At 28.8% G+C, this 58,735-nt stretch overlaps 1 protein-coding gene across 1 annotated transcript; it reads left to right on the top strand.

Moving 5' to 3' along the window:
- The first annotated feature begins 17,147 nt into the window (after window positions 1-17,147).
- On the top strand, window positions 17,148-23,549 carry LOC136081527 (uncharacterized). Its single transcript, XM_065798852.1, has 3 exons — window positions 17,148-19,967; window positions 21,621-21,938; window positions 23,217-23,549. The coding sequence occupies exons 1-3, from the start codon at window positions 17,148-17,150 to the stop codon at window positions 23,547-23,549; spliced, it is 3,471 nt and encodes a 1,156-aa protein (XP_065654924.1).
- Window positions 23,550-58,735: the final 35,186 nt, after the last annotated feature.

The following is a 58,735-nucleotide window of genomic DNA, read 5'->3' as shown; positions in this document are numbered from 1 at the left end:
ATTACTGCATCTGTAAGACAACCACGCCTACCGAAACCTTTTTCTCTTTTCTTTAAATTTCGTAATCGTGTACCAACACGTTTTTGATAGTGTCCCACACATTCTAACTTTTTAACTTGAATGCCAAGGTAAGCATCTATGACATTAATGAAAATTTTACTGTCCCCGTCTCCTAAAAAATTCATACATCGCAGTTTGTACTTATCAATAGATCTTAAAAAACGCTTGCAGATCCTTTGTAATTGTTTCTACAAATGTGTAAAAAATAAATAAAATAAATAGTTAACCGCAGGTTTGTTATCTGTCAAATATGTCTGAGACATATTTTCTGCTGACATAAAATATGTCCCACATATTTTCTATCGACATATTTTGACATAATTTTATGTCTGAATTATTTTCTGTTGACATAAAACATGTCAGACATATTTTCTGTCGACATATTTTGACATAATTTTATGTCTAAATTATTTTCTGCTAACATAAAATATGTCAGACATATTTTCTATGGACATATTTTGACATATTTTTATGTCTGAATTATTTTCTGCTGACATAAAATATGTCCGACATATTTTCTGTCGACATATTTTGACATAATTTTATGTCGGAACTATTTTCTGCTGACATAAAATATGTCAGACATATTTTCTACGGACATATTTTGACATAATTTTATGTCTGACATATTATTTTATTTCAATCTAACAAATTTATTGCGCATTTCAGCTAAATTAAAAGAGTAAAGTGAAAATAGTCTAACAAATTTGTTGCTTTTTTGCTTTATTAAACTTTTTTTAATTATGATTGCATAAAAAACTTACATCGAAATGTAATTTACTTTTTAAATGTAAAAGATTTTATTTATGAAATAAACTTACGTAAATATAATATTTAAAAGACATAACACTTACTTTACAAAGTAAAGTAAAACTACATCGTAACAACAAATTACTTTTACGTGTAAAAGTAAGTAATTAGCAAAAACAGCTTACACAAAAGTAATTTGAAAAAAAAATTATTTACTTTTACAAATAAAAGTAATTTTTTTCTTTGAAATTTTATACTTTACTTGGTAAGTAAGTAAAAAGTAAGTTATATTATTTACTTTCTCAAAGAACAGTCATTTCATGTTGATTTAACATAAATTTTGAGATAGGTAGCGTATTTAAATCTATTGCCTGTTTTTTTTCACGTATATCGTAAAGGGTAGTTCTATTATAATTAGGGGCAAATATTGCCTATACTAGTAGTATAGAGACGGGCTCCCTGTTGCATGAGTACTAATAGGGGCTGCTAAATAATCATTGATTTTTTATTTCTTTTTGTTTGTTTAGCAGATTAGGTTAATGGCCATAATGAAAGTTTGTCGGGGGAAGATGGGGAAAAGGGGTATAATTTATAACCTATGGGTAATTCATGTATGTGTAAACCTTCCAGCATTTGTGTAAACTTAATAAAAGTACAAGTTGAAATTGTTTTCAGAGCACGGGAGAGAACTCCACTTTTTTGAATCTTTTTTTTTTTTTAATTTTACTTTATCATTCCGGCTTTACTTTGATTTTACTTTATCTTGAAAGCATTTGTGTAGTCCCGATGAACGTGCATGTTAAATTTGTTTCCTGGGCAAGGAGGTCGTACCCTTACTTTTTTTCTCTATTATTTTATTTTTCTTTAAAGTTGGGGTTTATGACTTTTTAGAAAGAAGGATTTTTTGCATAAAAGCTTTGAAAACATTTTTTGGATTTATTTGTTTCAGTATTAATTTTTTTTCGGAAGGAAATAAGTTAGTGGCTCTGATAAAAATTTACCGTAAATGAGCCGGGCATATTTGTAGTTATGCTGCTGCTTTTCGCTTCTTAAATAACAATATACAATACTTCAAAACTTGCCAACTAAATGTACAAATGTGCTAACTGAAATGCGTATATATTAGCTTTGGGGTGGGGGATACCCCTCACCCCCCATTCGGGACAGCACTGGTCAGCTCTGGTCGAAACAGCCACTCAGAAATGAAAATTAATTTTTTTTTGTTTATTTATTAATAGCTATTCATAAAACTGTTGTCTGGAATGAACTAAATTCAACTAGTTCATTCCAGAAAACAATTATTCCTTTATTATTCTATTATCTAACAATTATTTGAGTTGGTCATTTCCAGAAATAACTTTTTTTGGTTAGATTGGATTTTAACAACCACGCTGAATAAAGGAAGCCAAATTACAAAGCTTAGAATAAAATTGCAAAATGTAAAACCATTTCCAAAGCAAGAACATTAAACCAGACAGTCTTTCAAAAAAAAACTTTCAAACAACTGATGTAAATAACATCAAGATTAATTTGAAAAAAAAAATTAAAAAGTTAAAAAAGTATAAATGTAAAAGTATTTAACTTGAAAAAAAATTTATAATTTTTTCTAACCGCAAAAACCGCTTATTTTAATTTATTTAATATAGCGTATTTAGTAGGAAAGTTCAAAAAAGCACACTTTCAAGTTTAAAATTTTATGGTCGATTGTGAAGATAATTGTCTTGATTTTGTTTTATCATACAGATGAAATAACATCAAATTCTTTTTTTTTCAGTAAATTTTTGTTACTTTTTTTATTTTAAATTTTTAAAAAATTTAAAGTAAAAAAAATAACAAAAGTGCAAATCACAATATTTAAACAACCAGATTCCAATCACAAATTTAAAATCAGGCCCATAGCAAGCTTTTTGTTTTTGTTTGAGAACTTAACTTTATGTAACGTAATGGACGAAACTCCAAACATTTATATATTCATGTTTATGTAAAGCTTTTCAAAAGTATTGCGATAATCAGAGTCTGCTAAAATTAAACCCTTAAAAATGTTGACTTCCCTTTTATACTACTGGTGTGAGAGTGATGAGTTTATAACATTTATAAATACATTTTTTTAACATTTTAAACTAAATTTAAGATCATTAACAAGTCTCTAATATCATGCAATAATCTCAAAAACTATGAACGTAAATTTTGAGCAACCTCTCCAATTATTTAGGGGATTTAAATGGGATTTGATAATTATCAAATTAATTTTTTTTTCAAATATGATTTCGTCATTGTTTTTTTATTTTTATTATGATATAAAGACATACTTTAATACAGTGATGGATGTTTAATTTTTATAATTGTTTATTTTTTTTAATTTGCCGTTACAAATTATTAATTTTCTTTTGTAAAATATACGATAGGCGGGGAAAAGAAGAAGACAAAAGTAGTCCTAATGCCAACCCTCTAAATATCCGTACATAATAAAGACATTAAAAACTTGTCATTAAAAATTGATGATCATTTGTTTTTCTGAAGTTTGAGTTTAACAACCTTATTTAAGTTGACAATTATAGTTTTGTATTTTTTGAAAATATATCTAAAAATTAAATATATGTATCTGAAGTACCAAATTCTCCTGTTTTAGTATGTTATTTTAGAAAAAGGTGAATCTTTTTCTAAAATAACATACTAAAACAGAAGAAATATTGCATAAATAACAAAAATTTTGAATTTTTTTTTTTTTCAACATATAAATAAAATGGATTACAAGAAGTTTATCGATGAAAATTAAACAAAATACATGATTTAACTTTAAATGGATTTAAATACAAGTATTGCGTGGTATTATACCACATTAAAAGCGATGTAAAAAAGTTTCATAAATTGAAAATTCGGCGTATTCTTTTATTACCAAACCTATTAAAGTTACTTAATCAACAGCATCTTTAACTATTAGTATTATTAATAGCTACGTACAAATGAAGTCTTTAAATGTGTTGTTAAAAACCATATTAAACTCATTTAAAGACTTTATGGTTACCAATAATATAATGATGTCTACTTGCGTAAACTCTGAGATGTAATATTATGATTCTGAAAAACCAATGATTTTGATTAATAAATATACTTTTGGTAAATAAAACAAACTTAAGTGCCAAACTCAAGTATGTTCTTGTTTATATCACATTAGAATGTTTAGGAAAATGTAAAAATGTTTTATAATTTGTACATGCGACAGTTCCTTTTATCAACAAACCAATTACAATTAATTAATCAACAGCCTCTTCTTTAACTAATAATATTATTATATAGTTACCTACAAATGAGGTTTTCTAAAAACCTTTTAATGTGTTGTTAAAAACCACATTAAACTCATTTAAAGCCTTTATGGATAACCAAATAACCAATAACACAATGATGTCTTTAATAATTACATCAATATTACATCTCAAAATTTACGCTCGTAAATTATGAGATGTATTATTAATATAATTATGTAAACGCAATAAATTTTGGTCAAAATGGTTTTTTTAAGATTTCATATTAAATTTTCTTTAAAATTATGCAATGTTGTGGTATAAACAAAAACATACTAAAGTACCAAACTTAAGTGTGTTCTTGCTTATCACATAAGAATGTTTAGAAAAAGATTGAAGCAACCACTTCATTTGGCGAGGATGTAAACTTAGTGTAAGAAAACAAAAACAATAGAAATTACTAATTTGTTGCCCTCACATTTATAGTAGGGATGGTAAATGTTTAAGGGCATTTTTGTATCCAGGCTCTAATCACCACAATTTTTATTTCTTTATCTATTTATCAATCGTTTTTACGCTACAGCTCGGGATATAGGTATATTACACAACGGCCAAGCAAAGTGTATTTTGTTATTAGACATATGTGGCCAAGGTGCCCAATTACTGTTTCTCTAAAGCGATATTTTTTTAAAAAAATACAAACAAAGAAACTCTTTAAGTATATCTTAGTGCTTCTGAACATTGCGGTTCTTGGTTTAGTTGCTTGTGGGGCCGTAAGTTTTGCTTATCCTGGTCTTGCAGTAGTTAGGCCACTGATACTACACGCAGATAAAGATATAAGACTTTTAGAGTCAAAGGATATTCTTGAGCAGGTGGACTTTTTTTGTATCAAAGTGGCGAAAAATCTTTACAAAAATAATGAGTCCTCTTAATAAAGTTTGGGGCTCCTTAATCTTCAGGCCATGGTTTTAAAGCTCCCATAGTTCAAGTTTAAACTTTCCTTAGTTTTTAAATATTAAATGCATTTACGCAAAAAAATTGTAAAAAAAGACTAACAACTACGCCAATTATTTTCTTTTCTAATAAATTACCCTTTCTGAGTCTCCCATGGGTATATGCGCCTTCTGCTAAATGCCTTATTTTAGCTTTGTCTAAATTCCAGACCTTTCGAATGGTTGGCCAGAAAGTGAACATTTTTGAGACAGTTTGATTCAGAGAAGGGTTATAATAGTTAAAATTATCATGGACCGAAACTAGAGAGGGTTTTAATCATGGGTGGAAACCTATTATTGATATTTTCAAACTTTACAGGGAAGAAATACCTAAAACCGTGCAAATCGAATGTTGCGGCAAACTAAATGTTAGTGCCTTAAAGTTTTTCTTTTTTTCATTTCTTTTATACAAGATCATGTCAAAGTTATCTTAAAATATAAGTAAATTTATTTGCTTACTTTATATAAGTTACTTTTAACTTACTTTACAATTTATATAAAATGTAAGTTTATCTAATTTAAATTTGTTTTTATGTACAGAGCCAGAACCAGCTTTTTTCGGTCTTTGAGATAGTTAACTTCTAGACATGGAGCAAACGCCAAACATTTATATATTTATACTTATGTCAAATAAGGATACTTTGCAAAAATTTGCGATGATTGGAGGCTGGGAACATTAAGCCCTAAATTTTGTGCCTCCTGCCCCAAACGTGAGAGCAACAAATTGATGAAATATTTTTTGTACTGTTCTCAATTAGACTTATATTCATCGATAAATTTTAAGTTTCATAGTATTATCTTTCAGCGTTCAAAAATAATGACCATATAAAATTTATAACCCCCTCAAATTGAGGGGGGTTTAAAGTTTATATGGTCATAATTTTTGAAAGCTAAAATATTTTACTATGAAATTTAAAATTTATCGATAAATATTAGTCTAGTTAAAAACAGTACAAAAAATATTTCATCAACTTGTTGCTCTCACATTTGGGGCAGGGGGACACAAAATTTGGGGCTTTTTTGTTCCCAGCCTCCAATCATCGCAATTTTATGCATAGCATCCTTATTTGACATAAGTATAAACAAACAAATGTTTGGAGTTTGCTCCATGTCTGGAAGTTAGCTATCTCAAAGACCAAAATAAAGCTGGTTTCGGCTCTAATGTAATTTATTTTTAATAAAGTTTGTTATTACTTTTAAAATAAAAAATTCCTACTTAAAAAATATTATTTTATTTGTAAATTTAATTTACATTTGGTAGCATATTACTTTTATGTAATTTACTTTCATATGCAAGTTACTTTATAACATAATTTTTTTTTATTAGATACTTTTATAGTTAAATGTAAATTACAGTTTGAAAAACTTTTATTCTATTTAATGTAATTTTCAAATGTAATTAACTTTTAAATGTAAAAGTAAAATAGCTTTTTCACGTGACTTACTTTTACATGTAAAAGTAAATTACTTTTTGATGTAATCTTCTTTTACATAACTTTTTTTTGAAAGTAAAAAATCTTACTTTAAAAAGTAAAAGTCGTTTCAAAAAAATAAGTTACTTATACGGAAATGTAAGTTTACATAAAACGTTTCAAATTACTTATGTAATTTAGTTTTTGATAAAAATTAACTTACTCAAGTAAGTAAAAAAAAAAGTAAGTAAAAGTGCCATCCCTATTGATTAATTATGATTATATAATTAGTATTGATTAATATTGGCAATTTCCATTATGAGAATGTAAAAACCATCTCAAGCTGAGTTGTTATTACTGAAAGTGGTTTTTATTAGTATGAATAAACTTAAAATTAATTTTTTGATTAAAATAATAATAAAAAAACTGTTTCAGTTATTTTTAATTAATAGTTGATCCTGAAAAAGATTTTATTTTGAAAAATTGAATTCAAAAGATTCTACGAAAAAAACGGATCACATAATTTCAAAAATTTTGCGCCAAATTAAATTTCTTTAAGCTGAAGAATTTGAAATATTTCGCAAAAATTATATTCAGCTCATTAAATTCATATTAAGAAGACTAACCGGTAGTAATTTATAACTAATTTCGAATAACGTTCTTATAATTATAATAGTTATGATTTATTTAACAATAAAATAATTGAACCTGTCATTTTGAAAAGGGCACAAGTCCAATTTTTTAAACTATTAAAAATTAACAAAACATGGTTTTTAATAAAATAATTTCTACACTACTAAAGAAATTCAACATAAAAGTAGATAAATTAAAAACATATATAACTTATGTAACTTTTATTTTTTATAAAAAAATATAAATCATACAGAAATTTTTAATTTAAATTTATTAACTAATTGTTAAAAGTTTTGGACTTTTCAAAATGACAGTTTCAATTGACAATTCCTCAAAAGTTTTCATAATGAAAAATGAAATCTCAAAAGATTCTATTGCAAATTAAGAGACCTTGTAGAAAAACAGTTGTTTGACTAAAAAAATGAGAATTGTTTTTTAAATAAGTAAACAAGTTTTTTAAACGAATTTTATTTTATCAATTAAATCCAGATTGTTTTTTACCACCATAATAGAGTTTAAGAAATCATTTGAAATGCGAGTACGTAGATGGCTATAAACCAAAGCGAATCCAGAGAAATCACGTTCAACTTTTACGCTGGAGAGCGCTGCACCTAAATTACTTGCGAAATTTCATAGAGCCGATCCCATTTTGTTTTTTGATTTTTCTTCCAGTAAGCAAGAATGTTGAATTCAACGTCTAATGTCACTCGCGCTTCATTAAGAGCCCATTTTAAAATTAGTTGACGAATATCTTCATCTGATTCTGAAGGTGCATTAACAATACCATTTAATTGTATGGCAATACCATTTAATTTTATTAACATACATTTAATTGTATGGATTCTTCTGTTAATGAAGAATTTGACTGTTCTTGTCGAGTGCAAAGTTTTTGATGGATTTTGATCAACTGTATGATTCCTCCATTCAACAGTTCTGTATTAAACAGTTGATGACTTGATGTAAAGCAAAATCTAGGATCCAGAATAAAGCAGCAATAAATGCTTCACATTTAAAAAAAACTTGTTCTCGTGTATTAATTGCATTGCTCAGTAGCAATTTTAATCCCAAATCACCTGCTAAAACGTCCTCGATTTCTATTTTCATTTGAATCCATCGAACGTAGAATTCACTCATTGATAATTTTGGTGATTAAAAATCCATTATGGCCGAATGTATTGGTAAAAATGCGTTGAAATATTCATTTATTAAGCTCCATAATGCATCATTTAACTTTAACTTGTCGTGTCTTATCCTTTGATATGATTCTGCGTTGGTATGAAAATCTTTCATCATCAAAAAAGTGGAATCTCAACGAGGTGCAATGTCTATACGAGGCTTTTTTAGATTTTTATATGTTTGAATATATTCTACTTTTTTGGATTCAATAGCAACCTTTCTTATATTATTCAATGCATCTTCAAACATTGACGTTACGTTCTTGGCAGCTAGCTGACACACATGTGCGCCACAAAACATGGCTGAACAGAACAATCCTACCGATTTTTCAACGCAAACAGTGTGGGCTTCACTATAATTCCCTTCTTCATTCTCTATAGCGCCAATATCAATTTCTTTGTCTTCGAAGTCTATAAATTCGTCACCATAAATTTCAAGGATTACTTTCTTTTGATTTTGTGCATTTTGGAGAATATTTGAAGCCTTCATCATATTCTTTCCCTGATCTGTGCAAGTTGTGTAGATATCATTAGCACATTTTCCAATTTTTCCAATCACATTTTCCAATTGAGCAGCAAAAATTTCGCCAAACTGTCGACTTTCTTGAGTAATTATGCCTAAGGTTCTGTCAACTATTTCCCCGTCTTTGATATATCTGCAACTAACTCCAAACACGTTTCTTCCATATCGCGACGCACTATCAAACATCAACGACATAAGAACATTTTCAGTTTCCTCTCTTATTAGCGAAAAAATATTTTCACATGCATGTTCAATGTAGCGTTTCATGCTGCGACGATTTATAAAAACATTGAATTTTTTGAGTGCATTTTTTACTAAAGGCATTTGTCCGATTTCATCAGCTGATGCCAAAGACAAGTTACGGCGCATCAAAATATGTTATCTGAGATTTAATTTAGACGACATATCACGGGATGAAGCCATAAGCGAAGTTCGTTTTTAATAAAAAGATATTTACGAGCTAATCGATATTTTTAATATTCCCATAAAATAAAATGTTACAATGGCGTCAATATTTCAGGTCAAGAAGCCTTTCGTAATTTTCTAAAACGTTTTGCTTACCGCTGCTGGTATGAAGATATGATACCGCGATTTTCAAGACTTATATTGCAATTTTGAAGGATTTAAAATTCATATCATGAAATTATTGTTTACTTAAAAAGGCCATATATATATATATATATATATATATATATATATATATATATATATATATATATATATATATATATATATATATGTATATATATACTAATTACGAAAGTCATTTTTTTAATTTATTGTGTATAAATATATTATCAAGTTAGTTATTTTAAATTTTTTATTTTTTTCATTTTAGGTGTAAAATAAAAAAAAATTAGCAGATACAACGATATGAAGTTAACCACGAAAAATAAAAAATCAAACTTTGTGACATAGTTTTAAAAAAATTTACGTTTTCAAAACTATTTCACGTTTTCAACAAAACGCTAAAACTTTATTTTTACGTCTTTAAAACTTTAAAAAAAGGGTTGTCACGGAGAAAACTGTCCGCGGAGTAAGTTGTCCGGTCGGACATTTTACTCCGGAATAGAACGTCCAAGTTTGTCCTATTCGTCCGTCTTAGACAATTTACTCCGGCGCAAACTGTCCTACGTTGGAGTAAACTGTCCTACTTTTTAGCGGAAATTTACTTCGGACCACTCAAGCAATGTGTTTTAGCGTTTGTTAAAACGATGGTTTGAGAACTCGCGTATTATTCTGCGGCATAAAGACTTTAACACTTTATATACTAAGCATAATATTATTATAATTAACATAGTTATATTATGCGTCATGTAACTCATACAAATAAACCTGAAGCTTTTTAGTTCACAAGGTCATTTTTTACTGGTTTAAAAGTTTAAAAAAATGTTAACACTGACATGTTTAGAACTTTATATTTCGTTTCAGGTTTAAGTTAAAAACACTAAAAAATTAAAATTATGTTTTTTATGTTACCTTATCTGAAACTTATTTTAGATTCAGAATCAGAGCCGTACCCACAATTTTGATATTATGGGGCCCTAGGGTTCTTTTAAAGGAGAAAGGGGATAAAAAATTTGTTTAAATTATTTTACGTATATATTTTCCCCTAATAATTATAATTTAAAAATTTTTTGGAGGGGCCAAGGCTTCCCCGGTGGTTACGGCTCTGAGAATATATATATATATATATATATATATATATATATATATATATATATATATATATATATATATATATATATATATATATATATATATATATATATAAATATATATATATATATATATATATATATAGATTTATTTATATATATATATATATATATATATATATTATATATATATAACTTCACTTTAAAAAAAATCATATATATATATGTGATTTTTTTTAAAGTGAAGTCTTTTCAGCTCCTATAGCAATTTCCTGACTTTTAGTAAACTAAATTTTTTATTTAGTACCTAACTGTTTTTGCAACCTATATTTCAATATATGTAGTACCTAATTAACTCTGGCCACATATATTTCTAATATATATTTTTTAAATGTGTTTTAAACAGAATTCTTTTTTTTTGACCTTGTACAAGACATAAAATTGAAAATGAAAACTTGAAATTTTCAGGGTGTACTCTTCTACAATTACTTGAGGTACTGTTGCAGAATCACAGTAAACTCATGATAATATTTTAAGTTTTGAACAATTATCTTAAGTAAAAAATGGATTTTTTATTTTTGCTTTAACTGCTTAGATCTGTTATTATGATAGAAAAATTTTTATCAAAAATTTCCAGGCCAGTAAAAACGTTCTGAAACCTTGTAGTGCTTGTTATTCTAAGGTGATAAGTAAGATGTTTACTATGACAAAAACAAATAATTTACTTTCTCTGCTCTTTGCTGAAAATATTCTCAACCCATAAACCCTTCTTTGTCATATTTTTTAAATGATTACCTTCGATTCCAAACCTGGAAAACAAATATTCTCTTTTCATTGGAAGTACAACTAATGGGATAGACCCCTTTAGTTAAGTAAATATTAACATTGAGAAAGTCTTGTTCTTCTTTTTCATTATTCACTTAATCCATTTTATTTAAGAAACTAAAGTAAGTTTTTTTAAAAATTGCATCTACCAAACTGGTTGACTTTGTCAACTAAATTGTATATTTTGACAAAAAAAACCTAATAATGTAGGTCATTTACAAAAAGTTTAAGTAAATACCAGCTAATAGTTTTAATGATACAAATAACAATGATAAAAATAAAATAACCAACTGAAACAATTACAAGACTGATAAGATAATTTTATAATTTAAAAAAAATCAGTATTTATTTTTAAACAACAATAATAATAAGCTAAAGCAGTTGGAAACTGCTTTAGTTTGTCACTATTCTATTAAATAAACCGTTCCATTAATGACACACAACTGCATAAACAACGATGATTTTTGATTAGATTGTTTGATTAGATAAGGTAACTTTGTGGGATTTAAGAAGTAGTACAACAGACATATTATAGTAGAGTAAATAAATGTAAATAAATGTAAAATAAATGTAATAAAATAATGATACAAAACAGCAATAAGATATTATCTAACTACAATTAAATAATACTTTGCAATGTTAGCTGAAAATAAAACTAATCCTACCTTTATTGAGTTGAATTCAATTTTTCCCTAACTGTTGGTGAATGATTAATAAAGTAAACTTCAATTCAAGGAAGTTTACTAAACTTTGTATTCTTTGAAACCTTATAACAAAAGACTTCTTCAAACTCCAAGCATAAATAAAAAAATAAAAATAAAATAAAACCAAATAAACAAATAACGCTCCAGCATAAATAAAATTATAGACAAAATAAGTATAAATATAAATATAACAATAATGCTTTTATATCTATTAATAATCTAATAATAATCAAAATTATTAATAGATATTTTATTATAAATTTATAGAAATGGCGCAGTAACTCATAAGTGTTAAAACTGAGATTACATTGAATTTCAGTTTATAACAGCCAAAAAAGTTAACAAGGATTAAAAACAATACATAAGATCTGAGATTTGAGGTTAAAATTTAAAGTATTTATAAATGTTGTTTTTAAATTGATTTATGTTTGGAGACTATGATTTCTTGTGTAAGTACATTCCAGTCATTTACAATTCTATTAGTGAAAAATTTATAGTATATATATATATATATAATATATATATATATATATATATATATATATATATATATATATATATATATATATATATATATATAAAATATATATATGTAAAAAAAAAAATATGTAAAAAATACTTGGTATATGAAATATAGAATGATTATATATTTCATATACTAACTTTTATTTTATTTTATTCTGATTCACTCCCAACAAGGCTGTAAGAAGCCACTATTAATTTAGGAGTTACTGGATAAAAATAGAACTATAGATCAATGAAATGGTTGACTTTAAAAAGTTAAAGGTTGTATGAGTCAGGAAAACAGGAGGATGGGAGAGAGTTACAAAGGGTTGAAGTGCAGGGAAAAAAATTTGCCTAATTACTAAAAACTAGTATGTTTTATTTTAATGCAGTATATCACTGTTGAAAAGAGCTATCATCTCTAGTTCCATCTAAAACTAATTAAATTAGTTATTACAATATTATTATTATTGTAGTAAATATTATTACTAAAAAATAATAATAATAATAATAATAATAATAATAATAACTAAATTCAGGAACTAATAATAATAACACTCTTAAGAATAAGAACTACGGTGACAGTATTTCTAAAAGTAACTTTACTTATACAAAATAAAACCTTTTTGTCTCTAAAAACTCTGTTATGCATTTTACACTTTTTTTGTTCTAAAAAAATTCTTTTTTGCGTTATAATAAAATTAGCAATACAATAAACTAAGTGAATGATATAAAATTTCCAAAGGAGTAAACTAAAATTAAAATCATCTACAGCCTGCAGTAATTTATGTTTTAAAAACTATTTTATCTAGTTCAAAAACATATAACAGTATACTGAACATCAAACAAATAAGATAATAAAGGCTATTACCAACCAATCTGTAGAAAAAATAATTAAATATTTATGCTAAGTAATGCAAATGAAGAAATAAAAACTTTACTATACTTAGGTCACAAACAATTCATTACATAATTATTTACAATAACAATTCATTTAGTGAAAACATAAAAAGTAAATAAGTTTCTCACCAGTCAATCATCACAATTGAAACTTGTTAAACTAATTAGCCAAGTACACTTTATAAGCCTTTTTCCTTTAAGCAGAATCTTTTTCACAATTAATGACTGAATTTTTAATTTTACATGCAAACGATCCAAAAAATATTACGCAGAATAATTTTTGGATTATTGGCATGTTTTTATACTAAAATAAAACGCATAATGCAGAACTGCCTTCAAAAAATCTTTTAGGCATTAACCAAGAAAAATCCACCCAGTTATTAATTATATCATACCCTTGAAGTGTTCTAAAAAATAAAAACAACCACAATGCAAAATAAGAAAGTAGTCAAAAATAAAAAATTCTTACACTACCTCCTGTAAAATGAATTATAAATAATTTTGACACAAAAATAGTGCTGAAAGCTGCACAGTTTTTTTTTTTTTCCCACGTGTTCAAACACGTGACAAAAAAAAAAACACTGTGCAGCTTTCTGTTTAAGGAACAAATCAAATCAATACATCATAAAAAAAATAGTAGCCAAACAAAATACCTAAAAGATACAGCAACATATTTCAAGTGTAACAACACTAATCAAGATAACGCCATACATAATGGTCATAATATAAATCTCTATATTATAGAGACTTATATTGTAATTTTTGACTTAAAGATTATAAGTCAAAAATCAGGCTTTATAAATACAACATATAAAAGTCATTTTTGACACAGGCTTTGAGCTATTATTCATTTTACTAAAGTGTATGTCTGATAACAACATTATTTTCAACACAAATATTAAAAAATTAACTTTATCTTGCAGATAATTCACTAGTAAATATAGCTGGCCGATATGATGGCACATAAAAGAGAACCACTTCTAACTAAATTTTTTGCGTGGAGACAACTAAAAACTTCACCTCTTATCATTGGTATCTCAACTTTTACATTTTATTTCGGAAAAAAATTCTAAACAATTCAATTTCGCTTTACTCTGTCTTCTATAAAGTATAAACTTCATAAACTTATTTCTGAAATTGACTCACTTCAATTGTAACACCTTTAAGATGACACAATTCAAAGAAGAAAATCCAGTCTTTATTAATAATTATTCCTCTCATAAATGATGCTAAAATTTTAATTAGTCAAAGCCTCATGGAGAGTTCGATGCTTTTAATTGATTTCTCTAATTCTATAAAAAATACCTAGTCTTCTGTCCACTTATTCTTGTCTAGAATCACTGATCTCAAAATATAACATAATATAGTATAATATAATATAGTTATATTTTGAGATCAGTGGTCTAGAATATATGACCTTTGAAAATTAGCAATATTAATATAATAGCCAATTGCGTTTTCTTTTTTACATATTAACTTATTTATATAAAAATGTTACTAATGTAGTCTGGTCGCTACATATAAAAAAAAAGAAAACTAAACATTTTGAGTGAACGTTCTAATTTTTGTTTAGACTTGTTTCATATAACTTAAGAAGTTTAAAAATCTTTACGTGCCACTTGAAAACTGCTTATAACTTTAGTTAGAGGCAAAAATAGATGCAACTTATTGAAAAGATTTCAAGTAAATAATAGATTGAAAAGATTTCAAGTAAATAATATTCGCCATGTTGTTTATAAATCGAATACCGCAAAGCATTAATTTAGTTGTTACAAATTATTGACAGGGGGTTGAAAATTTTTAAAATTAAATGTTTTAAATATAATTACTCAAATCTATGTAATTAAAATTTCATAAACTTTAACTTAAAAAATATTTGTTTATAATTGCTTCTTAATATTGTATTAAATCTATAAATTACTTTTAATTTAATAAATCTAAAAAAAATAATTTGTTCCCGTTCTTAGTTTACAAAAAAAACTGCTTACAAAAAAAATGATTTATATTTATTTTTATTTATTATTATTAAAGTAAATAATGACGAGCAGCAAAAAATCGCAGCATCTTAATCTAGTTCCTAAAAGAGAAATTAAAAATGTTTGCATACTTCATCGAGGAAAAGTTGGTCATAATAATAACAAACTGCGTGGTTTTACTGAAAATGCGCTTGCGAAAGTGAAGAATGCTTGGTAAATCACAAATTAAATGTCCAACTCAATTTGTTTATTTATAAACTGCTTAAAACAATGGTACAGAAAAAATAATAAATAGCATGGATTTGATAATATTTTTTTTTTTTTACTTTAGTCAAATTTGAAATGACTTTAAAATTATAAACATTCTAAAATTATATTTTATAAATATTTTATAAATATAATTATATTTTATAAATATTCTAAATTATAAACATTCTAAAATTATAAACATTCTACATTCTTTAAAATTATAAACATTCTATTATAAACATTCTACAAACATTCTGTTTGTTTATTCATTTTTTGAACATTAGTTTTTCAGATCTTTACATATCTTATTCTATTTTGCGCTTTGACAATTTTAAAACATACTTAATATATTATGTAATAAATCCGTGATTATATATATTTCCGGAAAATTAGTTACATTTTTTTTTTTTTTTAATTATTTTAAATAAATTGTTATAACACGGAAAAAAATAATATTATTACGTAAAAAATAAAAAAATAAAAATAAATAAAAAAGTTTTCAAAAAAAAGTTTATTGAAACTTAAAGGATATAAACTATATCAAAGAGTATTTATCGAGTTAAAAGAAATCATATATACATACGCCTTAAAATTGCTTCCACTGGTAATTGCTAAAAATGGTAACACAAAAACAGCTTAAAGACGCTCTGGAAAACGCTGATAAAATTGCCAAAGAAGAGCTTAAACAAGCTCTTCATGTAATTAAATCACTTACTGCCAGAATTGATGAACTTACTAATAGAATTGATTTGCAGGATATTGAAATAAAGTCCCTGAAAGATAGCAAAGTAGTGAAAAGCCTTTGTTATCTAAATTAGTTGAACAAGTCAACAAACCCGGTACATTAGCAAACGTATCTGTAGTGAGCGCGCTCAATAAGCATAATAGGGACGTGACTAATAGAGAGAAGAGAATTGTTGTGTTTGGTCTACCTGAATCTGTAAAAACTCAACCAAGCGATATAACTAAAGATGTCACCACGGAATTCAAAAAGGTTATGGCATCCTTAAATAAATCAGTCAATATAGTCAGAGTTGAACGTTTCAAAAAAAATAAGAGCTTTAATTCTGGTAAACCTGCTCCTCTTATAATTGAAGTTGATTCGGTATCTATCAGAAACGACGTTATAGCATCGGCAAAACAATTAGCATCGGGCAATTTTAAAGATATATTTATACGTCCTGACCGCACAGCAGCAGAACAAAGTGAATTCAATAAATTAAACTCAGAAAGAAAAGCAGCTAATTCTGACCTTGACAAGCTTGGAAAACTTGACAAGCCCTTTAGATTTGTCATCCGCAGCGATAAATTGCGATGCATTGATGTCTCACAGGAAGTTGAAATCAATGGTCGTAAAAAGCATCCTTTCATCAAATGGAATGGATGCTTTTTACGACTATTGAAAACACAATGAATCAAAGTGTTTACCTGCGAATATTTATTTAAATGCATTAAATACAAAAATAAAATCTGCTAAACCTAACCCTAAAAATACATTTTTAAAATGTTTTTATACTAACGCAACTTCCCTTAATCCGGATAAAATGAACGAATTATCTGCACTTTGTGACTTAAACATGTATGATTTAATCTTTATTTCTGAGACATGGTTTACTGAAATATCTGCTTCTCAATTGAACAACTACTCACTAGTAAAGAAAAATCGAATTAGTCACGGTGGAGCTGTTGCTATCTACATCAAGCGTAATCTAGTCGTGAATGAGGTATCTGATCGTCATCTAAGAGAGATCTTAAACAACAGCAACTCCGAACAAATATGGTGTGAAATTAAAATCGGTAACGAAATTGTTCTTATTGGTTGTGTCTATAGACTACCTTTATCGAATATAAATGATAAAAATAAAACAATTATATTGGCTAAGCAAGCTGTTGATAGAAAAGCGTATAGTTGTATGTTACTAGCAGGTAATTTCAACTTTCCGGAAATCAAATGGCACGATGATGACAGGATCGAATTACTAAGTGGTCAAAATAGTGCGGCAAGTGTTTTTCTTGATACTTTGGCTAATCATAACCTAGAACAATTAGTTGATTTCTCAACATTCAAAGCATCTATTGGTAAAGCAAAAAACATTTTGGATTTAATTATTACAGACTTATCAACAAGAGTAATCAACTTATCTAGCTCTCTGCCGTTAGGTAATTCGTCACAAGGTCATCGCATACTGAGTTGGGATTATGTCGTCCTTTCTAAAAATGAGACTACTTTCTCAAACAAAAAATATGACTTTAATAAAGGTGACTATATAAATTTCGGTAAAAAGATTATGGAAACTAACTGGAAGCAATTATTTGAAAATAAAAACACTAATGAGTGCTATGAACTTTTCTGCAATAAATATAATAAACTCAGCAAGCAATTTATTCCGTTAAAAAAAGTCCATACCACCCGTAATGCGCCGTGGATGAATAAGGAGGTACTGGCTATGATAAAGCAAAAAAAACAACTGGGCAATTACTTATCTGCGACTAACTGGCGATCAGCGACACTGATTCGTGAATATAGGAAACTAAGAAGTCAAGTGCAGAAAGCATGTAAACGTTGTGTTCGAGTATTTGAAGCACAACTAGCATCAGATAAAAGTAATCCTAAAAGGGTGTACGCTTATGCTAAGGCGCAACAGAATGTTCATGTATCTTTTAGTGCTATATCTGATGCAAAAGGTGAAACGTTAACAGAGGGAATACATATCGCAAACAGACTTAACGAGCACTTCAAATCAGTTTTTGTAGATGATAGTAAAAGTAGTCAGTTACCTATTTTTGAGAGAAGGCATTATCAAGAAGACTTAGGCGATATAACTATTAACTTTGAAGCGACGCTAGCTTATTTGAAAGGTTTGAACCCGAATAAATCTATTGGTGCTGATAACATTAGTCCAAAGGTACTTAAAGAATGCGCAGCTCAAATGACTTACCCTCTTACTTTACTTTACAATAAAGCACTGTCCGAAGGCTCAACACCTACAGCTTGGAAACAGTCACACGTCACACCGTTGTTTAAAAAAGGTAGTCGTCTTGATGCCGCTAATTACAGACCAGTGTCTATCACATCAGCTCCATGCAAAGTAATGGAAAAGATTATCAGGGAACAGATCACTAAATATCTTGAAAAAACGAGCAGCATCTTACATAATCAACATGGATTTATGTCCAAAAAAGGATGCACATCTAACTTATTGGAGAGTGTCGACTACATCACGAAAGCGTTAAGTAAAAGAAATTTTGTCGATATTGCATTTTTGGACTTCGCGAAAGCGTTTGATAAAGTTTCTCACCGTAGACTACTTCATAAATTGAAAGCATATGGGATTAATGGCAATGTTCTAAAATGGATTGAGTCATTTTTGATTAGTAGAAAACAGCGAACTGTTTTAGGTGAACACTCTAGCGACTGGACCGATGTTCTAAGCGGAGTTCCTCAAGGGTCTGTACTTGGTCCAACATTATTTATCATTTATGTAAATGACTTAACGGATAAGTTAAAATCAGTTCATAAAATCTATGCTGACGATACTAAACTGTTACAAGAAATAAGACCTGAGTTTCACGATGCTGATTGCCTGATCCTACAAAATGATTTAAACATTGTCACAGAATGGTCAAAGGAATGGCTGATGGAGTTAAATGTTCAAAAATGTAAAGTTATGCACCTTGGTTATGGAAATAGTAATCATGAATATGTAATGAATGATGGAAATGCATCACTTACTCTTGAGGCAACGGATATTGAGAGGGACCTGGGTATCTTCATATCTAATGATCTAAAATGGAATCAACACATACAGGTTGAAACACGTAAAGCGAGTATGATACTTGGCCTATTAAAAAAGACATTTAGATCAAGAGATATGGAAGTATGGAGTAAGTTATACACTACGTATGTTAGGCCGCACCTGGAATTCGCTATTCCGGTATGGTGTCCTTACTTAAAAGGTGACATCAAAGAAATCGAAAAAATTCAGCGCAAAGCAACAAAAGTACCTCATGATTTAATAGGATTACCTTACGCTGAAAGGTGTCGTCGACTCAATTTTATTACTTTGGAAACTCGCAGGAGACGTGGCGACTTAATCCAACAGTTTAAGCTAGAAAACGGTTTTGAGAGTATCAATTGGCATAATCCACCAATTCGCAGATCATCTTCCAATGTCCTAATGCGTGAATTCACATATAATAATGCTCGTCACAATTTTTTTACAAATCGTATTGTCAATGATTGGAATAACTTGCCGTCAGCATGCAAAAAGGTTCCGTCAGTTAACGCATTTAAGAATAGAATTGACAAGTATTTTTTTTCTCCAGCTGCAAACAGTACATCTTTTACTGAAGATGAGCTACACGTTTATTAATTAATTCGTGCTTTAGCAGCTACAAATATTGGCTTTTTAGATACTATTTGTCATAGATGTAAACTTGAATTAAATGAAAGCAATCTTTTTTCCCTTTTCCCAATTTTGATATTAACTTACTTGCTATGAACAACAATTGCTTTTTTTTTTTTTACTTTAAGTTTATATTTCACAAACCATAAATTTTTGTATAATTTTGTTTGTTTGGTTTTTAATTATTTGTCATTTTATCTACGAGGACTTATTTAAATATATTACTATTACTATTACTATTACCGGATACGTTTCCAACAACTCTCTTGTTCCATCAAAGATGTTACGATAAGTATGTGAATATAAAAATATTAAACATTCTACAATTTCGGAAAAATAGAGCAGAAAAAGTCAACGAGAGTGTAGTCGTGGATGATGCATCCTCATGCATCATCTGAGCGCAGAAGCTCAGCTTGAAAGGAGATAGATCAGATATATTAAAAAACCCTTGAGTGAGAAATGCAGGCAAAGAAAATTACCCTTTTTTTCACGTTCTTTATTGTTTTATGTACTACTTTGAAGTTAAAAAAATTTTCCTTATTCAGGAAAGATTATTGCGGATGAATAATGGTGCAATTGCTATCGCAAAAAGACTAATAAAGATAGGAGCGGAGTGAAATGCTTATAAAATGCGTATCGGAGAGTGCCGCAAACATGTTAAATGAAAACGCTGTAAGTAAAGCTGGCATCCCTCGACTCATAGCTAGTATATCGGACACAGAATACTCCAAAATATTTTGTTCGGATTTCAACAAGTTTTAGATTTAAAATTAGCTTCAAATTAAATCTTTATAATTTATTATCTTTTTGAAAACAGGGATGGAAACTTCTCCGTAAGAAGAACGAGCGGTACGTTTAACAAAGTTCCAACTGATCAATCCATTGAACAAGCAATTAATCGTGATCAGAAATGCTAAGGGGGAATAAAAGTTTATAGTACGTCTGAAGGAACCATTCAACGCTGGGTACTTACAAATCATACTGTTTCAAAATAACAAATAGAGGTCCTTTTAAGCAAAGAGATTCTTTGGTAAATATTTGTTCTGGAATAGAAGCACCTGATGAGTTAAGAGAAAATTTATTGAATGCACAACCAATCGGGGAGGCAGAGTTCCAATAGTTCTTTAGAGAGCGCATTAAATCTTCAACAGTTTCTTTTTACGTTCCAATCAAAATGTGTTGTCTGCAAACATTTAACAATTTAAAATTGAAAAATATTTATTGCCTTAAAGAGAAATCATTTACTATATCAGTCGAACGAAGCATGTTTGGGAGATTACTAGTTATTGCAAGAAGTAAAGAAGGTCAACCTTTGAAACAAATACTATGTTATTCTTTAAGTCCTATCCCATGGGCGATGGAATTACCTTATGGTAGCCTCGTCAAAACAAACAAAATGAATCTTCTTCGTAAGTTAATTTACTACTGTTACTATAGGTATTGATAAATCCTCTTATTCAATTTGCAGTTTAACTTGAAATAGTTGCCGGTAGCCAAAATCATTTGTTTGTTAAAAACATATTAGTCATTCTAAAATAATTAATAAATATTTCCTAAATACTAAGTTTTAGTATTAAGGTAACATTTTCAGTATAAGTTTACTAATTTTAGCAACTTTTAAGAACAATAGAATCTTCGGTGGATCGAGAGCACTTTGAGGAATTTGTTTTACAGGTTCCTCAAAGTGCTGCACATGTTTTTGATGAAACAACAATTCTGCAACACCTTGCTAACATTAAACTCAAAGCTTTAGGAGATATTTTAGAATTTATTTTAAATCTAATTCTGAAGGGATCCACATTATATTTTGTGACAGACCAATACCAACCTGGCTCGATAAAATTATCTGAACATGTTCGAAGAATAAGTTTTTCTTTAGATGTTGTTATTTGTTATAAGGATTTTTCAATAGGTTATCTAACGTTTGACGTAAATCTGCATTTTTTAGTTTGATAAAAAAATATACATCAGCGTGACGTCATTAGTACCAAAGGGCCCAAATTTGACCCTTTAAGCACATTCAGAAAGGCACGTAAAGTTTTTCTCATTTAAGACATCAACCTTAAACTACTTAATTAGTTTTTGTAATGTCCACTTCATTTCCAAGAAAAAATTACACGTAGCGTCCAGACTAATGATATTAAACTTTTTTTCTCGCTTAACCCATCCCATTCGATTTTAACTTTTTCGCTTTCCCGACCTTTGCTTTTAAAATTTTCGCTCTTAAAAGTTTCGCTTTAAAGACATCGAACCAATAATTATATTTTGAGATCAATGGAAATAACTCATTCTAGTTACAGGCCGTGACACGCGAAGTTTAGAAAATAATTTAGGGGTCGATTTCAACTTCCTAAGTTATAAAAATGGTGAAAAAATGCTGTGTCTATGGCTGTGCTACGAATTACCTATCGCAGAAAAAAAGTCAAACGATTGTAAAACATCAGTTTACAGATTTCCAAGAGACGAAGAAGAAAGAATATGGATAAAATGTATTTCTGATGCTAATTTAAAAGTGTCAAGCAACAATGTAGTCTGTGAACTACATTGGCCCCAAAACTTCGAAAAAATTAAAGTAAAAGGAAGCGAAAGACCATAGAACCCACCATCAATTTGGCCTAATGTTCCTTTTAATCAAATACCAACACCTATACTATCTTTAAGATCAGCTAAATGTGCATCATCCTCTAGCCGAAATTATTTTGACGAAATTGATTTATTTTTAACAAAAGTTATTTTGACTTCGACGTTTTTTGTGAGACATTGCTAAATAAAAAACACAATTTTTCTGTAGAAACTATAGCTTTTATTTTAGATAGCAAACTTTGTGTACAATCGACACACTTTAGTTATGTACCACCAAAGTTTCTCATTACATTTGATAGTTCTTTGCTTTAATCCTTTTTCAATGGTGTGAAAAAAAAAGTCCATAGTGTATTTAATTTTGTTAATACTTGATCTAAATTTGAAGAAATTTTAAGATATCTGAACTTTTTGACACCAAATAATAAAGAAATAGTTATGAATGAGCAAATTAATTCGATGAACACAAGCAAGTACAGTCTCAGCGTAATCATCAGAGCATTTGAGTATTTTTCTACCTCTCGTACTTTTTATAAAAACTATGTGATGATTTTAAACTACTTTCTATTTGAACATTAACAAGCATAACCTCAAAAGTATCAAAATTTGATGATTTTTTTTTTAAAGCAAGTTTTTGATAGTTTAAGTGATATTGAGAGAACTTGTATTATTCTTCATGACGAAATTTATGTTAAAAAAATGCTATTGTATCACAAAGGTGCTGTTTTTGAAAAAGCTTTAGATGACCCAGATTCTATTGCAAAAACTATTTTAGGTGTCATGATAACTTGTATGTTTGGTGGGCCTAAATTTCTTATAAAAATGTTATCAGTAAGCAAATTAAATTCTCAATTTTTATTTGATCAAATTCAGTTGACTGTAGAAGCAGTAAAAGAGTCAAACGGTGAAGCAAAGGCAGGTATATGTGACAAAAATCGAACTACTCAAGCATTTTTTTAAAAATTTGTTACATTTCCTGATAGACCTTGGTTAACCACCAATGGAACTTTTTTGTTGTTTGACTTTTTCCACTTGATAAAAAACATCCGAAACAACTGGCTTACAGAAAAAACGGGAGAGCTTGTTTTTTATGAAAATGGTGAAAAAAGTTTGTTGGAAGCATTTAAAAAAACTTTATGAAGCTGAATCAAATTGTCTGATAAAACTTTCTGATTTGAATAAAGTTTCTGTTCGACCAAGTCATATTGAAAAAAAATCTGTTTCTACATGTCTAAAGGTGTTTTCTAACAAAACATACACTGCTCAACTTAATCACCCCGAAACCTCAAAGATCTCAAACATCTCAAACATCTCAAACATCTCAAACATCTCAAACATCTCAAACATCTCAAACATCTCAAACATCTCAAACATCTTAAACATAAAGCGAAACTGCAGATTTTATTAAACTGATAGTCACTTGATGGAAAATTTTAAATGTAAAAAGTGTTAATTTGGATTGTAGATTTAATGATGATCGACAAGCTGTCATCAGAGATCCGAGTGATGAGAAATTAAAGTTTATTTTGGATTTTGGAGAAATGGCACTACGCATAACAAGTAATCAGGGAAAACGCATTAAACAGTTAACATGATACAGGACATTCCAAAAATTATACCTGTAAAGAAATTTTGAGCTGAAAAAAGCATTATTAGGAGAAACGCACAAGTATGTTCTGTTAGGAAAATTCACTACAGACCCACTTGAAAAAGAATTCAGAAAGTTAAGACAAGGATCTGGTGGTACATATTTTTAAAGTGTTCAACAAATAATTGAAAAGTTCAATATTTATAAAATTTCTCTTTTGTTGACTGTTGTAAACCATAATAAAATAGTAAAACCATAATAATAATATTGTTGTAAACTATAATAAAAAAGTCTTTCATGTATATTTTGGCTTTTATCAAATATAAGAAAAAGGCTATACAAGAACTACAAACATCTATCGTATATAAATAGCGTAACTAATAACCGTATGTATAATAGATTATATATAAATAGCGTTACTAATAACTGTAATATTCAGAAGACAGGAAGTGACGCCATTAATATTATATTACATTATTACTTAAATTATAACAGTCTTCTCCACGTTAGGAAAGTTTTAGGGCGGAGAGTATAGGCTTAACCTCTGATATTATACTAAGAAGGAAAGTAGTTGTCGAGATACTTTGGCCTCTTCATAACGCGTCCTGTTCTTGAGGATATGTTAGTAAGATTTTGTTGTAGTTGACTGATTACTAGGGATACTATCTATAATTTAGTTCTCAACTAATTGGCTTGAAGTTACTTCGTTGGTTTCGTTTAGTTCTTCTTGCTTTCTGTTTATTGAATTACTGATGTTGTTGCTAACGATCATCTGTTCAATGTTCAAATCGCCGGATTGTTGTTGGACTGATTCTGTTGGGGGATTTAGGTCTTCTAGTGGGGCGAGGTCTTTTGTTGAAACAGTATCAATTTTTCCATTTTGAAATTTTATTCGAACGTAGTGGGGCAATATTGTTTCTAGCAGTTGAACTCTGTCAACGAGTGGATCTCCTTTCATTCGTACCTGACGTCTGTAAAGGATTGTGGAATCCTGTTCTGTTAAGAAGTTAGGTAAAACAGTGCCTATTATTGATGAGCGTTGAAAGTTCATCATCCTCTGATGGGGTGTTTCCTTAGTGACGGTACACAGAAGTCCTCTTATGGAGGACAAAGCCATTTGCAATACTATTTCCCATTTCTCTTTTCCTAGACTTGAGGTTTTCAGAGCTAGACTAACAGCTTTTAGTATTGTTCCGTTTATTCGTTTACACTGACCATTGCCTTGGGGATGGTAAGGAGTGGTTTTAGTTTTAATTACTCCGTTCTTTTCTAGAAAAACTTTAATTTTTAAGCTTTCGAACTGAGTTCCACGATCTGTATGAATAGATGATGGAGCACCGAATAATGAAAAGAGGCTGAGAAGGTGTTGTATAACAGTGTCAGCTAATATGTCTTGACAGGGGAATGCAAATGGGTAGCGTGAGTACTCGTCAAACACCACGAGGATGTTTTTGTTTGCTGTAGTGAATTGTAAATGTCCAACAAAGTCCATCGATAAGCGTTCCCAAAGCCTTGTTGCCTGAATGAGACGACATGTGGGTGGTTCATAAAAACGTGGTTTGAATTCATTGCTAATTGTACATATGTTTGTTAATTGTTTGATTTCTGCGGTGGAGTATGGTAATTTTCTTGTTTTGCAGTAATGTATTATTCTTGTAACTCCGGGATGGCATAGTTTGGAATGGATACTGTAAAACGCTTTAGTGTTATTTACAGTCGAGCAACATCTTAAAAGGGCATTAGTTACAATGTTTTGGTTCCCCGGCTTTTAAGAGATTGTATAATTAATATCAACTAATTCTAAACGCCATCGTGTTAATTTTTCATTTTTGATTTTTGTGGCACTCTGTTTATTGAAAATAAGGGAAATGGATCTTTTGTCGGTTATTATATTAATATATGGTACTGAATTAATCAGATGCCTCCATCTTCTACAGCACTCCACTATGGCATCCGCTTCTTTTTCAACTGTCGCATGCTTCCTTTCGGCATAAGGTAATGTTCTTGAAGAGAAAGCAACGGGCCTGGCAAGTTGTAATAGTGTTCCTCCGAGTGCTGAGTCGGAGGCATCAGTTTCTATTGCTAATGAAACTTTTAAATTAGGGGAGGCTATACAAGCTTTAACAAGTTTATTTTTGAGTATTTTTATTGCTTCTTTGGCATGTGGGGTTAAACCCTTTGTTGGAAAATTGTCTCTTGCTTGGGTAAGTGGGACAGTTAATGCTGTGCAATTGTGTATCCACTTAGCGTAATAAGCAAACAAACCTATTATTCGGTTTTTCGCTCTTTTAACGATCAGGCTCAGGCATATTTATCAGTGCTTCGTATCTTTTTGGGTCTGTCTTTATAGTTCCATTTTCAATAATATGGCCTAAGAATTCGACATGACTATTTTAAGTATTAAGTCATCGATTCGTGGTGTAGGATATGAATCGAGCGGAGTGTGTAAATTAATTGTATTTGAATCACGAGGCGATTTTTATTTCCTGTTGATACTACAAAACATTGAGCTCGCCAAGGGCTGCGGCTTACTTGAATTGTATATTTTTTTAGTAAGCGGTTTATTTAATCTGTTATGACGGAGATATTTTTGGGAATACGTTGTGAGGTTGTAGCTACTGCTTTTATTTTGTTAATATCGATTCCAGGTATTAAAGCGTATGTTGAACATTTCATACTTTTTGTTGCTAAACAGAATTATAGAGGCTCTTTGTTGCCTTTAAAATTGATGGTAATTGAGGAATGACATGTTAACACGTTCATTCCAATAATTACTAAAAGTACATTTTTTCGTTGCGCCACCAAGTTGTTCCCAACGAGAAATTGTAGGGGAAAGGCGCCTATGATGGCATAGCGCCTATGATGGCATACCGGTCATATTTCCATTAAAATTGGTTTTGGTAAAAAAATGATTAGACCTATATGACTATACTGACTTTACATTAGTTTTAGTGAAAAAACGTCCCTTGTGCTGTTGCAGTTTTATTTCCTTCGTATATTTAAGATTGTGATTTTACTATTAACTGTGCAGAAATGAAATTTTCATGCATTTTATATTCAAGTTTTGTGCATTTAGTGGAATAGTTACTTTAGTTTTATCTTTTGAAAAAAGCAGACACAGCTTGTTTTAATGAAAATGATGACTTTTACCCATGATGGCATACTGACGAGTTGGGGGTGTTGAAATATTGACGAGTTGGGAAAACTTTTATTTTTTATAAGAAAAACTTATTTTTAAGTAAAGTTAAAAGAAAGCAATGCTCCAAAATTTTTTTTTGGTCCAAAAAATACGTAAAACGCAATATATCCTATGCGCATGCGCAAAATTTTACAATGCTGGTGTGTAGCATGAAATGGTAAATTAGGATGGTTTCGAGTAATTTCTGGCTTTTCTGAGGGAAGACTCTAAGGTTAATTGAAATCATTAAGTTACCCTCGATCCTAACTAGCCCCATCCTCCCCTATGCCATCATAGGAGCAGTGGTTGCCTATGATGGCATACTTGTGCTTTTTTTTACAATAAGAATAACTTATAAAAAAAATTAAAACTGATGAAAACTCCCAGGGTAATTATTGTTCTAGATGTAACAAGGAATGTATCCATATCAAAACTTTTATTTTTGGTCTTCAGGATACTGAATAATGAAGCTTCAAAGTTAAGTATGCCATCATAGGCGCCTTTCCCCTACTTTTAGTTTTTCGCTAGCCAATAATAATGAACCATGGAAGATAACTTTTAATGTCGAGTTATCTGCCAGTGATATCTTTGAGGTAGATTGAGTATCGTATAAAAATTTCCATTGTCGAAGAAGTTTTAATGTAATAAAAGTTTTGTCGGACCCAGTATCTAACAGTGCTAATGTTAGATTTTCGTTTACGGTGACGTTAATTAGCTTATCAGGTGAGTCAATTGCTGCTATGACCGTAGATATTATTGTGTTATCATCCTTTTCGTTATATTCTTTAACAACTGCTGCTTTGGTGTAAGTTTTGTTTTCTTTCTTAGAAAGACAGACAGTGTCCAGTGGCCCTTTCTATGACAATGTGTACATGTAGAGTTTCGTGCAGGGCATTTGGTTTTTGGATGTGGATCACTACCGCACCAAAATTAGGGAGATTTGGTAAGATTATGACTTGCTGCAAAAGTTGGTAGCGTGGTAGTAGCTGTTATGGTTGTTGTCAAATTAAGGGCATCTTCGGTGGCCAAATCCATCGTAAGAGCTATTTTATAAAGTGACTCTAGATTGTTATCTTCAAGTACTCGTTGATGAATAGAAGGTGAGCGAATACTAGCTATAAAAGCATCACATATTAGTAGGTTACTATGTTGATCTGCTGTTAGAGGTTTTGTTGGATATTTTCTGGAAAATTGTTTTAAGTTACTCATAGAGCTTTCAATCGATTCCCCTTCTTTTTGTTTAAAAGAGCGAAGTTTATGGCGCATCATGATCGCTGTCGATCTTTTTTGATACTTGTTATCAAAAATTTTGATTGCATTGTCGTATGATGTAACATCATGAATAATCGTAAAAGTTTTCACTCCGCATAGAACGAATAAGACTTGAAGCTTACAGTCCTCTGGGATTGTGGCTTTATCTAAATAAATTGATAGCATTTTTTTCCAGTATCTATAATCTTCTTAGTTTGGTTCGTCGCACAGTACTTTTTTGAATATTTTTGCATCCATACTGATTTATATTTATATATAATGAAATTTACCTTATATTCGATAAAATTGTTTTAAACCATAATAAAATAGTAAAACCATAATAATAATATTGTTGTAAACCATAATAAAAAAGTCTTTAATGTATATTTTGGCTTTTATCAAATATAAGAAAAAGGCTATACAAGAACTACAAACATCTATCTATAAAGTCTTATTTTATATATATTGGTAATATTTATATACTCTATACGAAATTATTTATTTTTTACGGAATCAATCTCGAGGCGTGGCGATAAGACAAATTATGTCTTCTTCTTGCCCCGGCCATTTGTATATTGGAAATATTGGTTGTATTTATATTTTTATACGGCAAAAAATGGAAAGAAAAAAAAAAAATAATAAATAGCGTAACTAATAACCGTGTGTATAATAGATTATATATAAATAGCGTTACTAATAACTGTAATATTCAGAAGACGGGAAGTGACGTCATTAATATTACATTACATTATTACTTAAATTATAGCATTGGCATATGACATTAATGAGTCAGCATCTTATGCAGGGTATTCTTGTCAATTTTGTGGATTCTTTCTTGATGAATCTTCAGCTAAGGTCTTTGACAGTTTACCGACCCTTGAAAAAAGTATAACTGTACAATCAAAGATGTCTCTTGTTTATATTGCCGGGTATGTTTCTCGAAATGATAATTTGCCTGATGAAGAAGAACTTTTGACTAAAACAATGTTTTATTAGGAAAAGTTTGGGCAATATCTAAAATCTGTTCATACAGGTGGGTTAAAAATTAAGTTTGACAATACTGTCCAATGGGTTTTCTTCTCATTTGTACTCTTTACCTCAATTGAAGATAAAATTTGTCGAACATCCCTGTGCAACAGTTTTATGCTTTTATCTGAGCATTACTCTTTTGATATGGAACGACATCATGGTAATATACTGTCTAATATTTTAATTAAAAACTACTACAAACTTTCAACGCCAAAATCAAGTAAAGAACCATCTCTGAAAATTTTAAAGTTGTCTTGTTAGGTTGACACTTATTCATTGACACTTTTATTGCTTTTTACCTGTTATTGTTAACCTAATTAATTTGTTTATTTAATTTATTCCTTTCTGTTTTATAATTTCATAATTATTCCTTATAGTAATACTTTTAAGTATTCTCTATAAGCATTATAATATATTCTTATTTAAAGATGTAGTTACCCAGTATTTGTACTGTAGTATTTTACTAAAATACTGCAGTATTTTATTTAGTTTTCTTTTTTACCTGATTTGAAACTTGTTTTTATTTCATTGTTTTGGATATTTTTGGAATTAAGATAACAACAATTATTAATAAGTTTATTGATAAATTATTAATAATGATAAATTTATTAATAAATCAATAAGTTCGAAAAGATTTAAAAGTTGTTTTTATTAATTTATATGAATCTTTACATAATCTATTGTATTATATTACGGGAGTCATTAAATAATACATGTCATGATTTAAAACAAGTTATATTCGTCATATCGATTTTTTGAAATATCAGCCCTTACATTATTTTCTAAATTTCGCGTGTCACGGCGTGTTACTTATAGAGCGCCATGATCTTATATAATTTATCTTAGTTCTAAAATGTTTTTTTTTTGTTTTTGATTTTTAAAATATTTAAACAAAATTTGATACCATAAACGAGAAAATGTCTTGTTTGTGGTCTTGTCTACAAACCTTGTCTGTAAAATGAATTTTCGCCACACTCAGAACACACAATACACTTTTTCACCTTAGAGGCTTGAAGCTTCCTATGCAATTCAAAGCGTTTTAAAAAAAGACGAAGCTTCTGCTCCTGATTTCTTACTGAATACAATTGTCTTAGTTCCTTATTTAAGCTGTTATACAAACTCTCCCTCCTTTTCACTAAGCAACCCATTACTTTTATGCAATTTTACAAATAGATTGAAAATGATTTCATGCATTTTTTGCGTGATATATTCTTTTGGAAAGCAATGATGAAACTCAATAGCAAATAAATTTATATATAGATGAAGCTCAGCAAATACGGCATCAGAAGTAAATTTTTAAAAAAAAGAATAGGTTGCAACTTATTAAAAACCTTTAAACACACATACAAATCTATATTTCATTGCTTCATCATCAATAGCACTACAAAGTTTATAGTGGTTTTTTAATACTACTTTACAATGATTACCTAGAAATATATTACCATGGTAAGTTTGTTGCTCAACCTTTACATCTTTAAAGACCTTTTTAAGAGACCTCTCATGAGTCCGCGAGGTACTTTTGGATATTTTTTCTAGGACTTCACACTCCATCAGCGATTAAATATACCCAACGTCTAAAACTTTGCGTTGTGCACGTATAAAAGAAATTTTTTCAGAAATATAAAGGTCAAGACATTCTATATCTTCCTCCTGGCATGCTAAACACTCGTACTTCTCTATGTCACACTATAAACTCTTTTCTGATTCACCAATAATTTCACAAAATTGATGGAACCATTTCCTCATAACAACAACAACATATACAGTTTTAAAACAACTCCTAACATAATATGCAAAACATGTCGCACTACATTATCTAAAGTTATTATGGGAAAAATCACAGGAGCAATAGTTGAATCATGAAACTTATCTAGAGCTCTTAGGTTTCTACCTTGTCTATCTTTACACAAGTTCTCATTGTAAACACTTTCCAGAGATTGTCCTCCTTAAAATGTTACAACTAGCAGGTGTGTGAGGCATAGAAGCATGGTTTTTTAGAAAATTCAACTCAACTAGATCTGTAGAACTAGGGAAGCTAGCAGCTAAACCCTCGTGTCCCAGAACATCATTGATGAAATAAAAATCTCCACCTAAGAACAACCTGACTGTTTGCCTTTTAGCTTAAATCAAAACAAATATTTTGTTACATTTTTTTTTTGACGTGTTAAAATTAGGCATATTTTATCAAACTCGTTTTTACTAGGTATATTAAAATCAATTGGGAAAAGAAAGCTCATTAAACTAAATAAATTGCCTCTTATTTTAAAGAATGTTGTTAAAATGGAAATGACATTGTTAGTGATCTTATCTCCCTTAACTAATTGCTTAACAAAAGGAGTATTAGTAAAATGGGGGTTTGACGCCACTTGACGATTTCACCCCTCAAAAGCTTTTCGGCATCGGGTTTGACGCCATTTGACGCTATCACTTTTATTGAAGCCGCTTTGCTCTCGAAAATTTTGGACTCTACTTTTTTGATTTCACTCCGACCCCTTTTTTAGAAATTTTCCGATACCCCGCAGAAAACCTTCTCTCTCCACGGTTTAGTAACCATTTCATGGAGGGGAGGCTATCGAATAATATATTAGCCGTATGTTGATTGTATTTGTTGATTGTTAATATGAAACTTGAGAAAAGCAATCTCCATCGAACACAACAGTATCTACTTGCCGAATACCAGTTATTCGAGTAATAAGTATTTGGATGCCATCACCTGTATTATTAAGCTTTAGCCCCTATCCGCTCAAATGTTGATCGGAACAGCTTCTGAAATGAAGATGGACTCATTTTTGTTATATTTAGAAATGAGATCACTATCTAATATATTGTTCTCTACAAGATGGCAGAAGCTATTGATCTAAGCGAAATTGATCTTTTACTCCCTGATGGAATGCTAAAACATTTATTGATATTAATCCAGACGAAGCTTTTTCAGAAGTGGAAATAGGAGTTCCTAAAATTCCATAAGAACCAGGAGAAAAAGTTTCATTTCTTAGAAAAGAAGACTAATATTGTCACTAATTTCTTAAACACTAATATTGTCTTTTAGTAAAGACAATATTAGTCTTTAAGAAAGTGATCTAGAAACAAAATTAAAAATATTGGAAACACTTGATGTTTTTTATAAAAGATTTGAAATTGTTGGGAAAGAAAAAGATTTTAAAATAGATAAAAAAAGGACTAGGGTCAAATTTTATTATTTTGACGACAATCTTGTGTTTGATGGTATAGCACCGAAGACAAATAAATTTTACAGAATTCTGTTAACAAAAAATTATGGAACGAAATTCAAAGCTTTGAATGATAATAGTATAAGGCAGTTTATGCTTAGAGATTTAGGTATCGTTGATTTAAAAAAAGACCCACTTATTTCTGAGAAAGATCTTAAATCAATTATTGACCTTATTAATACAAATAATGAAATATTTAACTTTAAAAAAATAGATCCATCTGCAACTATTTCAAAAGGGTTAAATAACTTTGCTATAAAAACTCGATAGCATTGTTACAACTCTTTTTAAAGACGACAAAGTGGTTAATGAAAATGTAAGTAGTATATAATAAAAAATATTTACGTTGGGTGAAAAAATAGAAGATGGTAATAGTGAGATACGTAGGCTTAAAAATAAGTTGGAAAGAATTGATGAAAAAATAAAAATAATAAAAGATGGAGAACAAGCGATTTAGAATTAGAAAATACAAACCGTTACGAATGTTTGGAAGATCTTAACAAAGCATACGTAAATATAAAACTTTATGCAAGCAGACTTAATAGCCAATACTATAGAATTAGAGAACTTATTCGTCCACTTTATTATGATGATAGGCCTACTTTAAGACAACAAAAAAATAACTTTTACTCAAGATGGTTGGACAATATCTGGTGTAGTTGTTGCTATTGGTGCAATTTTTGCTTCGCTGTATAAACAGTTCAGGGGTTTTACAACTGTCACTGAAAAAGCAAAGACTGATGACAAGGGTGGTGAGAAAGAAAGTGATAAAGGCAAAATTGATAGTGCTGGAACTAAGAAAAATAAAGGCTATCTTGACCATCTTGCAAACTCTTTAAAGCGGTTAGCCTCAAAAACTGCAACGTAATTCCTATCATAGGTAATATTTTATTTTGGATTTATATTAAATGTTCCAAAATTGTTGGATTTGTTGCACAAAATGTATGGATACTTTTAATAGCCGCTGGAGCTATAACCATACGACAAATTGATATATTTATAATAGCAAAAAGAAACGAAGTGTTAAAAATAAACGACGTTAAGTCATAAAAAAAACAGTTGATACTACTACGCGTGGTGGATGGGATCCACTTGAGTATTTTAGTATGAACCAGGCAAATACAACGGCTATCCAGTTTTAATAAACAAACCTGTAGCAAGATTAGATGAGTCATATCTTGGTAAATGCAAGCATTACAACCCAACTCCAGAATTTAATCCAAACTTTAAGTTTGAACCTGTAAAGACTTTACCAAGTATAATTTTATCAATACAAGACGTTAGCAAACTGACACACCATCTACTCCTACAAAAAATGTATCACGTTGTCCGATAAAAATTGCTGATTTAGAAACTCCTGTGATATATCTTAACGCAAACTTTTCATTTCGCACAGCATACAAAAATGTATTTCATACTTATTTATATCCGGAAGTAATGCAGCCACATCAGGCTTGGGAATTTAACAGTATTACTTATATAAATGGTTAGGCTCAGGCATTTAATATTATTACTTATATAAATGTTCTAAATTATGCTGTATCATTAGCTAAGGCATATTGTGGAGTATCAACACTTATGCTTTATTGTACAAACCCTTATATGCAATGTGTTTATAGATTTCATGTTTACTAGACTGTGATGCGTATTTTTTGGCGATTAGGTCGTACATTACCATCTACAACAAAATTTGATCCATGAAACGTTGAAATTGATAATGGTCAAATTGAGAAAAAAAAAGAATTTAACATATCTAAAATGGGTTTACAAATTTGCGTATATCATTTTGACTAGAGACGTTTTATTCAAGATAGAAAAACAGGAATAATTCAAATAATAAATCTTTCAGCAGGTCAAGGTCCAGAGAGTGTGAAAGAATTTACTTCTGCAGGAGTTAGAGCGTTATCCGATAGCATACGAGCATACACAATCTGTGTTATTAACGCTTAGCTGGTTCTTAGGTCATCTATTGTTGGTGCAAATTTAGCAAATAAAGAAGCACGATTCGAATTTGTAAATGCTCTTGAAAATTATATTAAACGTCCAAAAAGTTTTAGTGATGATATAAGCCGATATCAAAGCATATTAAATAATGCAAATTCAAATCCTAACTTTAGTATCCCAGTCGGCAAATTTTGTTGTAGGGGAGAGTGTGTATGAAAGAGCCAGGTTTTGAAGGAGCCAATACCATTATTTCTACCTTACTGGCATCGGATCCTTATTGTATTTAACTCATTGTGTAACAACACTTGATACCTGTAACCCACAAAAAATTTACAGTTCTACTAAAATAAATAGCGTCGTAAGGGAGCACTAAAGATTTTGAAAATGAAAAGTAAATTTTTGTAGGTTTACTTATTTATTTTTAAGATTAAGTGTAATGTTTTATTTGATAAAAGAAACATGCTGCATTCTTATATATATCTTTGCCCTTCATTTACACAAAAAATATTAGATTAAAGCTTTTGTCAAAATTGTTTAATTTAAGGTTATGTATTTAAGCAAACAATTTTTTGAAAGAGCCGACTGTTTGTGCTATGAATAAGCCGAGTTTTTTATTTACTTTTTTATTATACTTAAATAATCGTTTTGCGCTTTAACACTTCATATATTTTTCGTAATTGAGCTTATTCTATCGAAATTAGTTGTTTTAATGACTTTTCCTGAAGTTCTAAAACATAGCTCCGTTTAAATTTAAAATAATATTTAATAACATTTTTAAAAGTCAAAGATCTGAAAAAGTCATTTTTTTTTTTAAAGTGTAAATAATTTTTTAAAACTTTTTTTGTATTGCTCGATTCATTTTATTATATTCTATCATGTATTTTATTATATTATTATGTATCTTTATTATTATGTATTCATTATTCTCAATCTCATTTAATTTTTGATTTTGAATAATTTGTAAAACTATTATTAAAGCTGTTTTATCATTTGTTTTATCATTGATTATCATAGAGTTATAAAACTTTAAGTACAATCTAATTTTGAGAAGTCTATTTAACAGTTTAATAATTTTAAAAGACTTAATATTGTTCAAAAAAAAGTTACGGCTGATAGTCGTTCGAAAAAAGTTACGGCATATTCATGGCACAGAGGTGGCTCTTTCATTGACACAATGTTATGAAAGAGCTGTTTTCTTTCTTTTTTTAAACAGGTGTATGATAGATTATTAGCATTGTTATCCGATTTATTTTAGTTTTAAAATATTACTTAATAATGTAATTATTGAATTAAAAAAAAAAAAAAAAAAGTTATTACAATTGAGTTTTTTTCACGCCATTTTAAAACTGGCTCTTTCATACACACTCTCCCCTAAATGTGGATTAGAAACTCATTTAATTACGTATCGTTATGGTATGTATGTCATTTTAGCCATTTTATCGTGTCGAACACGAATTAGAAATACGTATTAGAAGCGTATAAAGACAGGTATACAATACGACGCCTACTGAGTATCAAACTCGCATTTGAAACTCTTGTAAACACGTATAAAACACAATAACCAGAGAATATTCAATACAAAATTTTCCTGGTATTACATACGCGTTATTTACGAATTAGTTAGCATTAAACATGTTAAATAATTGTTAGTTAATAAAAAATAAATAAATAAAAAAGAATATATGTTAAATATATGCATATACTAATATAGATTAGAGATTTTCAAAAACTTAAAAATAGATTAGAATATTTTCAGTTGAAAAAATGAGTTTTTTGAGATTTTTTTGAAAAGAATCAAAGTTACATTCTTGAGAAAAATCTTTAAAACTATTTAGAACTATACTATTCCATAAAAATGGTCCGCAAAATGAAATAAAAAATTTACCAAAATTAGTTTGAGAGAATGATTGTCAAATTAAATTATTGTTCATTAAAATATATTTATTTCTATCTTTTTGTAAATACAAGTTACAAAAAGAAACGGGTGATAGGTGGATCTTGTATTTATACATAAAACAAAGAATATTAAAAACATTTAAGTCATATATATTGAGTGCTTTCATATCATATAAAAGAGGCTTCGCGTGAGCAAAATGGTCCTTGAAATTTATAAGGCGCGCTACATGCTTCTATTGCCGATAGAGAGGTTTAAGTTTAATTTTATAAGTGCTACCCTAAGCTATGTTTGCATAGTTAATATGGCAATGAATAAACGGATAATATAATTGAATTAAGGTATGCTTATCAAGAACGTTTTTTATTTTGTATAAAATTCATAAACTCTTTGAAATTTTACTGCAATATGGCTTTTCCATGTAAGATTTTCATCGATATATACACCTAAAAATCTTGTCACCAGAACTCTTTTAATAACTATGTTATCGATAAAAAGAAAAGTTGCTAGGCAGCTGGTTCTTTTTACCATAAGAATGAAAAAGAATCCATTTAGTTTTATCAATATTTAATGATAGTTTGTTTAATCTAAACCATCGGAAATAAGTTAGAATCATCAGCAAACATAATTGTCATTAGGTGAGTTGGCACTTCAGTCATGTGACTTTTCCGTGTGATAAGTTCATAATGTAAATATTGACGAATTTTTTGGGAATCATTTTAATGCTATGACTGAGATGAATAAAATAAATTAGTATCGTCTGCGAATATAATGACATCAAGTTTTTTTAAGACTTTTGGAAGATCATTAATGTATATTAAGAACAATAAGGGAGCTAGAATGGAACCTTGGGAACGCCACATTTAATCTTAAGCACTTTTGAACAGATATTTTTATCAGTATTAACACATTGCTATCTGTTTAGCAAAAAGTTTTTAAACCAGAGTAATGCAACATTTTTTACGTCATATTTTTCCAATTTTTTGAGCTGGATAGCATGAACAACAGTATCGAATGCTTTCGATAGATCTATAAAGATTCCTAGAAGGAATTCTTTATTAACAAATGAGTAGTTGATACTATTTACAAGGTCTACGATTGCATGTATGGTAGCATGCTGCTTTTGAAAGCCGAATTGTTTTGTATTTAAGAAATTGTTGTTTGTTATTTATTTGTATAATTTATTATAAATTATTCGTTCGAGGAGTTTTGAGAATACAGGAAGAATTGAGATTGATCTATAATTGTTTAGTTAGTATGGTTCTTCAGTTTTATATATTGGGACAATTTTTACAACTTTTAATTTCTCTGGAATGGTTCCTGTTGTAATTGAAGATTTAAATATTTCGGATAGGGGTTTCTTTAATATCGGAAAGATACTCATTACTACATTGCTACAAATTTCATCAATTCCTGGTGCTTTATTAATTTTTAAAGAGTTTTTTGTATTTTCGAGTTCTTCATAGCTTAATTTAATGAAAGTTAGTTCGCTATTTAGATCAGAAAAATAATTTTTAAAGGAGTTATTTGGATTGAATTTTAAACGCCATTGTTAGGGCCAAAACTTGCGAAGAAATTGTTGAATTGTTTGGCAATAGAGTTCTTACCGTTGTCTTCTGTTTCATTTATAATAATTCTATCTGGTAAGCTATTTGTTTCTTTTGTTTTTTTCCGATTATTTCTTTCATGATGTTTCATGTTTTTTTGAAGTAATTTTTTCTTTTTTTTTTTTGAAGTAATTTAAAATAATAAATGTTTTCTGATTTTTTCGAAAAGATGTTTATATTGTTTATAAGTAGATAGGTTATCTTCATTTCTGTTTTTCAAATATTTAACATATAGTTTTTGTTTTTGAAGATTTTTTGATTCCACTGGTGATCCATGGACAGCTCAAATGTTTCACTTTGATTGAAAAATGATTATTATAGTGTTTTAGAAAAATATCTGTGAAAGTATTATATGCAGAGTTTGTGTTCAAGGTTACATACTTGATACACTTTAACCCAATCTACTGCCCATAGTGTCTTTAAAACATTGAATAGAATTTTTTTTTTTTTTTTATAAACTTTTTCTTCGAGTCATTATTTACTTTCGTATCATGTTTTATTGTAAAGTAAATTGGAAAATAATCTGTTATTTCAATTTTTATTATTCCTGCTTTTAAGGAGGTATCGAGAAATGAGTTTGTTAGTATGTTATCTATAGCAGTAATAGAATTCGAGGTTACCCGTGTGGCTTTATTAATAATTGGTAAAATACAGGTTGAAACACGTTGTCAAAAAATAATTTAGTAATCAGATACTCTTTGTATTTTAAACAATCTATGTTTAAGTCCCCGATACAGAATAACTTTTTTTGCTCTTTATTGATTTTGAGAAAAATTTCTTCTAAATAATTAGAACATTTTTTAATATCACCTTCAGGTGGTAACAGGTAGAGACTATAATATTTTTAAACTTGGAGTTGATGATCTCTATTGTAAAGACCTCACTATCGGGATTAGAAAAGATCACTCGATCTTTTCTCGCTTTTATCACTTGACCATTCCGAACATAAGTTGCGATACCTCCTATTTTTTTGTATGCTTTCCTTTCAGAAGATAATAATTTATAATTAGGAATTAAAAAGTTAGAGTTATTTTGGATTGATTCATCAGAACACCAAGTTTCTGATAGGCAACTCATACTGAATAAATAATTGAAATAAATTAAGAAATGTTTAAGTTTGTCAAAACTTTTATTTATGCTTCTTATATTTATGTGAATTACCGTAAAATTATTTTTATAAGCTTTAAGTTCAGTTTTTAAAGTTTCTGTTTCAAAATATCGAGAATTAAAATTTTTTAATGCCACCTTTTAATGACACCTTTTAATGTCTTTTTCTATATTTGATATTTTACATTTGTTGTTATTGATGTCTTTCTCTAGCATGTCTAATCTAATTTTGAGATTTGCACTGGTTATTAAGGTAAATAAATTTTCCTGTTCTTTTAATAAACGTTCGGTTTCTTTGAGAATAATTTTGTTATGTTCCTCAAGCTTACTTGAAATCATTTTTTCGATGTTTTTTATCGTAATATCCTTTTTTTTATAAAAATTTCTCGCAATTAAATAACACGTCTTTCTTCCGCAAGAGCAGGAGCGCAAAAGTTTCACTGGCTAAAATTAAAAAAAAGTATTGTTCTGTGGAGGTTATTCTTCAAAGTTTCTTAAAAAAGAAGCTAGGAGATTTTCAAGTCGTTTTCTCTATATTTTATTTTATTTACACTTTTTGACAAGTACAAATACTGTTTTAAATTGCTTTTTTTGGGTTTTAGGACATCAAAAAAGATTATTTAGCATATTAAAAAAAAAAGATTATTTAGCTTATTAAATTACAATATTTGATACTTGTTTTTATGCTATTTTGCTTTTTATATCTGGACTTAACAATAAAAAAAAAACACTTTTTATCATTATTTAGACATTTTTCTTGACGCCATTATGGTACTCTGTTAAACTTACATAGCTAGTTATTCAGGAAAAACTGACCTATATCTGGCTGCGTTCCTATTCTGGCCAATTTTCAAAAAACTTTATTGCAGGGTTGTATTGATTGCTTTAAAGTAAAAATACAATATTTAGACTTTATAATTTATAAACATGCAGTTTAAAGTACTAATTGACTCGTTAACTGCTTTAAGAACATTTTTTTTTTAATTTAATAAATATTATAATATAAACTCGATGTTTGGTACTTTCAAAATTTTCCTGATTACATCTGAACATTTTGCGTGTTTTTTTGCACTTTACTTTAGAATGGAAAAAAATAATAAAACTAAAAAAATAGAAAATTCAACGAAAATTGAAAAGCAGAAACACAGAAAACTCCGTTTATGGAATGATGAAACGATGATATCAGCAATAAAATATGTTAAAAATGAAGTTTTACAGCGAGCAGCATGTAAATTTTTTTACATTCTAAGATGTTTGTAACAAGTTAAGCTTTCTGGAGTAACAGAAATGGGAGCCAAATCCGAACATCCAACTATTTTAGTTGAAGAGGAAGAAAAGAAACTTATCGATTTGCATATAATCGTGCAGCTTTAGGAATCAGATTTAGTTGATTGCAATTTCTAAAAAATGGTGAAAATTTTGCTTTAAAACATACAAAACATTTAAGAACTCCTACAAAAAAATGGTGGCATGGGATCTGCTAAAGGCACAAAGATTTAACTTGACGTCAACCAGAAGGTACAGCAGCTATTAGACATCAGCATATGAATGTTTGTAAAGTGTTGAAAGATTTTTCCATTCTTAAAAATGTGTTAACGAAAAACAACCTACATCAAAAACCGCAAAACATTTAGAATATGGATGAGACTGGGATGCAGTTTGATTATCGTCTTCAAAAAAAAGTTGCTAAAAAAATAGTTAAGTATCTAAATGCCCTCAATCAGGTAACCGGGCAGCAATCAGAGTAACAGCTTGTGTCAATGCATTGGGTATCTCTTTTCCACAACATTTTATATTTAAAGGTAAAACTACTAAGTCTCTTTTGAATTAACTAAAAATTATTTTTTTGGTTTTTACAGAAATTTCATTGCCTTTGACCCAATCGCCCCAAATGGGGAAACGAGCATTGGGATTCTTACATATATTATTAGTTTTTATAAATGTGTATGAACTTGTTAACTCTGACAATATGAAAAAGCGCTTGTTCTTTAACTAAAGTTAATTTTTATTATTTTTACAAAGCCTCAATTGTTCACAAATGTAAACAAATTTGTTCACTCTGACAGTTTGAAAAATCTTTTTTTCTTTATCTAAAGTTAATTTTTACGGTTTTAACAAAGCTTTTATAGCTTTTGATGCTATTGCCTTAAATAGGCCAAACGAGCAGTGGGATCTTTACCTAAGGGCTCCTAATATGAGAATAATAATTTGTAGAATTGAATGCTTGGATTCTTTAGCTAAACAGAAAACAATAAAAAAACTTCGATAAAACTCTTTCTTATTGATGGTATTTGAAAAACAAATTTATGATCAAAATTTAGCGCCATAAATCTTTAAGAAAAACGCAACAAGTCTTGTCGTAAAATAGGCGTTATTGAGCCCAACATAAATTGTCATAACTTAAGAACAAGTAATCCAAATTTAAAAAACGAACTCATTCTGAAAACGCTTTTATTATCCTCGTACCTTGGTATTAATAAAGCCGGAAATAAAGATAATTGTAAAATCGTGTCAAGTGCAAAATGGTTAGAAGCTTTTGGTAGATCGTTAATATATTTTAGAAGTTTTTGGTAGATCATTAATATATATTAGAAATAGGAGAGGTTCTAATATGGATCCTTGAGCAACTCCACATGAAATATTTAACAAATTAGATGATATGTTATCATCCACATAATCAAATTGTTTTCGATTATTTCGGTAACTTTTAAACTAAATTAAAATATTTCCAGTAATTCCGTACCACTCCCACTTTTTAAAAAGAATTTCCTGATCAATAGTATCAAGAGCTTTTGCCAAGTCAATGAGAACACCTAAAGTAAGTTGAGAACTTTCAAATGAGTCAGATATATTTCTTGTAAATTGTAAAATGGCATGTTTAGTGGCAATGTCTTTTTGGAATCCATATTGATTGCTGTATACTAAATTGTTTATAGTAAGATGGTTATAAATTTTATTAAGCAAAATTCTTTCTAAAACTTTAGAGAATACAGAAAGTAGTGAAATTTGATAATAGTTTCTTATATTCTCAATGTCACCACCTTTTAATATTCGTATGACTTTTGCTAATTTTAGAGCTTGTGGTTAAATTTCCTGTTTAATTGATATTGAAAAAATTTTAAAGAGTATATCTTTTAAAATGAGCTTACAATAATGTTGTTATCAATACCATCAGGGCCTACTGCTTTGTTAGATTTTAACATTTTAAAGGCATTTTTAAACTCTTCAAAAGATAATTCAAAAGAGTTCAAGTAAGAGTTTAGAGGGAAACATAGATCATTCATTAAACTGTTTGCTAAAGAAATATTTATTAAATTCTTCCGTAACTTGTTTTTTATCATATAAAAATTCATTATTATGCTTATACTTTTAGCTTTGAGATTTAAACTAACTTCAGGAAAATTAGTGTCGTAAATAATAACAATGAGCGAGACTAGGTAATTTCAAACCGAGACGAGAAGTTAGTACTTCTCGTGAGACCGAGAACGAGACGAGACGAGAAATTTAACAATTTTTGAAAGCAAATTTAAAAAATCCAAGTAAAAAAAAAACGTAAACATGGTTTTGACAAATAGACACAAATGAAATTTGTCAAATGTAAACAACTTTTTCAAATATTAATTCAGAATTTTTTTGCCAAACTTTTCCAACAAGAAAATGTTTTCTTTGATTAAGATGATTTGTTCTACTTTTTCTGGGTGTAAGTTGTGTCTGGATGATCGGACGACATTGCCACCTGAGCTAAAAAATCTCTCTGATTTAGTTGAACTTGCTGGAATAGCTAAAATTTGTCTAGCTAATGAAGAGAGTTCTGGCAATGTATTTGAATGCAATTTCCACGAATCAAGAATCGGAAGCTCTTTTTTGGCATCAGGGAGATATTCATACTGGCACATTTCGCTCAAAATAGGATTCAGTTCAGATGTTGGCTCTTGTGTTTCAAGTCTGACGTTTAACTTGCGCTTCAGTTTTGAATTAGGGGACAAATCTGCTGAAAGGACTCTGGCAACAGGTTGGCACTCAACATTATCCTTAACATGTGAGGCAAACCATTCTTTTGTTGTTTGAAATTTTTTGAAGAGCTTCAAGTGAAGTCCCTTTAAAGCAGGATTTAAGTAGTTTGCTGCAGCACTCAATAAGTTTCCAGTGTGACAAAGAGGAAATCTTTTCTCAATACAGCTTTTTAAGTTTATTGCATACAAGACACCGAAGCCATTTTTTCCATCCGTCTCAATAAATTGATCAATTTTGTCATGAACTAAATAAAGAGAATCGGCGACATTGTTGTTAATTGTTGGAATAGACTCAGACGACCACGTTTCTGTAGCTTCTTTAAGTGGTGCCAAAATTTCTACTGCTCCAACGATTGATTACAACTGTGATGCACTGATGGTTTTTGAAAAAAAATATCTTTATTTGCACATAAGCTGATAATTGCACTCTTTAGATGTAGGACAGAAGCCATGCAAACCAGTTCACTATTCCATTTTGTGTCAACAGATTGGCGTAACTGTCTAAAATTGATTCCTTGAGCGTCTGATTCTGATTCAAGCAACTCAGTTGCAAGTGTTGACTGGTGAGTTAAAGAAGCCAAATCTTTGCATGTTTGCAACGCATTATCTATTCCAGCAGTCATTCCAAATGAGTCTCGAACTGCACATTGCAAAATATGATTGTTGCACAAGTATTGGTCAAGGCCCTTTGACAATTTGACTGCAAGTTTCATGTTTCTTGCCTGGTCGTTCACGCAGTACATTGGCAAATCAGCAGGCAAATTTAGTTTTTCTAAGAAAGAATCCAGCTTTCCTTCAATTAAGATACCTGTGTGTCTGCCTGGGAACTGTTGGACATGGGGTGTCCAGTGATGTAGTCTCCAATTTTCGTCAATAGCATGAAAAAGTCCAAGAGATCTAGCTGTCCTGAGCTCTAGAAGTCCAAAGGTCAGAAGTAAATGCAGCACTTTTTAGATTTGGCGTAATCTCCGTTATTATGCTCTTCATTCCAGCTTGAACTTCTCTTGACCAATTGAAAGCTTTTTTGAATATGTTGTTCTGTGATGAAGGCTCAGTTTAGGGTTTGCAATGTCAAACAATTTCTTGAAACCTCTTCCTTCAACTGCTGAAAAGAATGCCAGATCAGTGCAAAAGTCAAACTGTTTTTGAATGGAATTGTCTTTGTCATATTTGGACTTTGTTTAAAGCATTTCGATTATGGTTCGTTGTTTCTTCTTAGGAGGAAAAACTCAACTTGTTTTTTGAAAATATCTCCAGATTTCGTTTTTTCTTGGTGACATTTTTGATCGTTGAAATGAGGCAAGAATATTTCTTTTCAATATGAACAATATGTGTCAAGTTGAATTCCACTGGTAAACTAATGAAATTAAGTCGAAAATGCACCATTTTATACAAAAAGTTTTTGTATTTAAGATCTAATTAAAAATATTTAAAATCTAATTAAAATTTTTTAATTAGATTTAAAAAAAAAATCTAATTAAAAAATCAAATTAAAAATCTAATTAAAAATTTAATTTGTTTTTGTCAAAAACAAATTAAATTTATTAAAATCACGGAGTCAAAATATTAATTAATTAAAAAAACAAATTATTAGGCATTTTGTAAATTATAATAATTTTTAATTTGGAAAATAATATAATATTTAAGTCTCGTTCTACTTCTCGCGAGAATTTTCTATTTCTCGTTTCTCACGAGAAGTCCCATTTCTCACGAGAAACGAGAACGAGACGAAATCTCGCTCATGCTTAGTAAATATCATAGAAAGTTTTAAAAAAGGAGCTAAAAACTAAGTTTGTATCATTAGAGGTGTTAATAATGCTCCAATCAATTAGAAATAATTGTTCTTTAAAAGATTCAAGGTTTTCATTTGTAAAAATTCGCTTTTTAAAAACTCTTTTTTCATTAGGAAAAAATTTATTATCTATGTTTATAGAAAAGAAAATAGGAAAATAATTTATAGAATAGAAAAAAGAAAGTATTATCAGATCAGGTGTGACAGTAGAATGTTGTTTTAGATTTTTAAAAAAAGATTTGTTTGGAATATCTATTTACAAATAAAAATGAAACTTTTTTTGACATTGTTGTATTTTGATTTGCTTCAAAATATTGCCTGTCTACAAAATGATATATGGGTGTACGATGAAATGTAAAACTATATTGAGGAAAATGGTTTCAAAGCATCAACGTAAGGTTTTGTAGGAGAAACGAAAATAAATTAAAATAACTACTCTACTTTTTATAAATATTCTTTTCAAAGAAAAAAAACACAAATAATCAAAAAGTATCAACAAAGAAAATCTTTTTTATTGATAAAGTAAATAAAAAATCTGAAAAGAATAGTATAATCTTGTGAATAAAATAATCTTTAAAGCTGTGTTAATTAAAATCGGTGTATTGATATGTAACGTTGTTAATATTTTTTGCAAAATTTTATTTGCTGATAACTGAATACTTAAATGTTGATCTTGAAATTTTCATGTTTAGTTTACGCATTTGCTCAAGCTTTTTTTTAAAATCTAACTTGACAAAGTCAGACTTCAAAGTTCACTCAAGTTTGCTTTTTGCATTCCACCCATTTTTTTTTTCTTTTTTTTTGCCATATAAATTTATTAAAGTTGTAAAGCAGCAGGGGGCAAGTAGCAGGGGCAAGAAGAAGATATAATTGGTCTTATCACCAAGCCCCTTAGACTATACCGTAAATATAAGACAACAAAAATTAAAAAACGTAACACTATATAATATAAAACGTTTTTCTAAAGACTTAATAAAATAAAAATCATCGGTTCTAAAGTCCTACTTTAACTTCTTGTTTTTGTGTTGGTTAAAAAAAAATTTAAAAAAAAAGAAAAAAAGGAATTTGTACAAAGAAAATATATTACTAAAAAGCAAGCAAGCAAATACGTATAATCCTGAAGCTTTCCTTTAACACCAGCATATACGTTTAAATATGTGAATAATTCTTAAAAATAAACAAAAAGAAGAATTTAAGCAATAAAAAGTGGCACAATCCTTTTCTAAGATCGTCAAACCCATAATGACAAACCTCTAATTGTTGGGTAAATTTAACAATAGCAATCATTACAACTTCAGAAAAAGCTGAGTGCTACGTCGATCATCAGTAGTTTTTGCTTTAATTTATACTTTTTTTTTTTTTTGTTCATTTAACAATATTCTCTGGTAAAAGTGCCGTTGGTACATAATATATGAAGAACACGGAAACTCGAAGAGGATCATAAGATCCTGTCACCGAGAACCGTTTAACAATATAAAAATTATAAACCAATTATTTCAAAAAAATATAAAATAAAAAGTAAATACCGTTTAAGGAAACCTTCATACAAATAAAATAACCTCAATTATAAAACACCGTTTAACTAAACAATAAAAAAATAAAATCAAATATTTGAAATTAGTAAATACCATTTTTATGAAAACCGTCATACAAATAAAATACCGATTAAAAAAACAATAAAAAATAAATACAAATATTTTAAATTACATTTAGAAACACTTATAAAAGAGAAACGAGATCAGAAGAACTCGAAAATATTTTCTATTGAGAAAATAACTTTTTTCAGTTTGTTTTTGAAAGAAGAAAAATTCCAACTTTGGGAAAAATCAAAATTTTTTAAAACTATTTGGTTCCACAAATAAGCTCCGCGATAAGATATAAGAGACCTTCCAAAATTTGTATGCGAATAATGTTGATAAATAAAATTGTCATTTCTTAGATCATATTTGTTTTTGGGCTTTATTGCATATAAAATTTGAAAAGGTATTGGAGCTAAGTTTATCTTACATTTAAATATAAAGCAAAGAGTGTTAAAAACATTTAGTTGGTATATATTAAGAATACTCATTTTGAATAAAAGTGGTTTTGCATGAGTAAAACGATCTTTAAAATTTATTAGTCGTGCTAGATGCTTCTGTTGCCGATAATGAGGATCTAATTGATCTTTAATTTTATTTTTTTTTATTTTCAATTTCGTCATTAAATAATAAGCTTTTACAATGGTTTTACAACATAAAAATGTAACATCAAAGTTTTGACCGTAGCTGGCAGAAGACATGGTCTTATCATCCAGCCCCGTTAATATATCTAAAAAATTTAGCCGATAAAAATGAAAAAGGTAAAAAGAAACTAAAGAGGAAACTGATTTAACAATCAATTTACTATTTGCAGAAAAAAAGAAAAAAAATTAATTATTTCCTATTATTATTATTATTATTTTTTTAACCCTCTATTTTGTTCTACTTTTATTTTTATTATACACGCACGCACACCCACGTACACAGAAATATATGTCCTTTCATATATATATATATACAAAAATAAATAAATCTGTTTTATATTCCATCTACAAATTGCGTAAGATTTGATAAATATTGCATTTACAAATTGCATTATTATTGTAAAATAGAATAATACCATGCATGCTTTAAGTACTATACAATATAATTAAGATGTTGCGTCAATTTAAAAGCATACATTGGAAGGCAAAAAAAACTGCGTTCTGCGTTTGCGTTCCAATATTAAAACTCACACGTAAACTCAAACGCATTTGACGCAATTTATTGCGTTTACTTATGTAAAAGTAAACGCAATTTACGCCAATAACAGAGTTTACGGACGCAATTAATACGCAACTTACGCTTATATAATGTGTTTATAAACGTAACTTACGCGTATTGCGTAATGCGTTTCACGTAATGCGTTTGCGAACTTGACACAAACGCGACTTACCTAATCTATTTTTTTAAATGTACCTTTTCAAGAAAACGATAATTATTAAGTAGTTACTTTTTATTTTTTAATTTAAAGATACAATATGATTTTTTATTTGAACCGCTGTGTTATTATTAAAAGTATTGTTATTATTAAAATTATAGGATTATATATTCAATTTATTTTTGTGCTTTTCAAGTACATAAAAAATATAATCTTTATATTATAAGTATACATTTCACTATCTGAGTCATCGTTGTTCAAAAAATCATTTAAACTTTTAAGAAGTTTTAAGTTTACTTTTAACAATGAGCGACTGATAACACAGATCAACTAAAAGAAATTTTTTTCTGTTTCCAAGCAAAAAATTTGTTTTTTGTGTAGCATTTCTCATTTTTATTTCAAATATGCAACTCATTTTTTACCATCACGTCAAGTTATAAAGATATTTAGGTTCAAATCTTTAGTATTTGGGGTAAAGTCCCTAATATTGTCGAAAAAAAGTTATTCATAAGTATGTCAACCTGGGTCTCAAAAGAAGCGTATTTTCATAGAGATTTTAGAAAACATAAATATTTTTCCTTAAATTTATTGACAAAAAAATTATGTGAAAAAATGCTAAAAACTTTTGAAAAAATTTCAACATAAGTACATTTTGTATATATACAAAAATAAGTACATTTTGTAATATTGCTGAATAACATTCAGCAATAATACAAAAAGTACTTATTTTTAATAAAAAATAAAAAACATTTTTAAAATCTCTATGAAAATGCGCTTCTTTTGAGACCCAGGTTGACATACTTTTGAATAACTTTTTTTCGACAATATTAGGGACTTTATCCTAAATACATAAGATTTGAACCTAAATATCTTTACAACTTGACCTGATGGTAAAAAGAGAGTTGCATATTTGAAATCAAAATGAGAAATGCTATACAAAAAACAAATTGTTTGCTCGGAACCAGAAAAAAATTTTTTTTGTTGACCTGTGTAATCAGATCAGCATTCATAATGCCTCGCGACTTCTCACATTCAAAACCAGAAGTACTAAAATATCTCCATAAAAGCGGATGATGATAGAATATTTAGCAAGATAACTTTAACAAATAGTTTTCGTAGCATTGACATTTTAGAATTTTTGAACCAAAATCATAAGAAGGATCCACAGATATTGCAAGTTCTTTCTCTTTGATTTGCTTAAAAAAGTAAAGTTTTTCAATTTCAAGTAAATAAAGTTGTAAATTAGGCTGCCGAACTTCAGGGCAATATATCATCTTCATATTCACTATCGCAAACTTTCGTCTTTTCAACTCTTTCTTCTTAAGATTTTACAAATAATTGCTTAAATAGTCTGACGAATGAGGTCCCTTCATCACGTGTAATAGCTTTTAATTAAATATAACTTAAGTAATCAATAAATTCATTGTGTTTACAGTAATTAAAGCTGTAAAATTAAAAATATATTGCCATTTATTTTTGATTTATTGAAGGTAAAGATATTGGTAATCTTTTCAACTCTTAATTTAATATTTTCTGCATTGTGACGCCCCCTCATCTGTTCAATACCAATAATGATGATTTCTTTTTTTAAATCACTGTTCGTTAATGTTGCACCAACCGCAATAAAGTCCAACATTTCACGAGATGTCCATATATTACTAAATAAAGTGACAACCAGGGCATGGTCTAATTTTTCGTTAATTATATTTGATAATTTTTCTATTGTTTCTAGTATCAAAACATTTTGCACAAGGAAGTGAAACTTTGAAATGCTTTGATGCTTTAATTTGATTTTTTTGGTGAGTCGTATGAGTCAAACCACTAACCCAAAATGTCGTGATGTTTTCTTTGTAAATGCTTCTTAATGTTGGATGTTCAACAAATACGAGCTGTAAAATTTTGATTACTCAATATGCAGAAAAACTTGACATCGTCTTGTGATTTATTAATTCGAGTACCAAATGTAGTGAAATGAAGATATAAAGTATACTCCTAAAATATATAAAAATCATGCTCTACATTGTTCTTAATAATATTATAAATCTAAGAAAAAGTAATTTAAATACCCGTTCAATTAAATTTACAATAAACTTCTTTACTCAGAAAATTGTTTCTTTGACCAAAATCTTGCATTTTGTTTTTCAAATTAAAAAAGTTTTCAGATAACTTTGCCAAAAGACAATAACCCTTAATCTCGGGTCCTGCTGAATAGGAGGAATAGAAATATTGGAAGCTGAAGTATTATTCGAAGACTTTGCCGTTAATGATGTCAACGCTGCACTTGTTGTCTGCATAGCAGATTTCGTCGTTTTTGTAGGATTTACAGATCTTGTTCTCTTTGAAATTGTTTCTCGCAATTTAGATGCAGACGAACTTTGAGATAAGATAAGTTGTAAATGCAATTGTTATAATTGCAATATTTCTTCTTCATATCGCTTTTTTGAACTAGACTTTATGGTATCCTTATGATAGATCTTACTAGATAAGATGTTTACAAAACGATTAAGTAAAACTTGGTTTTGTTTCCTAAACTATTTTTTTTAATACTATATATGTATAAGCTACATATCCTCATATCATAAGGAAATGCCTATAGGAACTTCCTTATGCTATAAAGAAATGCCATTAGACATATCCCTTAAAACAAATTGTTACGTGATTTAGTATGCTTTTAGGTGATGTTATAACGAATTTAAAAAATAATTCTCGATTATATTTGTTAAAAACGGTATTTAATTTCTCATTATAATGACTCCATTTAAAAAGAGTGTATTATGTTTTTAAATTAAGTGAATATTGTCAGATTTTTATAATAATTGAAATGAGCTTAATAATTAAAGATATTTAGTTATACTTTTTTCTAAAGATAGTTTTTGTTAAAATAATAGTACCGTATACAACTAAATATTATTGTGTTCAATTTGTGAGCGTAGAATAAGTTTTCCTTTGTTTTTAGCAATTTTTAAAGTGTGCGTGTGCGCTGACTAATCGCAGGGTTTTTGTGGTTGATTGCTCGTTTTAAGCGAGCTTTTTATATATAAAATGAAAAAACATACAATGCGACAACTATTCAAAGGAATTAATTGCCCACGGCAAAGAAAAGGTCTACAAAAAAAAAAAAAAAAAACCTCAAAAAATTATTTACAAACAGAATAACATATTATGTAATAAAAAAGGGAAAATGGCGTTTTATATGACAGATAAAACACCCTGTAAATATTTAGTTTTTATGTTTATGTTTTGTTTCAAAAGAAATGAATCTTCGTAAAAAAATAACGAAAAATGAAATTAAAAAAACTTACCTAAAACATAAATAACAAAAATAAAATTAAAGCTTAACTAAAATAAATAATAAACTATAACGATAAGATAAGCTAAAATACGCTTGGAATAAATAACTTAGAATCGTTTATCGCTACTAATGTTTTAGTAATGTCAATTAAGTTTAAGAAAAGATATCCAATTTTTTTACTTCTTTTTAACTGAAAGGAGCATTAAACCATATAATTTTTCTTTTTCTTTTATTAGTATTAAAAAGATTTAGATTTTAATAATATTGGATATTGGTTTGAAATCTAGACTTTTCTAATGTGTCTCTATAAATAGGAGCAGTTTTATTGTTTGAAGAATTGGAAGATATTTTTCCAGTGCCGATCTGTAGTCACACGTCTTTATTAAACCCATACCCATAATCACGTTGTATTCGTTTATTACTTCATCCACACTTAAAACCAACGCGTCTACCAAGTGTAATAGGCGTATTTAGCAGTCTTTCGCAGCATGTTTATGCGACCATTTATTGCATAACAAGGTTCATTTATGATAGAGGTGATGGCATGTTCATTATGGAGGTAAAAGTTAACACTGCATCTCTCCCTCTGCCAATCTCCCAGAGTGCCATAACACTGCGTATATTAATTTCACTAGTAATTATACCAGATTTATTGTTTTTGATAGCAGGAGAAAAAAAAATGTTTCTTTAAATGCACAACCACTGCAAGAAATTTGAAAAAACAAAAAAACCCCCAAACGTCTCGAATAATCATGTAACATGGAAAGCTTTGTACCACATACATTACAAGTAGCATACTTTTCAAAACAAATTTTCATTTGTTTAAAATGCATAAAAATATAAATTCATCATTATCAAATATTGTTTTTTCAAGATTATTTTTCAGCTTTTTACTACTTGTAGAACAAGTTCCTGTGTTTTTATCAAATTGCTTATTGGTGTTATTGTAATTATTATGCTGATTGCCATTAAACTTTCTTTCTTTGGTCTTATTATTCTTTTTTTGTTTGCCACAACTTACTTTTCAACCTTTACCTGGAATAGGTTTACAAAAATTAAATGCATTATTTTATCTAAATTCAAAAAGACTACAAAACAATGTTAAACCGTTCAAAAATAGCGTTTAAAATAATAATGTGACTTAGATTGTTTAAAAATTTTACTTTGATTTATGAGATTTAGACCAATTTAAACTTAAAGCATTAAAAAAAGAATAGTTACATGTGTAGTTTTTAGGGACTTAAAGGATAAAAAGGTTGCAATGGTCGTTGCTATGTGGTTAAAATATACCTTAAAGTGTTTAGGAAGAATATTCTTAACATTCTAAGATTATTTTTTAAGATAATAAGGTTCAATTTTCTAAATAACATTTTTTCAAACTTTTCATTTTTCATCAAAAAAAAAGGCTGGATACCACCTAAAACTCATTTAACATTGTAAGAGTTTTAAGTTCAGTCGTGAGTATTTTATTCCATGCCTTTGGCATGGATTAAAATACTCACGACTGAAATTGAAAACTCAGTTGCCGCAAAATAACTTTTGGGCTTTATATAGATTTTATATTTGAATATCTAATTAAGTATTTATTCTGATTTGTTTTGAATAAGAAGTTAAAAGTTTTTGGAATAATACTTTTAATAATTTTGAACATAAAAATTAGAAGATGATAAATATTTATTTGGCAGATATTTAGTATATTTAACTTATTTAATTTAATTTTATTGGTACTACACCATGCAATATTAGCGTAATTAAAATAGGAATGAATAAAAGTAAAATATAAGAGTTTTAAACAACTTGAATTTAAAAAAGGTTTTGCCCTATAAAGTAGGCCAATGCTCTTTGATATTTTACCTTCAATATATTTTATATGATCTCTCCATGATACATTTTTGTCAAGGAGTACTCCTAAAAATTTTAATGATACTTCTCTTTTTATTTCGCAATTGTTAATACAAAGATTTGGAGGTTTTAATAGAATTTTGTCTCGTTCATAATAGCGATGGAAAAAAGTATATTTTGTTTTAGTTAAATTTAGAGATAATTTGTTTGCTGTAATCCATTAAGCAAAGTATAGTAGTTCTGCGTTTACAGTTTTGAATAACATTTTTATATATTTGTGAGCATAAAATAGATTAGTGTCATATGCCAACAAAATTGCGTCTAATACATTACAAGATTTGCTTAGATCATTGATATATACTAGAAATAAGTGCGGTCCTAATATAGATCCTTGTGGTACAAGATATATTCATATTGTTAGTTTTTCCGTAATTATGAGAAATATTTTGCTGTCTATTTGACAGGTAGTTTTTAAACCATTTATAGTTAAGGCCACGCGGTTAAGGTTTTTTTCGGTTCGGTTTTTTCCGATTCGATTTTAAACTTAAACCCATCGGTTCGGTTTTTTTCCGGTTCGGTTTGGTTTGGTTCGATTAAAAACAAAATATGGTTTTAAAGATAATTATTTATATATATATTTTACAACTTTAAAATATAATTTTTTTTAAAATACTCAATTATAAATTAATTTTTATTTTTTTAATGTTTTCTTTTATGTAAACAATTTTCTCGACATTTTCAATGGCCAATGTGGTTCTTCTGGCGGTTACGACATTACCGGCAGTTGAAAAAACTCTCTCTCTGATGTTGCAGAAGTTGCTGTTATACATAGGTATTTTCGTGCATAATCAGATAGAATTGGGTACTGTAACTTTATTATTTTCCACCATTCTAAAACATTTGTTTTTTCGTCTGCTGTTTCGGCTCCTAAATAATGCTCAATTTCTAAACTCAATTTAGTTGTCGTCGAAGCGCTGCGTGCTGAAATATCTTGTTTTAGTCTATTTTTAAGCAACTCGTGGTGATTAACTTTAGCATTTGGATTGCTTTCATTGTCTATTTTACTACTTGTGATTGGAAGTTTTTTTTTTTTTTTGCTTTTTCCTGCGTCAATAATCCTTCTTTTATAACATCAATTTTTTTATATTCAATTAAAAGCAGGTCTTTGTAACGCGGATCTAAAAAATTAGCATAACAATTAATCAGCTGCTCAGCACCATTGAGAGGATATCTTTCCTGTAGTTCACTTATCAGCATTTTTATTAAAATTCTTGTTGCTTTGTCTTTGTGATTTTGTTGGGCAAGTAGTTCTTGGTGCAAGGAATATAATTCAGGTATTACATCTTGGATTGTTGGTCTTTTATCAGCTGATAAACCTACTGAAATGTTGTAAATTTTTTCAAGAAACGGCATGCTGTATTCTAATGTCTTCCATTGATCATCTGAGGGGCATGACCTTTCAAATTCTTCATTTGATTTTGCAAGTGTTTTGATCGCTTCTTTGAGTTGAAGGACTGACTTTATGCACATGTACTCAGAATTCCATCGTGTTGTACACGGAACAATCAATTTCTTGGCCTTAATTCCAAGTTCTTCGCATGCACCTTGAAGCTTAGCAGTAGAGAGATAACTTCTATGTGCGTGTGATGCTAAATCTGTGCAGTTTTTAATTGCTTTTGAAAGTTCAATTGAATTTTTCATTGCTTTAAGAATAACTAGCTGAATTGTGAGATCGTTGCAGCACAACTCTGAGTTAATTTCATCACTTTCTTTAGCAGCTAAAACAATGTTGCTGCCATTGTCATTAACGCAGGCTCTGTGCACTTCTTCATTTAAGTTCAAATTAGCAATAAAAGTATCCAAGTTTACTGCGATTGTTACCCCAGTGTGTCTACCAGTAAATGGTGTGCAAGCAATGAGAAAACTCAATAAATTAAAATCTGAATTAATGTAGTGAATTGTAAGACTCATGAAGGAATCATTGTTTCGACTTGTCCAGAGATCTGTTGTAAAACTAACTCCAGTCACATTTGGAAAATCTTTGACAAATTCTAGTTGTAACCCTTCCTTATCTTTGTCATACAACATTGGAAGTTTATGACATCTAAATGTTGATGCAGATTTGACAGTAAATTTATTATTTACTTCATCGATAAATTCTTGAGCTCTTTTATTATCCAAAACTTCAAAAGGTAGACCTAGAGTGCATACAAACTTTGTTAAATCTAAGTCAAACTTTAATTGCTTTGGATCATTTAACCCATATTTTTGATTTTTTAATATACTACTTTCAATTGTTGTTGTTTTGTCGTCTTTTTTTATATCAAACTTTTGTTTATTAGGTGCCTCTATGGTTTTTAAAAGATGTTCCTTCCAAGATGTTTCATGTTTGGTTTTAACATGGCTGGTTATTGTTGAAGTACTGCCACAGTTTATTTTGTAAGATTTAAAGCAAATTTTACATTTAGCTTCAAATTTATTCAGCTTTTCAAAGAATTGCCAAATACCACTTTCTTTCGGCATCTTCAATTTCAATAAAGTATAAATTGCTTGTATGACCGGACTAAAAGAAAATTAGATAAAATAAACATATATACATATTTGTTTTGGTCAAGTAACAGATAACTAAGTTGATAACAAGTAGCATAAGATTAGAAATTGTTAAAGTTAGATTAAAGACAAAGTAAATCACAAATTATATTTAAATTATATTCACAAATAAATTTAATTGAAGGCTTATTCATATTTAAAGTTTACAATTGTTTGTATGTTTGTCAAGCTATTATGAAAAATAAATATATGTTAAACAGTAAAACTTATTTGTTTTATTATTTATCTAAATTAAAAAGCAACGTTCTTATAATAAAAATATTATACAATATATTTTAATTTTTAAGTAAAATAAAAAATTACAACAGTTGGGAAAAAAAGTTCAATTTACTCACATGTTACAGTACAATGGTATCAAAAACTGTTAATAGCCAATATTCTTCTTGGTCCGCAACATTTGATATAGTTTTGCGGCAACTGTTTACGACTATTTTGGAGTTATGTTTACAATCTCATCTTTTTGACTTATTTTTTTTCTGTGGTTTAATAATACTAAACTTTCATAAATAAAGTTTATTAAAAAAATATAAAATTAAGTTTTATAATTTTTAAAATTTTTATATGGGTTTTTCAGCTTTTTTCGGTTTCGGTTCAGTTCGGTTGATTATTTAAAATATTTTTATCGGTTCGGTTCGATTCGGTTTTCTTAGTTCGGTTTTAACCGAAAGAACGGTTCGGTTCGGTTAACCGCGTGGCCTTATTTATAGTTCGAGTCTTTAATACCGTAGTTTTTTAATTTGGTTAATAAAATATAATGATTAACAGTGTCAAAAGCCTTGCTGAGATCAATAAAACGCCTTAAGTATATTTATTTTCATCAAAAGATTTTAGAATATCATGAACAAGATGAACAATTACCTGATCAATAGAGTGAGGGTTTTTGAATCCAAATTGTTTATTATAAAGAATGTTATTAATGTCTAAGAAATAGTACAGTCTTTTATACATAATATGTTCTAATATTTTTGAGAAGCATGGTAGTATTGAAATACGTCTATAATTTGCGATACAAGCTGCATCTCCAGATTTTAGAACTTATACCACCTTTGCAACTTTTAGTTTATCAGGAAAGATTCTTCAGGGTTAAAGATAAAGTAAAAAAAGTAGCAGTTATAAATTAAAATTTAAAAAGTAGTAAAGTTGTTATATAAAAACACGAAAACTTGTTAATAAAAGGAATACTTACCAATGAACAAAATTTTATTGTTTTCGTATTAATTTTTATTATTATTTTTAATTATTGCTTATTGCTTTTTACTTTTATTTTTAATTCTATAAAAAACTTTTAATAATTAAATTTTTAGTTATTTCTATTAACACTTAGCATTTAAATGAATTTCCTTGAAGTTGCTGATTTTTAAATAATCAGCAATTTCAAACAAACACGTCAATATGCTACAATCATGGCCAAAAGTTTGCAATCAACGAATGTTTTTAATAAAGATTATATGTCTTTTATAGAACAAAAATAAACAAATATAGGTCCATGTTTGTTTGTTTCTGACTTTCCGTTTGATTAATGTCCTTAGGTTTTTGATTAGATTGAGATCATTAACAGCCGTGGTGTAGTAAATTAGAGTTTTGGCTTCAGAACTAAAGGTCCATACTTTAAAGCCGTCTCTGGCTATATACGCAATATTGGAAGCGTGAACTTTCTGGTTAAATGCTATTTCTCGTGCTCTGTGATAAGTTCGTAATAACTTCTTGGAAAACCTAAAAAACTTAAAAAAAAAAAATGATCTGGGCATTAGAGCTGTTTACTGACAATTTGAGTACATGATTTTTGTTCTTCTTAAAAAAGCTCTACATTACTTTAGAATTATGGCAGGATACATCGTCCTAATAGAAGATTGTTGTTTTGTGAGATGCTTTAGAGGGAAGCGTGCTAGAGAGAAGCTTTACTTTTAGAACTTCAATATATGCTTGAGAATTAATGGTTTTGCCTTTTAAGCCAACCACGAAACCATGCAGATAAGTTACCCCATACTATGATAGAATGTTAATGTTTTACAGTAGGCAAAGTGTCATTTATACATACTTGCATGATGTATCAAACTGTTGGAATGTACTTTCATCTAAGAACATTAATTTTCTCTCTTTCTTTCTTTCTTTTTCCATCTTTTTCTGTCTGAGGTTTGTGTTTCTTTCAAAACCCAAATCTTTTGTGACGTTGTTTGTGATTCAAAGTATTTTTTTTTCCTTCAGATTAAGCTACAAAATACTCCTTTTTTGATCTTTTACTCATGTAAAAAGTTTTTTTATATTTTGATTCTTCCTTGATTTTAAATGATGAAAGCTTGAATTTTAAATAATATGCTACCAATATCTCACTAATCTGTCAGTTAATTTCTTTGGTCTACCGCTTTGTCTACGTGAGGAATACGCTCCTGAAGATCTATATCTACTATGCGTCATACCTGCGATATCTTTAGAACCATTAAAAATTCTCAAGATGATTTATTTTTTTCATCTAATACTTATAGTTGATCTAATAACTTGATTTTTTACATGGTAATTCTTTAGTGTTTCCCATAAAAACGTAAATAAACGAGCGATGCTGTATTGCAAAACATTGCTGTTGAATGATATAATTAAACGTGAGAAGAAACTAATTTTTTTAATAATTCACCCAAGGTTTTGTGTATAGCTGAATATTGGTAAATTTCAAAGCTAATTCTAAATCTTTAGCCACGACTGTACGTGTTAACAGAAATAATTAAATACTTAAGTATTACAAATCTTTCAAAAGCTCTCCTAAAACTAACATGACGAGCCATGCGAGCCATGCGAGCTGCTTCTCTAAACATCTTGCGAGAGCTTTTGTTTTTCTGC

Source organism: Hydra vulgaris, chromosome 06 (assembly GCF_038396675.1).
Source record: "Hydra vulgaris chromosome 06, alternate assembly HydraT2T_AEP".
NCBI classification, from domain to species: domain Eukaryota; kingdom Metazoa; phylum Cnidaria; class Hydrozoa; order Anthoathecata; family Hydridae; genus Hydra; species Hydra vulgaris.
This window is presented reverse-complemented; position numbering and strand designations above follow the sequence as displayed.

Excerpts from the sequence above, each read along its gene's own strand:
- LOC136081527 (XM_065798852.1), top strand. The coding sequence starts at position 17,148 with ATGAACGAATTATCTGCACTTTGTGACTTAAACATGTATGATTTAATC. Across the intron at positions 19,968-21,620 it reads TTACTGAAGATGAGCTACAC|CAACTTTTAAGAACAATAGA; the intron begins GTTTATTAATTA and ends TACTAATTTTAG. Across the intron at positions 21,939-23,216 it reads TAGGTTATCTAACGTTTGAC|CAAGTTTTTGATAGTTTAAG; the intron begins GTAAATCTGCAT and ends TTTTTTTTAAAG.